We start from the raw sequence: 72,089 nt of genomic DNA on the forward strand, positions 1-72,089 counted from the left end.
TCCAAGAATATTATGAAGTTTATGGGTTGTTGGTGGTTTGTACTCTCATTTTCCATCTTTGGTCTATAAGTGCCAAGTTGCCATCTGGCAACTTCTCAAAAAACTTTCTTGCTTTGGGTGCTTGGTCAAGAATATGAGCAGGTGGAATACCCAGAACTTCCACTACTTTATTCATCTGATCTACCTCATTGGCACCACTGAACAGAGGTTCTCCAGCATGCATTTCAACCAAAATACACCCAAGGGACCACATGTCAACAGCAAGATCATAAGGCATTTCCAGTAGCACCTCTGAAGACCCATAAAAGTGACTCTGAATATACTGGTATTATCCTCTACCCCAACTGACAAGAACTGCCAAAGTCAACAATCTTGATTACACTGCATTTGGGGTTACAAAGAAGGATTTTCTCAGGTTTTAGATCACAGTGAATGATACTAAGTTCTGGAGTCTCAAGGAAAAGCAGTGTAGTGCACATCTGTCGTGCAAATTTTCGTGTGAGGTTCAAAGACACCACTAGGAAACTGGTGTTCCTTAAGTCATAAAGGTTGTAGGACAGCATTTCAGAAACTAAACAGAGATGGTTTCCAAACATAAAGTGGTGTTTCAAATGCACTATGTAGTATTTCATTTCTGTGTCATGCTTGTTCATGAGCTCCAGAAGTTACACTTCTATTTGGGCTTGATTTAGAAAAGCTTTCTTGTTCTTTATTATTTTAATGGCAACCCATTCTTGCTCCACCCAATCATATGCCTTTATAGCCTGTCCAAAGGAACCTTTGCCTATCAAGGAGTCAATTTTGCAACGATCCATCCACTTTTCTCTGTTTTTTACAATAATCATTGTTATCATCATCATAACCATTATTGTAAACCTTCCACTCCTTCTTATGACTAGATTTGTCTCCCTGACCTGTTGGTGTCTCTGCTTCTTTTTTGCATAGTAAACTTCATTAATATGCTTATATGTTTTGATCAAGTCAACAGAAAGTTTTCTCAGGAGAGCAGTTAGGGGATCATGGAAGGTTTGGGGCATCCGCCTCTGTTTAGTTAGAGGTTGCTAAATCCGGTCAGAATATGATAAGGCAGAAAAAACCCTGTTAGTCACTTATATTTGGCTGGTGGTGGTCACTGTACTGATGTGAATGGGGCATCTATACAGTGCAAGCCGAACTGATGAAAGTTTGCATGCTGAAGTCTCTCCTTCTGTATGCATGGTCTTCTTTCAAGTCTGTTATCATCCTACTGGGGTGGGGGAAGGGAGGGAAGAATCCAGTACTCAGGCTGGGGATGTGGCTCAAGCGGTAGCGCTATCGTCTGGCATGTGTGCGGCCGGGGTTCGATCCTCAGCACCACATACATACAAAGATGTTGTGTCTGCCGAAAACTAAAAAATAAATAAATTTTTTTATTAAAAAAAAAAAAAAAAAAAACCTATAACACTCTTTCCCGCGCTGCGCTAGCCTTTCTCCCAGGGGGCGCTCTGCTGCAGTTGTCCGCGCCTTTAAACCATTCTTGGAAGGGCTCCTGTACCCCAACTCCCAAGAAAATGCCCTAGAGGCTGCGGTGGGGGCGGGGAAGAGGCTGCTCTGCATTGCAGATATCTCAGCAATTCCAGATTCTGCACCCAGATCCAGGATGCTCCTGCGGCCACCACCATGCTCAGATCATGCCAGCACCCTGCCCCGGCCTTCTAAAATTACCCATGGAGCCATCATAAAAACTTTTTAAAGCTGTGCACGTTCTTCCGTGCTTTTCCATCTCCTTAAAGCCTCCTTAAAATATCTAGATACAGATCTTCTCACTTTGCAAGGAGCAGATGTGAGGGAAAAATCCTTTCCATAAGTTTTAAGTAAGATATAATCACCAAGTTGAAATGTTGGTGTCTGAGCTGAGTTTTCAAGAGCCAGAGGACCTTGTTAGTATATTAATCCTTTAGGCTGAGGAGTCCCATCAACTCTGGTTACAAGACAAGTTTGACTGGAAAGAGGTCCAGGAGTTTCAATCAATGGAGAAAATCAAGCCCCTATGTCCAAAGGGCAGTTAACATCCTTCCTTGCCACGTCAAACATGGCAAAATTACCCAAGGCTCTTCTGAAGTAATTCCAGTTGATCAAAGGGAGCTCTGAGAGACCTCAGGTACCCTCAGCCTTTCATGGCACATCAACTATCTTATCTCTTATGATTTCCCTCTTTGTATAGGGGGCATAACTCAAGTGTGGGTGGACTCTGGGGCAGTCCTTGCTCCAGTGTCCAGGGTCTCTGGGACTAGAGTTATTTTTCCCTTATTTTGTATGGCGCCTTGGGGCATCTTTGAAGGAGCGGGGAGCTTTTGCTTAAGGTAAGGCGAGCAATTAGGCCTGTTCTGAAGCCTGGATTCATTTCTTTGGAGCCTTCTTATTTTCTGCTCTCTAACTTATATTGGAACCAAGCTGTGTTACAAAAAAAAAAAAAAAAAAAAAAAAAAAAAAAAGATCAGTTTCTTTTTCCTCTAGTGCTCTGCCTTAAAATAATTCCAGTTATTTAATATGTACCTGAGTTTAGTTTTCAGAGATAGACTCCGAATTACCCATAATCTTTTTTTCTTTTTTCTTTTGTTTTTTTTTTTTTTTTGAGAGAGAGAATTTTTTAATATTTATTTTTAGTTTTCGCGGACACAACATCTTTATTTGTATGTGGTGCTGAGGATCGAACCCAGCGCCGCATGCATGCCAGGTGAGCACGCGACCGATTGAGCCACATCCCAGCCCAACCCATAATCTTATAAGCACATGTTCAAAGCTTTCCTTATATCTTTCTGGAAAAAAAAATTAAAGAAAAACAGGACATTTTTTAAAGTTTCTTCGATATAATCTAAACTGGGATGAGACATTGCTCTATCCCCAGTTTCCCTATTAGGATACTTATTTTGTAAGGTTTCCGGGAGGCTCATACATTCCCATAGTGAACCTGGATGAGCAGCACTGGCCTATCTCACTTTACTGTCTACCTTTGGTTTTGGGGTCCTTGCAACTGGTGAAGCAGCCTTGATTGGAAATAAATAGGCTAGATCATTCCTTCTGTTAATTACCAGTGACTTGAGCAACTTTGCCTTTAATACACAGACATATTTCTTCTCAGCCTCTGGACCATTTCCTCCAACCCCTGCATTTTGCATTAAAAAAAAAAAATTCTCAAGAATGTAAGCCCACTCACATCTTTTCATCTCATGGCCAAAAGGAAGAATAAAGACATACATAAAAGTTAGGTGTTTAACCCTTTATGAAAAGAATATCCCTGGGACAAACTAGATGTGCTTGACAGATTATGGGTTTTCTACAACCCCAGCCTTTTTTATGTGTTATTTTGAGGCAGGGTCTCACTCAATTGCTTAGGGCCTGACTGAATTGTCAAGGCTGGCTTTGAATTTGAGGTCCTTCTGTCTCAGCCTCCCAAGCTGCTGGGAATACAGGTGTGAGCCATCACTTTTTGGTAGTATTTTTTTTTAGCAGATGTTCCAGAAATCCAAGTGGTAAGTAGGCCTGTTAGATCAGAATCTTCAATTTAAGATTCTGGCAGAGTCTTCTGTGATAATTCTGAAAAAAAATGTTTCTTGATTCAAAACTGCTATACATACTAAATTTGTTTTGATCTTCTTGGCTTTGTTTCATTATTTTCCTTTTTTTTTTTTTCCAATTTACAAATAACTTGTTTTAGGAACTACCATGACAATTTAGCTACTTTTATGCATAAGAACTTTCTTTACAACTTCCTGGCTTTACTTAGTTCTTGGTAGAACTGAAACAAGTGACTTCACCTTCATTCAGATGCCCCCCACCCCCGCCTCTTTCTTTTTTCCCAATTGCTGCCTTGTCTTTGTGACAGTTTTCCTGAAGACAATTGCTGATCACTGATCCTGTTTGATTGTCCCTCATTGCTAGGATGCATCTGTCTGTCCCACATTGGAGGGATAGTGATTACTGAATGGGATTCAGTGTCAAAGTCTCTTTTGACATATTTGGGCAACAAGGAGGATTAGAAGGAGTGGTTTTTAGGCCAAGCTTACCTGAGTCCACTGTTAGGTTTTTTAAAATCTTGTATGTTCTGTAGGGAATGGCCTGCATCTCAAAACATCAGTCCAGATCCTTATGAGGTGTGGCACTTCTGCAGAATTCCAAAAGGATACATTAACAAAGCTTTAAAAGGAAAATACTTCTAATAAAAACAAAATTAATTTAAAAACTGTTGCTGACACAGATCTTCTTAAACAAGTTGTAAGGATCTCGGGAAATGTCGGAGAAAGAGACCACCAAGTGACCAATCATGCAATTGGCAGAAGGGGGATTTATTGAACCAGCATGCTGGGGCTCCGTGCCCACTCAAGAAGGGAAAGCAGCCCAGAGCCCCGAGCAGGGGCTGAGCACTGCTTAAGTACACTTTTTGGGGAGGGCGGAGGGCCTTGTATACATCAGAACAAATCATCACGGGAAAATTGAATAACAACTCCTAAACATGATTGGTTCATTCATTGGCGGGAACAGTTCAGGCTGGAGTGATAGGTCTTTCCTAAGGAGGGGGTTACATTTAAACTGATTGGTCCAGGCCCTGCAATGCCTACGTGCGACCACACAGAGCCCTTATTAAACAACCAAATAGTCAGGGGAAATATTTACTGGGCAGTTCCAAGCATTGTCTCAACAGCTACAGAAATTTCAGGTTTTGCAGGTAGCATAGATACCTAACAATACCTAATCCTTTACATTTTAACTCAGACCTTGCAGCTTAGAAACTTTACAACACCCGGTCTTTTACCCTTTAACTTTTACGCTTTAACTTCAATTTCTTTTACCCTTACATTCCCCACTCCTTTTTCTGACTACTTTTAATCTTAAAAGTAATGTATCACAATTATTGAAGGGTTTCACATTTCATGAGTTGTTTTGCGTTCCCTGGAATCATTTTCAGCATGGTCTCCATTTTAGATTTTACTTGGTATTAGACCCCGATTTATCTAACTACACTGACTACCTAACTTAAAATCTGGCTTTATTCCCCCCTCTAATTTGGGAACTCCTCACTGCTGTAAGGAAGGGGGGGTGAAGAGAATCTTTCTGGCTTCTTCAGGCTGAAAAGGGACGGTGTGGGGCAAGCAGTTTGGAGTCCCCCTTTAATAATGGGGTCTATCGAGTGGTCCATGATAAAAGTCCAATTGAGAAGTATTAGGCTGGAGGGATAGGTGGTCTATAAGAGAAACAAGAATTCATTAATTTACTGGAACCATATTGATGCAGCAATAAATGTCACAGCACAGGAATATGCCAATGAGTATAATGGCCAAGACAGAAACTAACAATGTTTTCCACCAGGAAGTACCAAGAACCAGAAGCTAAGATATTGTTTCCACGACAAAGTTGCTGAGGACATGGCTTCTATCTAAGCATGTAAATCTTTAAGGATATTTGTCACCTTGCCAGAAATGTCAGGGATGTAAACACAACAACTAACATTTAGGTTTACAGATGTCCTTTTTACTAGTATGACCTATGTCTAATAGAGAAACCTTTAATTTTGCTACTTAGGGCTGGATAACCATACTAGCAAACACCAAGCCTACCTGTGTAGGTTAGGAATATCTGTGGGCCTTAAACTAAAAACTACTCTGGCAGATTTTTTTTAATAGTTATCAGGCATTCCTGTCTGAGAATCTCTTTTATAGCCTCTAGTTATTTATTTTTGGAAGTTACATTTAACTATTATTATCATTTAAAATGTCTAGGACCAGCTGTGCTTTGGCTTTAACTATCTTTGCTAAGTGTTTAAGATGAAGCAAGTCAAACTGACTTTTGTTCTTATCTATTGTCAACAGTCAGCTGAGTTTCCCTGGGAGTCCTCGGGAACTTCATTGCAGCTTCTCAGTTCTGCTAGTGTCATTTACCTTAGGATGGGTCCAGGCCTTGCTTGACCATGTGGCTTCCCTTGGAAGCATCAGGGATGTCTCCCCTTTCTGATGACCCTCCTCTTTACAGCAAATGCACCGATCGGCTTTCTGCCCTCCACTGGTTTCATTAATCTCCCTGCTCAGGAGGTTATGTGGCCTAGAGTTGCAGAGCCCTTTGGAGAAGTCCCCTATTCCCTGATTCAGACTGACTCAGAGGGCAAGAGCCAAATTTTTAATTTTAAAACTTAATCTTAAACATCCAGCAAATAAGTTAACAGCCTTCTATTAAGAGCACTGGGCTTTAATGTCTATCTCTCTATCCTGTAGGTGATAACTCCTTATCTTAAGTTGACCCAGGTTGTGTGTTCTTAAAGCAGTACCTCTGCAAAACATTAGCAGGCAATCTTAAATCATTTATAAGAAAACTACAAAATAAAATTATCAAGAGTAAAAACATATTTAGTTCATGTAATAGCTACCTTGAATTTTGGCAGAGTTATACATTATAATCCCTTGTTTGAGATCCTGGTAATCGTGACAAAAACCAACTTTTGGACACAACTTTAAATGTACTGAAATCTGGCCTACTTCTTCCATAGTCACTTTCACATGTAGTGAGATGGGACAGAGCCTTATCTCAAGTAAGGCAGGGCTCTTCATAAATCTTAAGTACTGTAGTTCTGAAACTGATCTTTGCTTTTTAAACATCATTTTACAAAGCCTACATAAATTGTTGCTCAAGTTCACATGAATATTAGCCAACACAATATAATATCACACTTAAAACATGAATTAAAGAAAAGCTGAAAGCTTTTAACCTTTTGTAGAAAAGTAGTAATGTACTTTTGTGTTTTGCAATAAAACCTTCACACAGATTAGGCTCTCATTAACTTAAAAATACATTTAAATTGTATCTCAGTGTAAAAAGTAACATAGAACTTTACATATCTTATGGATAACAAGTCCAGTTATAGAACACAAATGATATAAATAAATCAACATGTTTTCTTTTTAAATCTAAAATTACCATACAATTTTAGAACACCAGCTTGATATAATGTTCTTTCTAAAGCTTCTACCTTACAGACTTGGAAGATATGGACACATTAACACCACAATTACATTGATGTTTTTATATTAACCAAGTTTAGCTTTTAAAGAAATAACATAGCACAATTCTCTAAAACAACAGCACTTGTTTGACCAGCTGTTTAATTTCTTTAAGATTACTTGCTCAAAAACTTACACTTATAAGCAACTTACACAGACCTTCTTTATATCATTTACTTAAACCCTCTTAATTACTTAATCATATAGACTCTTATCCAGAAACACATTTTCCCTCTATTAAATCCATACCTAGAACCTTTTAGTTTTTCTTTTTCATCTGTTAACCTCCTTCTGTTCACATTTTGAAACAATACTTGTAAATTTTATAGACATATTTTTTCATCTATTTACCAAATTTAAATTGAGCCATTTGAATCAAGTGAATCAAAGATATTTTGATCCATTTTTTAAAAATTTTTCATGAGCGCTCCTCATCTGTCAATTGTCATATCCCTGCATGATATATGGACATACCACAGACATACCGACATACAACATGTAACACAAGTGTAACACAACACAATAGTAAAGGCCTTGTAGCTTTTCAGGTGAAATCTCATTGCAATGTTTAAAAAAAACTCCAGTTGATCAAAAATAGAACTTATCAGAAAAACATTAACTTGTCTGTAGGATCAAAATCATGAGCTCAAAAAAAAATACAGAATCTAAGAAAAAAGCAAAAGTCCTAGAAAAAATTGACCGGCCAGTAATTAGTAAATGCCATGGCCAGTAATTAGTAAATGCCATACAATTTACTCTTTGGTTTAATCTAGTTTGAGTTCGCATAAAAAGACACTTTTACTCTTTTTTTTTTTTTTCTTGGGCCTCAGATCTGTCTCCTACTGAGTGCTCCAGACTTCTATTTGCATATCAACTTAAGTCCTGGCTGAGGTCTGGAAGGAACTGGGAAAACTGGAATTCTGAGCAGAAACCTCATGCCTAAGGCATTTTAACCATAAGTCACAATTTTCAGGTTTGGATGTTGAAAATTATGATAAGTTTAAGATACAATTTACAAAATTTCATACCTTTACATTTTCCTACACTAGAAAAACTTGCTCACACAAAACTGAAAATAGGATCTCTACCATCAGAAGAAATTTCTTTAGGATCATTAAGTCACTTCCTTTGTTTTGAAGTTTCTAAAGTAGTATTAAGTTACATTAAATCACCTGAAAAAAAATCTTAAAAGAGAACCACACACTACCATGTATATCAAAATTAAGCTTTAAAAATTTACGACTGTTGCTACTCAATGTTATTTCAATAAGCCAGACCAACGTTCCAATTCAACATTTTTTTCCTAAATCTTACACACTGAGGGGAACAGATACCATATCATAATTTACTATCCTTGCCCAAGTTAATGCACTGGTATACCTAGTGAAATCTTCTCAGGCTACCCAGTTCAAAATTGATGAGAAAAAAAAAATAAAGATAAATGATTGGGAGTTACTTGCCAACTTGGAAGTAGAGTTCTTTTAATTAACCCCAACTTTTAACTGCAAGATTATGCAATGCTTCAAACTCATTTAGATACCAGATTGTTACAAAAAATCATCTTTTAGATACACATTCAGCCAAGATCATCCCCAAGAAACAATCTATAATAACCTTTAAAATAGAGAGACCAGATAAGAGAAAAATCTCTCCAGGTTTTTAACTTCCATTTAATTATGACTCCTATCAGTGGCACCATAGATTTCCCCATGAGTGGACCAGATGTTTTCACAGAGGGGCAACTATAGGTGTAAAATCAAGGGTCTCAGTGTGACTGACTTTACTGCATTCAGTGTCCCTTCTTTTTAAGTGGACAGAGATGGAGCAATCCTTACAGTGCAGGGAAGAATGAGGAAATTCCCCAAAGCGAAAATGGCTCTGGCAGCTGCTGGGAATCCTCAGTTTCCCTTTTACTTACAGGATTAGCTCCTTTGGATAGATCCAATCCCAGGCAATCTGGCATATCTCCTAACTTTCCAGTAGTCAGCTTCCCAAAAAGCTCATCTTCTGCTTGCAGTTGTTTGGAGTTTGAGAAAAGTTTAAGCGAGATATCAAAGTTTTTAGACCCCAGGCATTTCCCTCCAACTACGGGAAGAAAAGAAAACACTGCTTCCCTAATCTCGCTTAACAAAGGGGGGTAAAGTTTATCAAAGTTCTTTAAAACACAGCTAAGAGAGGTGTAAATGGTGAGAACAGAAAAGCTGGCGGTTCTATTGACTTTTGGTCCCTCACAGGAGAAGCATTAGGTTAAAATTTAGCTAAAGTTACTTCCACACATCTAAGGCCGTTTGGAATTTGGGACTCTGCATCGGTCCAAAGTAAAACAATGCCATCACACTTAACAGAGACACAGACAAAATGACACACAAAGATCATCATGCAGCTCCCGTTCGTTCACAACCCCAAGATCTACAATCTTGTGACTCAAGGAGAATGGAGGGAAAAGGGGGAGGAGCAGAAGGATTGAGTGATAGGATCTTGGGGGAAGGGGTCGGAGTGGAGGCAGGGACCAAGAAAGGCTTCAGGGACAGAGGCGTGGAATGGCTTTGTCCCATACTGGGAGTTACTCAGGCAGAGACAGGGACAATACAAACGTGACACAGAGACAAGGACAAACAGTAAACGGTTAACACAAGTTCAGAGGCAAAGATTAAAGACAGACTGTGAATCCAATCTGAGAGAAAGAATTGCCGGCGAAACCAAACGGGTTGGCAGCAGAGTACAAACGAGGGCACTCTTGTCCCTCTACCAACTGGGGGCACTTTCGCCCCCCCCCCCCCGAATCCTCTAAGGCGTCCCTTAAGAGGGGTGGCCTGTGGATTAGGACACGTCTGTCACCACTGCCAGGGAGAATTTACACTCTCCACTGACGGCCACGCTGCCAACCCAACCAACCAATCCAAGCCAAAGACCAAACCTGAACCAAAAAGCTCTCAGAACTTACGCTCTCCACCGAGCCAAAAACCAAAAAGCTCTAAGCGATCGCAAAGGAAAAACAAGAAGGAGAACAAGGAGGAGAAGAGAAGGAGGAAGAAGAAGAGGAAGAGGCGCCTTACTTACCCCCTAAAGGAGTCCGTTGGAGGTCTCCTTGTCCGGCAATGCGCTTTTCCCGGCCAACACACCAAATGTAAGGATCTCGCGAAATGTCGGAGAAAGAGACCACCAAGTGACCACTCATGCAATTGGGAGAAGGGGGGATTTATTGAACCAGCATGCTGGGGCTCCGTGCCCACTCAAGAAGGGAAAGCAGCCCAGAGCCCCGAGCAGGGGCTGAGCACTGCTTAAGTACACTTTTTGGGGAGGGCGGAGGGCCTTGTATACATCAGAACAAATCATCATGAGGCACGGGAAAATTGAATAACAACTCCTAAACATGATTGGTTCATTCATTGGCGGGAACAGGTCAGGCTGGAGTGATAGGTCTTTCCTAAGGAGGGGGTTACATTTAAACTGATTGGTCCAGGCCCTGCAATGCCTATGTGCGACCACACAGAGCCCTTATTAAACAACCAAATAGTCAGGGAAAATATTTACTGGGCAGTTCCAAGCATTGTCTCAACAGCTACAGAAATTTCAGGTTTTGCAGGTAGCATAGATACCTAACAATACCTAATCCTTTACATTTTAACTCAGACCTTGCAGCTTAGAAACTTTACAACACCTGGTCTTTTACCCTTTAACTTTTATGCTTTAACTTCAATTTCTTTTACCCTTACAAAGTTATTTGTAAATTTAAAAAAATATGAAACAAAACCAAGAAGATCAAAACAAATTTAGTTTGTATAGCATTTTTGAATCAAGAAACGATTTTTTAGTCATACCAAATCCTAATAAGATAATTAAAGGATAACCCATTTGTCTATGAAAAAGTTTGATTTTTATCAGAAAGCTATATCTATGAGTACTTGTTAGAGTCTGTTCTAGGACTCTGGTTGTAAATGTTTCTGAGAAGAATCAGACCTATGGACCACAAAAGACTCAGGACAGCTATGGTTGGGATTTTGATGAGAATTTAGGAACTAATATAACAATTTAGCTACTTTCATAGTACACAGTATTTTAACATAGCCCTCATGATTGATAGTATTATGGCAGGACCATTGGATTTTTCTAAGGTTTAGAATGTCTTTTGAACATTTTTATCCATATCATATATCCCATATATTATTATAAAATATATATCCCATATATCATTATAAAATAATAATTGCTCATTCATTTAGAATTATAAACCAGATTTAACCAGAGGCATACAGTGATCATGTGATGGATTTTAAAACAAATAGATGTTTAAATGAAACTTAAATGTAACATTCAGTTTATCTAGGAAATCAAAACTTTATAAAAAACAGAGAAAAACCCAAGAAATTATCTTAATGAAATGGAAAACCTTTGCTTCCTACATAAGTTTTTTTGTAAACATTCAAAGGAACAAATTAATCTCTTAGGTAAACCATGCTTAGCTAAGAGAACTAGCTTGTGGCCTGATATTGGTACATTTGATTGTAAATTCAAAGAACACTTTAAATAGCTTTTTAAAAAATTGTAGCCAACTTAATTACACATAATTTTTAAGAACATTGTCACTTATAAACTTTTACAACTAAGACACTGTACAATTGTTCACATCCTTAATTCTTTTCTTACCTTCTTTTATTCCATACCAGAAATGTGTGTCTTGGGTTGTAGGACAAAAATGTTACTGTACCATATGAAATTATTATTCATTTAAAAATACTCCTTGGAAATATGTTTTCCTGCTGGGCATGGTGTTGCACACCTGTAATCTCAGTGGGGCTGGGGAGGCTGAGGCAGGAGGATCTTAAGTTCAAAGCCAGCCTCAACAATGCTGAGGTGCTAAGCAACTCAGTGACACCTTGTCTCTCAATAAAATACAAAGTGGGGCTGAGAATGTGGCTCAGTGGTTGAGTGCCCCTTACTTTAATCCTTAGTACCAAAAATAAAGAAAAAGTTCTCCTGTTTTTAACCTTTTTAGGTCTTTTACCAATTTGCTGATTTTTCCTTAAGTTTGTATTTTGGAACAATTCCTACAAAATTTCTGAATTTAGAAAGATTAGGTTTTTTTCTAAATGAAATACTGTGCTGTATGCTTTTCCTTTAGGTTTTTCATCAAAGCACATCTAAACTCTTTGCATTCTTTGAATATACACTTACATATATTAATTAGAACTTTAACTCTTGAAAACCTTGACTTTTAATGAAGACCCCCAAACAAATCAATCCTAAACTGTTTCCCATTTACCAACGATTCTTTTTTTTTTTTTTTTTTAACCAACGATTCTTAAGAACACATTTTATAGACCCATACTTGTTACTCTCAAGGAAACAGCCAGCCTTGTGGATTGGATAAAAGCCATTGTATGGTCTTTTTCCCTGAAAAGGGGACTCCCAACTCCCCTATAAATGCAGAGTAGAGCCCCAAAGAGAGGCAGCAGCATGCCTCCTATGCAAGTCTGTGGGACTAGATCCAGAAGGTCTGGACACCCTGCTGTTCAAAAATCTCATCACCAAGTTCACAGTCAATGTTCCAGTGAAGGGTGCCATATAACTTCACTCAAGGTAAATCAAGCTGTGGTCAGAGAAGCCATTTGAAAATTGCTGTATTAGCTTCTCTTCCCACATCTTCCACATGCAAATAAAAACAAGAGGCTCATTAGGAAATAAATAGTGGAAAGCAGAGGGACTGCCACAGGACTCATCCTAAGAAGGCAGAAATTTTTTAAAGATTTTTGAGAAATAATATGGATAAAGAAAATGTTAAAGTAAAACATTTGAGGCCAAGGGAAGTCTGAAACTAGACATATTTTTGACCCATTTTATACGAACACTGGCTTGGACAAGAAAGAACCACATCTGGGCAGGTTCCCACAACCAGCAGCAACAGGTCAAGGTAGCCACTGGAAGATGTCTGTCCCACCACAGGTGGGAGCATTCGTGTAAACTTTGGGGGAAGGAAGATGCTATATTGTCCATGGATACATTTGGAAATTAGATTATACTAGCAAATACATTTTGCTTCTTGACTAATGCAGGTTGAAATCAGAACATGATGAACATTTGACAGATAATTGTCCTCCTTTTCCTTTTGACTTCTCTCCACCCGCCCTCTCTCTACCTTAAAGGTGCTGCCTACCAAATCCAAGTCTTGGGTAGCTAGAAAAAACCCACTGGCCCTTTTGTGTTTTGAGTCTCTGGATTCAACATATACTTAAGAATGTGGATCAGTATTTTCTGAGTAGGTTTAGCCCCAAATTGTTAGCCAAATAGCTTCTTTTTTACGCTCTCTTCTAATCTTTTGCCTTGTGCTAATTTAAAGACATATCAAAATACACTTATTAAAAACATTGGTAGTGGTGAAAGTAAGAAGAAAAAAAATGTAAGCCAACACTCTCAGAAGTCTTCACAGTAGATGGGAAATTATAAATGGTTACTAAGAAATAAAATGAAACCCATGAATAGAGATGGGTTTGAACAAAGATTTTATTACCACATCTTTCAAATATCAATGACCCAAGGCCAGTTGCTTAACAGGGTTGTGCACAAACACAAAGCAAAAATTGAATCTGATATTGCCTGGGGCAATAGTCAGAAATCAAGATAATCAATAGTCAGGAATCAAGATACAGATTGACCACAGTCCAAGGTCCCTTGGCTGGAGCTCCTGCTGGGGACACAAATTCTTTTGCACAGGAGAGGGGATAAAGGTCTTGGGGAAGGAGAAATTTCTGGAACATAAAATTTAAAGGTTGACTGAATTCTGAGAAAGGAAATGTGTAAAATGGCTTATGTAAATAAACTGTTTCTCATTAGCTTAAAATTTGATGCAAAGGAAGACTACATCTCGCACAGGAATGCTTCCCTATGGAGAAGAGAGAGGCCAAAACCCATGGGTAAGGTCCTAATAGAGGCCACTGCTAGCAAAGTAAGGGTTGATGGAATACAATGAAAGCATACAGAGAGGTGTGATCTTTCAACAGGCTTTATGTGAAGTCCCTGCCCCTCTTTCACCTGACTATGTTAAAGGAACATACTTTGTATCTAATTGGGAGAGTGTTTCTCCTACAAGTACCATAGAATAGAAAATGTATTTTAGGTAGATTTTCATGGCTGTGACCAAAATGCCTGACAACAAAAATGTAGAGGAGTGAAAGGTTCTTTCGGCTCCTTGTTCCATATATTTTATTCCATGGTGGACCAAGTCCACTCCACTGGGACTAAGATAAGGCAGAACATCATGGTAGAAGGGCCTGATGGAGGAGCACTCATAATTCATGTCTGATAGAAAGCAGAATAAGAGAGAGGGGAAATTGCTGCAGGAAAGAACAACCCTTCCAAGGCACATCCTTAGTGACCCACCTCTTCCAGCCACACTCCACCTGCCTACAGTTAAAACCCAGCCAGTTCATTAAGCTAGAATCAATTGATTAGGTAATAGCTGTGTTCATCTAAAAAATTCACATCTGAATTTTTCTGCATTAACACAGGAGCTTTGGAGTGGGCTCCTATACAAACATAACAGCATGAGTACGCATCCTTCAAACCATATCAATTACAATTGGTGAATGGAAATTTGTAACTTTGCTTGAGCCTGGAGAATGCAGAGTAATCCCTAGTGTACAACAGCTTTATGTGTGACAAAAGTGGGGTTTATGCAAAGATTTACGAGCACCATCCAGAGAAAACCAACTAATAGGACTTTGCAGGAGAGGACATTCACCTCAATGGGTGTGTACTATTGTGATGCTATTCATTAAAGGTGGGGAAAAATCACAGGATGATTCTCCCATGAATGATGATACTTTTGTAAGAGGAGAGCAGGACAATGGGACTATGTGTGCCATAGAAAACTATGGGCAAATTAAAATATGTTGATGCAATGAGTTTTTTTTGTTAAAGAGAAAACTGAAAAGGATTGCAGCAAATATTTTGAAAGAATGATCTCTGGCCACAAAGATTAAAAATATGGTGAGTATAATTGGAGATGAAACATTCAGATAATTTTTGAACTCAGGTGGCCATGGCATTCCTGCAAGGTTGCTTCTGGGACAGACTTTTCATGGTTTGAGGTAAGTATGAATAAAAGTACTTCCTTCATGATTCCCAGCTTTTTTTGATAGCTTGTGAGGGTTGACCCCACTGAGCCCATTTAATTCTTACCATTTTCACATTTCTTTCCTACTATCAGAAATTAATTGAAGTTATTCTCATGAATAGAATTCATAAATTCATCTTGAAACCTGAAACACCACAGCGTCTTGGGTGACATTAGAGCAACACTCTACTTGCATGATACTGCCCAAGGAGACCTGAATCAATTGGAAATGTTTCACACAGGACTATGCTACTGAGGGAGGCAGGGAGGAGGTATTCACAAACACACAACACATTTCCTGAGGATTGGAACTGTTTAAAGAGCTGCTAGAGTCTATCAGCACGTGGATGGAGACCTAGAAACAGCTCTCAACTAACCAACAGAGACCCGTTTGGTTTGCAGTTAATAGGTCCAAGATGAATGGATGAAAATTATTACCATGGAAGCATGTGTAAAAAGCATGTATAAAAGGCTGAATTGCATGTATAAAAATGAAACCATGAGAAAATCCCCCTCTGTCCTGGGGTTTTATGAGTCGTGGGAAATAAGCAAAGTCATGCTCTAAGTCAGGCAGAAGTGCAGTGGAACCCTGGTACATACAAGAACAAACACTTGGGGAACAATCTGTGGACATTTCCAGAGTGCATAATGAAGTAGGACTTGATGTTCATCAAAAAAAATTCCTTCCAAGTTGGGAAGGTTGTTGGAATTGACAAGGTGATGTCCCCATCTTGTCACTGAATGTGGTCACCTAGGTCTACAAAATGAATTGGCATGAGGGTTCTATTGCAGTAGAGATGGGGCTTAATCAAGACAAGTTTCTCTCCCACCCTTTCAGGGACATGATGCCATAGGAAATTGTCTGTCTTCCTGCAAAGAGGATAGAAGCAGCAGGTGGCTAAAGAATCCATGGAGGGAAGGTCCTGAACGTTCTGGCAGGGGGGCCACACATGGGCCCCAACAGGAGTAGAAATGGCTCTGGACTATGCTATGCTTACAGAGTGCCAGAGAAAAATAAATGCTCAGAAGACTACAGGCCAGAGTAGAAGTTCTTTCTAAAGCTTAGACAAATATTAGTTCTGAAATCCAAGGAAATCTCTTTATAGTCCATGATGTTCAATAGTGGACAGAGAGAGATGCTCCTCAATAATAATTTTCTAGAGAGTGGAAGGGGCAATTGAAACACTGGATGTCTAAAGTGGAGGAGATAAAATCATGAATTCTGTGGAGTGGCACTCACACTAAAGATATACTTATAAACTGTGGTCTGAAGGAGAAATGGAAAAGAATCCCTTGGGAACCACCTACAACATGCTTAGTTCAGCAGCAGGCACCAGGGTAAAGGGTCACCAGCAGGGGAAAGGTGAGGGAGTGGTAAGGAGAATGCCCTCAGGACCCTCAGATGCGGAAAAAACAAAAGCCAGTTACTGCCCAGCTCTGTGAGGTGTGTACAGCCTTCAGCGTGTTTATGTCAGTAGCACAGGAAGCAAAGCAGAGAGGTGGGATCTGGACAAGGCCTTCACTCTCACTTTTAGCCCAGTGATTTCTGTCATTGAACACACTGAGGCATTTTCACAAATGGACGCATTGTCTCCAAAAGGCAGACAAGGGTGAGCAGAGGAAGAGAAGTGGATATTGGATTGGATGGTGGCCTCCACTCAATAAGCATAAGGCCTCCAAATGCTTGGGACAACAGGGTCCTCCATTCCTACCTCAGACTGGCACAGAACTACCTCTTACAGGCAGTCAGAGCTCCTGCACACACACCAGCATGCACTGCATGAAATGCAGCACACAGAGGAGGAAAAGCCAACAGGGCAATGGCAGGCAGTGCCAGCCTGCACTCTCCCTTCCCCTACCTGCTCCTGAGGACTGCAGCCTGTGGGAAGGAATAAGGAAAACAGGGGCAGATGCTCCGCCACTGGCTAAAGTGCTAGGGGAAAACATGAGCACAGAGAGAAAGCTGAGCCTAAGGTGTTGGGAGAACCACCAGAGAGCAGGTGGGATTTGGGGAAGAGACCAAGGAGCGCACCTTGAGGAAACAGCCTGAGAGCTAGTGCAGAGCGGAGGCTGAGTGTGCAGGTGGCACCTGAGGAGAGACAAGGGGAGTGCAGAAGCTTGATGTCAACTAAGCAGGATTAACTGGGATTCTTTAGGAAGCACAGGTGCAGACTGACCCCAGCACTAGGTAACGCTGACCTCAGTGGTGCCAGGTAGAGTGTCCAAGTGGATGATGTACTGCTCAAGTCCTGGTGGGAAAGTGTCAAATGTAAATTTTCCTAACAACTATATTGAGTTTAAACATTTGAACTATTTCTAAAGTTTACCAAAAATGTGTTCAATAGAGCAGAGACTGGCCTTTGGCATCCTTCCGTGCACCTTCCTGTCTTGTGTGGTGAACAGTTAAGACAGACACTTGGCCTGACCCTGGCCTTTCTTTTTCCAGTTGGGGAAGCTGTGTGGAAGTGGTCTCTAGGAGCCATTACAGAAAAGCCTAGGGCCTTACGATGCTTGCCTCTGTTCACCTGGACACTTGAAAGGACTTTAGGCTGATGGCTTTTAATTTATATCATCCCAAAGAAGGAGATACATAACTGATACTATAGCCATCCCAACCATTTTTTAAGTAATATTTTTTTAGTTGTAGATGGAAACTTTTATTTTATTCATTTATTTTTTGTGGTGCTGTAGATCGAACCCAGGGCCTCATATGTGCAAGGCAAGTGCTCTACCACTGAGCTCCTTCTTGACCATTTTTGCCACTAAAATCGCTAGTATAGCTTAAATAAAATTGCATATGATTGACCACCCAATCTATTTACTCAATATCCACATTTTATAAGTAAATGTTCAAACGCCACTCTGAAGTTGAGACTATCTCTAGCCTCAACTAATACAGCCAAGGAATTCCAGGGTGACCAGACGCAGTTTCTCTCATTGGTCCTTGGTTAGAGGCTCCACCTGCATATGCAGGCTGGCAAATGCTTCAGGTATAGCTCTGAGGATCAGAGCCCCCCTTTTCTTCCTTCAGATCACTATCTACATAAGTCCCAGTGATGTCACGAGGTGCCTGTGCAACCAAGAGCTGGTCTGCTTCACGCTTCAAGCCACCACAGTGAGGCTTGGACAAGACCTCCCTCCTTCCAGATGATAAGCCAGCCTTCCCATGATCCTGCTGGGTAGAAAAGGGGCTTGTGAACACACCAAGCAGGACCTAGCCGTGATTATTAACACAAAATAAGATGTTTTTTCCTGCTTTTCTTGTCTATGTCTTGATCACTTCTTCTGAGAAATTCCTGATGCAAGTTTCCAGGAGGTGGACAGAGAGACTAGCTAAGAAATGACTTGAACATAATCTAGTCCAATTGATAAGTTCCCTCCGGTATAATTGGTAATCATTAGTTTACATTTTTGTGCCTGAGGAAGTAAAGAAACACTTTCATGTGATTCATTGACAGGAAGATTCGGGAAGATATAATATTTTTTTTCTTTTTTTGATACAGCATCTCACCAGGCTTGGAAGCACATGCCTGTGATCCCAGTGGCTTGGGAGGATAAGCTAGGAAGATGGAGAGTTCATAACCAGATTCAGCAAAAAACAAGGGGCTAAGCAACATAGTGAGACCTGTCTCTAAGTAGAATAGAAAAAAAAAATAGGGAGGTGCAGTGGCTCAGTGGTTGAGTGCCCCTGAATTGTATTCTTGGTCCCCCGCTCCAAAAAGACAGCATTTCACCACATTGTCCAGATTGACCTCAAACTCTCCATGCCCCTGTCTAGCACTCCAGAGTAGCTGGGATTATAGGTGTGCACCACTGTGCTGACAGGAATACATTGTGTAGATTAGTTGCGAAACGGTTCCATCCTCCATCCTAACTTGCCACTGAACTTTCCCCCCAACAGTCGACACATTGATAAGGAATAACATCTTTTTAAACAAACACCAGTGTTTAAAAACACATTTTCAATTAGCCAGGACTAAATTGTCAAAGAGAGGATGGGCAATGAAGCTTGCAGCAAGAGTTCAAGGTCGTTAGACTCCAGCAGAGGGCATAGCATTTAAAGCCCCAGTCCTGCCTTGAAGAATGAGGAGACCAGCACCGAGGCTCGTTCAGCTGCACTCTGCGCTATAACAGGTTAGAACTCTCTGTGTTCTTTTGAACTACTCTTCATGTTGCAGGGGTGGGGAGCAGATGTGAACATGGGATATTCACCAAGATAGATTGGAGAAAGCAAAAGTTTAATTATATAATGATATATTTTGTTGTTGTGATTTTGGGCCAGATTTTGACTCATGTCACTCTCTAAGGCACAGCATAGTGAGTCATAAATATCTCTTCATTCTACCAGGGTCCTGTCCTATACCCTAAAGGAAGGAATGCTGAAATAGCTCCACAGACAGTTCTTGCTGAGTTTCTCTCCTCAGTCTGTCAGCATTGTCCCAAGCCCCTGGGTCCAATCATATTGCCTCACGATTTTCCAAGTGCCCATCATAGTTATGCAGTGAGGTACCCTTAAGAAAGCAAAGGAACAAGGTTCAAACAGCTTCCTGATGGATGAACACAAGGAGGTTCTGAAAAGTGGCTGTCTCCTTCCCAGATGTTTTGCCAAATTAGTCTGTACACCTCTATTCATTGTTGTAACATCCTATAGAGTAAACTGATGAAAGATTTCAGGGATTCTCACCCCAAAATCGAGAACCTCAAAATGCTGGTTAGCTACATAATTGGAACATAAAGAGCACCAAATGCCAGAACAAGCTTCGGGATTTCTCCTTGATGCTTAAATTCCTGAACCCAGGGAGGAAGCAATTACCTCGCTGAAATTTCATTAACTAAACTCATATCACAGGAAGACTCAAGCCTGTCAACACATCTGCCCAGACCTGTCCTTTTCCATAGTCCTCTATTCGCATCCCATAGAGAATGATTTACCAATCATTGTTCATTCCAGGGGCAAGTGTACTTTGTCCCAAGCACAGGGAGTTTCCCTACAAATTAATAGCTAACTACCCCCAAATTGTCTACATATGCTATTTTGCACCTCCCTTGTAGGAAAGGGGGTTTATAGGCTTCTGAATGACATTGGAGTAGTGGGAAATTGTACTCCTCTGATATACCCCCATGCAGTAAATTTCCTTTTCCCAGAATGAATATATTTTATACCTTTCTATTTCATCTTTATTATTTTGTTCCAGGGAAACTTCAGAAATTGAAGGGAAATTTCCCATCCTCTTGCACCAGAAAATATAGATGTATGCCTGGGATGTTTGAATCACTTAAGCAAATTAATCAAACCCCTTCTAAGCTAGTTGATCAGAAGCACAGGTCGGTCAATCTGAGACTTCCAACTGGCTTCTAAAGGGTGAATGGGCATTTTTGGTGAGTGAAGTGGAATTTGCTAGCATGGCCCTTGGCTCACAAAAACTTATTACGTGGAAAGGCCAATGATAAAAGTGTGAGGGATGTGGAGACGTCCCAGGGAAGTCCTCTCATGGTGTTCAAGAATAGCTATGCTTGCAACAATTTACTGAGGATGCCATTAACCACTGATATTTAGAGACAGCACTAACACCTGGGGAGTTTCTCCCTTGGATGCATTTAATTAGGAAACAGTAACATTTCCAGTCCCTTGGTCCTTGTTAGCCAGGATGCCTAAAGTGAAAATGGAAGACAGCCTGAGTCTGACTGAGGCTAGACCAAGCTCAGAATTCAGTCTGCCTGAACTTAGACCACCAGCTTCAGAGTGACTCCCTGGGAAAAATTGCTGGAATAACAGAGAGTACTTTTAGGACTCTGGGCACCATGCCATTACTGTTGGGAAGCACAGTTCCAACATTCTATGGAAATCAGAGGGTTTGGTTTGAAGAAATAGTTTCATTTACTTTCTTCAAATGGATGATGAGAGTAAAATCCTTTACTTTCACTTCAACTCTGCAGAGCAGTGTGTTTGTTTTAAGTGCTACAGAGTGGAAGAGAATGTTTGGGTTGATGCAAGATACACAGCTCCAGACAGAACCACTCAGATGGCTTTTCCTGATGCAGACCTACACAGGGTTGTCCCAAGGGAACATTTGGCCAGGGGAACTATATAAAGTCACTGTACAATGGCTTTCATGCTGAGAACAGGACTTGCCACATCCCCATAAATGCTGCCTGGAGCAGCCCACGTGAAGCAGCTTTAATGCTTCCTATGCACGTGTGTGGAGCTAGATTCAATATGACTGGAATATTCAACTGTTTATTAAGCTCATCCCCCATGTCGTGTTAGACGCTCTGATTTAATGGGGACCCTTCTTCTTGGGTACCCTGTGTAACTGTACCTATGAGAAAACTTTTCTATTTGGGTGTCTCAGTTTCGCTTTATAGCTCTTACCATTGCTAACATAAACAAGAGGCTAATTAAGAAAAAGGTAGTGAAAATAGAGTTACAATTACAGGAATCATCCCAGGAAAGTTGGACTATTTTAAAAGGTTTTTGAGAATTAAAATGGATGTAGAAACTGTTAAAGCAAAACTCTTGAGGCCAAAGGAAGTCTGAAATAAAAGGGCTTATTGACCCATTCCAAACAAATGATAGTCGGGTGAAGCAGAAACCAGGTCCTGGGCAGGTTCCATAGCTACCAGCATTAGAACAGGTTATAGGATGGGATATGTCTGCCACACCAGAGCTAAGAGCATTGGATAAACCTTGGGAAAGGAAAGTGCTTGTGATCTCCACTGGCCATAGATGAGCAGGACAGTGCTTGGCAGGGGAGGTTTGGGGATAGGGGGCTAATCTGTAAGAAGTACTTGGTGAGTGTTCTGGGTGGAAAGCAGCTCCCTATGACCCCTTGATAGTTGTCCTAGTGCCCTTTTGAGTCAAGAGCTTCAGCATCTGCTTAGGATTATGGGGAAGTTTCTTGTTTATTTTGCCCTCTGCTGTTATTGCAATAACTTGAAAAAATCTTTTCTTTTCTTCTATTCTCTGGCCTATCACTGAATTTAGAACATCCCAGAATTTGGGGTATTATCAAAAACATTGTTGCGAGTGAAAGTAGAAGATTGAAAAGGAGATTCAAAGTTCTCTTCCCAGTAGAGTATAAATCTTGACCCAGTTACTGAGACAGAGAGTGAATAAAATGGACATTGACAGGTTAAAAAAAAATTTAATATTGCCAAGTTGTAGCTGTGTGATTGAAAGGTACTAGACACCTTGGTTTCCTCACAAAATGTCAAAATGTATTGACGAATATTAAATTTAATAATTCATTGTTTTTCACTAAGTTCAAAAGCCACATACACCACTTCCACCAGTTGTAATTCACTGAAAATCCACCTGATTCACTTGGTCTCTGGACCAAAGCAATCACAAGTTCTTTTATCCATTTCAATCTTAATTTTAATCTATAATATTTCCAACACTCAAGGTGCATATCATACATCACACACACACACACACACACACACACACACACACACACGGGGTGGGGGGGGGAGAGAGAGAGAGAGAGAACCAAAAGGTTAAGTTGGCCACAGGTTTTAGGATGCTATGCAAAGGCAGAGAGCAGATATAAATGAAAAGATTCACGTTAGGTGGTCACATAAGAGTTTTAAGGAACAAGTTCAGCAGAGTTACAGTAAAAGACCCAGGATGGCTGACTGTTTCAAAGTGTCAGTTTCAGGTGCCAGCATGAAGTGAGTCATAGATGTCATAAGGGGCCGGAGAAACTAGGCTATATATATGACAAACCCAAAGTCAATATCCAAGTGAAAGTGAAAAATCCGAAAACTTCCTTTAAAATCTGGAACAAGACAGGGGTGTCTACTTTCACCACTCCTGTTTGATATAATACTAGAAAATCCAGCCAGGATGACTAGGCAAGGGAAGAAGGTCAAAGGGAATAAAATAGGAAAGGAAGAAGTCCAATTCACTGTTCGCAGATAATAAGATCCTGTACTTAGAAGAGTCTAAAAGTTCCATCAGAAGACTGTTAGAGCTAATAAATACATTCAGAAAAGTAACAGGATCAACTTAAAAAGTAAATAACTTACCTAGACACCAATACAGAATCTAGTGAGAAAGAAATCAGGAAAATGATTCCATTCACAATAGCCTCAAAAAATTCCTAGGAATAAATCTAACTAAGGAGGTAAAATGAAATGATAATTAAGAAACCCTGAAGAAAATTGAACGTAAGCGCAAGAAGGTGGAAAGACTTCCCATGATCATGGATAGGCAGAATTAATATTGCTAAACTGGCCTTACTACCAAAAGCAATATATACATTCAATGCAATCCTCATCAGAATATCAATTACATTCTTCACAGAACAAGGAAAAACAGATCTGAAATTCAATTGGAAAAATAAAAGACCCAGAATAACCAAAGCAACTCCTCATTGGGATCCCAGCTTTGACTTACCATGCCTGCCTGTATTTCCTCAATACATAAATGCTATATCTTAGGAAGGTAAACTTCAAGCCACTTTTATGCTTTGTGATAGGTGATACACAGGACTAAGAACTTAAGTAGAGGCACTGCAAATGTCACCAGATAACCTGGGTTCTGTAACTTTCAAGAATGATTATCTGGCAGTTATCTTTTATTTATTTATTGGTACCAGGGTTTGAACAGAGGGCCACCTTACTACTGAGCCACATCCCCAGCCCTTTTTATTTTTTATTTTGAGACAGGGTCTCATTAAGTTGCTGAACCTGGCCTCAAACTTGTGATCCTCCTGCCTCAGCCTCCTGAATAGCAGGGATTAAAGGGTGTATGTCACTGCCTGGTTGGCAGTAATCATTTAACCATTTATGTGGGGCTCTCTTTAAAATTTTGTGGTACTGGCCAAAAGATGGGTATGTTGTCTTTGAAAAAATCAGGGAAGGGGGAGTAAAACTAAGTAACCCAACAACAACTCCCAAGGGAGCTGCCCTGATACAACTTAAAGTGAATCTTTTCCTCTCTTTCCACTTGATTGTGTTATGGGGAAGGATCTGATTGTGGGATGGCTTTATTAACCAATACTATAAAACAGAAAGCACGGAACTACATCCTTATCGCACTATTAATGCTAAACAGGGAATTGTCAGATTACTTCAGCCCATAGCATGTAGAGTAATCTCTGCTGTGCTCACAGGGACACCTTCTCTCTACAAGATCGCCAAGTGGGACATAAATTAGGGCTGATGAAAAAGGCCTCCCAGCACCTCCCAGGGAATACTGAGGTTGGTACTCAGTAAATTTCACTGAAATGGAATGTATTTTCTTGATACTGTCAATGAATCACAAAAATAATTAAAGATAAATTCTCCAAAAGTTAATGAGACTCATCATTGTAATAGCAGTGCAGGGCAATGAGAATAGGTGTGCCCTAGAAAACCATGGACCCATTAAAAGATGCTGTTGCAATGGGAGATTTTTTTAAAGAGAAATCTGAGAAGGATTACATCAAATATTTTGAAAGAATATTATCTAGCCACAAAGATTAAAAATTATGGTGAGGATAGTTGAAAATGGAAATAAAGTTCCTAGAATATGTCCTTGCTGAAGTACTTTTTGAACCCTGGTGACCATGGCATTCCTGCAAGTTTGCTTCTGGCAGAGACTTTTATCATGGATTTGAGGTAAATATGCATAAAAGCACTTCCTTCATGACTCCCACCTTTCTTGATAGTTTGTAAGGGTTGACCACGGTGAGCTCATTTTGATTCTAACCATTTTCACTTTTCTTTTCCACTATCAGATAATTAATTCAAGCCACCCTCATGAACAGATTTTCTAAACTCATCCTGAAACCAGAAATACCACAATGTCTTAGGTGACATCAGGGAAATCTAGTGGGCATGGTACTTTCCAAAGAGACCTCAATCAAATAGGAATGGTTTACACAGGACCATGCTACCTGAGGGAGGCAAGGAGGAGGTAGTCACCAGCACACAACCCATTTCCCTAGGATTGGGACTATGTAAAGAGCTTCTGAAGTCGATCAACACTTGGACCCAGACCTAGGAACAGCTCTCAGCTGACCAACAGAAAGCTGCTTGTGGGTGGCAGGTCCAAGTTGAAATGACAACATCATGTTTCATGGAAGCAGCTCTGATTGGAGAAGATAAAAAAAAAAAAAGTCAGCTCATTGTGCTGAACTGCACAAATGACACTCAAACCGTGACAAAATTCCCTGGGTCTGGGCATATACTGAATCATGGGAAGTGGCCAAAAGTCATGCTCCCATGGTCAGGCAGAAGGTCAGAGGAAACAATGCACTAAAAGGACCACCATGTGGGGAGCAACCCTGTGGATATCAGGAGTGCTTTCAAGTAGGACATGACGCCCGTCGTAAAAACCTCCTTCCAGGTAGGGAAGGTTGTTAGAACTGGCAACCCATGTCCCCATGTGACCAATTAACATGACCATTTAGGTCCACAAAATAAGTGGATATGGTACTGCAGAAAGAGATGGGGCTCAATCAGGACATGTTCTTCTCCCATCCTTTCAGGGATCTTGCCAGTAGGAATTTCTCTGTCTTTCTGCAAAAGGGATAAAGGCAGTAGATGGGTACAGAATTCATGGAGGGAAGGTCTTGAACATTCTGGCCAGTGATACTGATGCTGGTAGACCTGAGGGCCACACATGGCACCTGACAGGAGTAGACACTAACTCTAGTTTGCTTACCCAGTGCCAGAGACAAATGTTCAGAGGGTTACTGACCACAGCAGAAGTCTTGCTCAAGCTTAGACAAATGTTAGTTCTGCAGACCAAGCAACTCTGGTCTGCAGTGGACAAAGAGAGACGGTTCTCAGTAATAATTTTCTAGGAGAGTGGATGGGACAATTGAATCACTGGTTGTTGAAAGTGGAAGAGATAAAGGCGTAAAGGGCTACCATACACCCCTTCTCAAGTCTGTACTCACACTCAGCAGCAGTGAGGCTCAAGGAACATCCCCGCTTGATAGTGCTCTGTAGTCCTGATGGACTGGGGGGACAGAGGGGAAGGATGGTGGTAAGACTGTGCAACTCCTGCCAAAAAAGGAGCATGCCGATAGACAACCATACACATATGCATCTCTTTGTGTGTAAGTGTGCATATATATTTTAATATGCATATATATATGTACATATACATATTCATTTATATTAGTAGTTTCTTCCCCACTTCATTTTTTTAATCTTTAAAAAGCAAGTGATTTCAATTTGCTGAATTGAGACTAATAAGGGAAATCTCCATGTTCTTTTTTTTTCAATGTCCAAATAGCCGATGATTCAATAAAATAAAGATGGAAATTTGAACAAAGATATGAAAAATATTAAATAAGTTATATTATCGAGTATTCAACTGTATATGAGATTTTTTTTTGTTATTCTGTTCTTCTGTTCCTGATAACATTTGTCACTAGAACTATGTAATCTTAAAGCACTGAAAAATTTATGTTTCGATTAAGATTGTATAGTTCTTGTGAATAATAACTGTTTCATAAGCATCTTGATATACCGATTCACCTATGATCTAGCATTAATAAAAGAGAGAAACTGCTAACAATAGAGCTAAGAAGAAAAATTGCAGCTTATATAAACTATAAATATTGTTTAAGTAAGCTAAAGTACCAGGAATAATAAATCAGCATTCTTTAATGAAAAACTTTAAATTCGTGATTTCGGCTTTACTTTTGCTATGTTTTGTAAAAACCATACCACTGGACTAATGTTCTTTAAGTCATAAGTGAAAAGGCAAATCTTTTTTTTTATGAACAATAGAAATTCATTTGTAAACAATAGTTGAGGACACAGAGGAGATGTGTAGAGAGAACAACAATACAAGGGGCATGCAGTAAAAAGATTTTAAGCAAGCCATCTGTGAAGAAAATTGAAAGATGAAAAGAAATGGTAGAATTTTGAGAAAATCCATGGGTCAAAGTAAAGAGGTACAATTAACATGATTTTGTGACTTTGTGTTAATACACTTTTTATGCATTAATATATGGTTTGTTGTTTTGGGGACAAGGAGTTTTGCTTTGGAATATATAAATAAAAATACTAGGAAAAAAAGAAATTCATTTGGCTCAGTATTCTGGAGGCTGGGAAGTCCAAGAACAAAGGGCTGCACCTGGTGAGGTCTCCCTGCTTCATAGAACATGCTGGAAGTCATCACAGGATAAGAGAGCAAGAGATTGAATTCAAAGCCTCAAGCTCTTCTATAATCAGCATTGATCCATTCATAAGGGCAGAGCTCTCCTGACCAAAACACTTCACACTAGGTCCTACCTCCTGGCTCTGATACAGCAGGGAGTAAGTTCTCAATGCATGCTTTTGAGGGGATCCATCCAAACCATAGCAGATTGGAAACACAAAGTCCTCTGATGGGTCACTGGTAGTCTTGTCAGCTAACTTCATTCCTTCATTCCTCACGGTGAGTTCTCTCATGCAGAGAAATTTCATTAACACTAGAGTGAAAAGGCAAATCTTGATGTTTTCATTAAAAATACTATTTTTTAAGAAATATCCATGGTGTAACTACTAAATGCCAGAAACTGTGCTGGGTCCAAATTACAATAATCCATATCGTCCCAGAATGAATTTACAGATCGATGTTCTTAATGAGTCCAGCACATGATTAAAGACGTGTTTAAGCTTTCTCAGGCCTGATTGAGGCTTTACCTATAAACCTTGATGGGGAGAAACTATCTGACCCTCACCAGACTTGGTACACAGCCAGGACATTGCAGTCATTAAAGGTAATTGTAGACAACACTAAAGCTCCTCTGGGCTGTCCTGCATTTCACACATCTGCGTTCTAATCCCTGGACATCCACTTCTATAGATATCCTTATCTAAGACCTTGGACAGAAATATTTTTCAGTGCCTACTGAGGTCTGCTTGTGGGTTAAAGCACACTGTCACCACTCTGATTCAAAACTCTACACTTTTCCACTCTTATACCTCACTTTGCCCTCCATTCAAACCCAAGGTCCATAATACTGCTGGAGTAGTCTGTTGGTCTTAGGGCTCCCTCAACAGAAAGTTGACCCTCACATTTGGGATGATCTCTCTGACCCTTCACTAACACATTGGGTTTTTAAAAAATTTTTTATTATAACTTGTTGTATATGACAGTAGAATGCATTAAAATTCATATTACATACATAGAGCACCATTTTTCATATCTCTGGTTATATAAAAAGTATATTCACTCCATTCGTGTCTTCATACACATACTTAGGGTAATGATGTCCATCTCATTCCACTGTTTTTCATACCCCCATTACCCCTCCTCTGCCCTACCACCCCTTTGCCCTATTTATAATTCATTTAACACTCCCATGCTCCTCCTTCCAACCCCACTATGAACCAGCCGCCTTATATGAGAGAAAACATTTGGCATTTTGTTTTTTGGGATTGACTAACTTTACTTAGCATTATATTCTCCAACTCTATATCCATTTACCTGCAAATGCCATGACTTTATTCTCTTTTAATACTGAGTAATATTCCACTGTGTATACAGGCCACATTTTCTTTATCCATTCATCTACTGAAGGGCATGTAGGTTGGTTCCACAGTTTAGCTATTGTGAATTGTGCTGCTATAAACATTGATGAGGCTGTGTCCCTGTAGTATGTTGTTTTTAAGTCCTTTGAGTATAAACTGAGGAGTGGGATAGCTGGGTCAAAGGGGGTTCCATTCCAGTTTTCCAAGGAATCTCCATGTTGCTTTCCATATTGGCTGCACCAGTTTATAGTCCCATCAGCAATGTATGAGTGTGCCTTTCCCCCCACATCCTCTCCAACACTTATTGTTGTTTGTATTCTTTTTTTTAATATTTATTTTTTAGTTGTAGTTGGGCACAATATCTTTATTTTTATGTGGTGCTGAGGATCAAACCCAGGACTTTGCATGTGCTAGGTGAGTACTCTACTTCTGAGCCACAACCCTAGCCCCTGATGTTTGTATTCTTAATAGCCGCCATACTGACAGGAGTGAGATGATATCTTACTGTAGTTTTGATTTGCATTTCTCTAATTGCTAGAGATGGTCAAATTTTTTCATATACTTATTGATTGATTATATATCACCTTCTGAGAAGTGTCTGTTCATGTCTTTGGCCCATTTATTGATTGGGTTATTTGTTTTTTTGGTGTTTAGCTTTTTGTGTTCTTTGTGTACCGTAGAGATTAATGCTCTATCTGCAAGTGGTAAAAATTTCCTCCCAAGCTGTAGGCTCTCTATTCACCTCACTGATTGTTTCTTTTGCTGAGGAGAAGCTTTTTAATATAAGTCCATCCCATTTATTGATTCTTGATTTTAATTCTTGCACTATAGGAGTCTTATCTAGAAAGTAGAAGATTTGGGCCTACTTTTTCTTCTATTAGATGCAGGGTCTCTGGTTTAATTCTAGGTCCTTGATCCACTTTGAGTTGAGTTTTGTGCATGGTTAGAGATAGAGGTTTAATTTCATTTTGTTGCATATGGATTTCCAGTTTTCCAAGTACCATTTGTTGAAGAGGCTATCTTTTCTCCAATGTATGTTTTTGGCACCTTTGTCTAATAAAAGATAACTGTAATTATGTGGGTTAGTCTCTGTGTCCGCTATTCTGTACCATTGGTCTACAGGTCTATTTTGGTGCCAATACCATGCTGTTTTTGTTAATATTGCTCTGCAGTATAGTTTAAGGTCTGGTATAGTGATGCCACCTTTTTCAATCTTCTTGCTAAGGATTTCTTTGGCTATTCTGGGTCTCTTATTTTTCCAGATGAATTTTATGACTGCTTTTTCTATTGCTATGAGGAATGTTATTGGAATTTCAATTGGAATTGCATTAAATCTGTATACTGCTTTCGGTAGTATGGTCATTTTGACAATATTAATTCTGCCTATCCAAGAATTAGGGAGATGTTTTTATCTTCTAAGGTCTTCTTTAATTTCTTTCTTTAGCATTCTGTAGTTTTCACTGTAGAGGTCTTTCACCTCTTTTGTTAAGTTGAATTCCCAAGTATTTTTTTTTGAGGCTATTGTAAATGGGGTAGTTTTTCTAGTTTCTCTTTCAGAGAATTTGCCACTTATATACATAAATGCCTTTGATTTATGGGTGTTGGTTTTGTATCCTGCTACTTTGCTGAATTCATTTACTAGTTCTAGAAGTTTTCTGGTAGAATGTTTTGGGTCTTCTAGGTATAGAATCATATTGTTGGCAAATATTGATAATTTGAGTTCTTCTTTTGCTGTCTGTATTCCTTTTTTTTGTCTGTCTAATTTCTCTGGCCGTTGTTTCAAGAACTATGTTAAATAGAAGTGGTGAAAGAGGGCATCCCCATCTTGTTCCAGTTTTTAGAGGAAATGCTTTCAATTTTTCTCCATTTAGAATGATGTTGGGCTGGGGCATAGCATAGATAGCTTTTACAATGTTGAGAATTATTTGAACATGAAGGGATGCTATATTTTGTCAAATGGTTTTTCTGTGTCTATTGAGATGATCATACGGTTCTTGTTTTTAAGTTTATTGATGTGATGAATTACATTTTTTGATTTTCATATGTTGAATCAAACTTGCATCCCTGGGATTAATCCCACCTGATCATAGTGCACTGTTTTTGATATGTTTTTGTATTGTATTTGTCAGAATTTTATTGAGAATTTTTGTATCTATGTTCATTGGAGATATTGGTCTGAAGTTTTCTTTTTTTGATGTGCCTTTGCCTGGTTTGGAATCAAGGTGATATTGGCCTCATGAAATGACTTTGGAAGCGCTCCCTCTGTTTCTACTTCACAAAATAATTTGAAGAGTATTGGTATTAGTTCTTCTTTATAGGTCTTATAGAACTCAGCTGGGTATCCATCCAATTCTGAGTTTTTCTTGGTTGGTAGTGAAAGAACAAACAAGGCTCGACGTCAGAGAAAATGCCCGTTTATTGAGGAACAGCTCTATATATTTATAGAGCCGGGGGTGGTTTGACAGTTATGACAGTTTAATGGTTGAAGGGTTTGACAGTTGGCATGTGGTGCTTTCTGATTGGTGGGTAAGGATCATGTGAGCCAGGAGGGCTAGTCTGATTGGTGGGTAAGGATCATATGAGCCAGGAGGGCTAGTCTGATTGGTGGGTAAGGATCATGTGAGCCAGCAGGGCTAGTCTGATTGGTAGGTAAGGACCATGTGAGCCAGCAGGGCTCACCATTGGAAGGCTCTTCTCTGGGGAAGGGGAAGTTAGTCTTTGGAGCCGGGGTGACTCCCAACAGGTAGGCTTCTCATGGCATCTTCTATTTCATTGCTTGAAACTTATCTGTTTAAATTGTATATATCATCCTGATTCAATGTGTAAATCATCTGACTTTAGAATTTGTTGATGCCTTTGATATTTTCTATTTTATTGGAGAACAGGTTTTCAAAATAATTTCTAATTATCTTCTGTGTTTCTGTAGTGTCTGTTGTGATATTTCCTTTTTAATGAAAAAGATGTTGTTATTTGAGTTTTCTCTCTCCCTCTCTTTGTTAGTATGGCTACAGGTTTGTCAATTTTATTTATTTTTTTCAAAGATCAACTTTTTGTTCTGTCAACTTTTTCAATTGTTTCTTTTGTTTCAATTTCATTGATTTCAGCTCTGATTTTAATTATTTCTTGTCTTCTGTTGTTTTAAATTCTTCTGCTGCTGCTTTTGGTGTTGATTTGTTTTTCTTTTCTAGGCTTTTGAGACATAATGTTGTCATTTATTTGTTTGGCTTTTTCTTCTTTTAAGGAATGAACTTCATGCAATTAACTTTCCTCTTAGAACTGCCTTCTTAGTGTCCCAGAGATTTCAATATGTTGTGTCTGTGTTCTCATTCACCTCTAAGATTTTTTCAATCTCCTTCTTGATGTCTTTTGCAATCCATTGTTTATTCAGTAGCATATTATTTAGTCTCCATGTGTTGGAGTAGCTTTTATAATTTTTTTCACTGATTTCTAATTTTATTTCATTATGATCTCATAGAATACAGGGTAGTATCTCTAGTTTTTTAATTTGCTAAGAGTTGCTTTGTGGCATAATACATGGTCTATTTTAGAGAAGAATCCATGTGCTGCTGAGAAGAAAGTGTATTCATTCATTGAAGGATGAAATATTCTATATATGTCAGTTTAATGTAAGTTATTGATTGTATTATTGAGTTCTATCGTTTCTTTGTTCAGCTTTTGTTTGGAAGATCTATCCAGTGGTGAGAGAGGTGTGTTAAAATCACCCAGAATTATTGGGTTGTGGTCTATTTGACTTTTGAACTTGAGAAGAGTTTGTTTGATGAGTGTAGATTCTCCATTGTTTGGAGCATATTAATTTATTATTGTTATGTCTTGTTGATGAATAACCCCGTAAAGCCATATGAAATATCCTTTTTTTATCCCTTTTGATTATCTTTTGCTCAAAGTCTACTTTATTTGATATGAGGATGAAAACGCTTGCTTGCTTCTGCAGACCGTGTGAGCGGCATAATTTTCCCCAACCTTTCATGTTCAGTCTGTGGATGTCTTTTCCTATGAGATGAGTCACTTGGAGGCAGCATATTGTTGAGTCTTTTTTAATCCAATCTGCCAGTCTATGTCTTTTTATTGGTGAGTTTTAGGCTATTAACATTCAGGGTTTTTTTGAGTCATGATTTGTATTCCCAGCCATTTTTATTTATTTTTGGTATTTACCTTGACTTGGTTTCTCCTTTGATTAGTTTTTCCTTTAGTGTAAAATACTTCCCTCTGTGGATTTTCATTGTTGTTTTTTAATTCTTCTTTATGGAATACTTTTCTGAGAATGTTCTGTAGTGCAGGCTTTCTAGTTGTGAATTCTTCTAACTTTTGTTTATCATGGAAAGTTTTTATTTAACCATTAAATCTAAAGCTTAATTTTGCTGAATATAAGATTCTTGGTTGGCATCCATTTTCTTTCAGAGCTTGATATACGTTGTTCTAGGATCTTCTAGCTTTCAGGGTCTGGGTTGAAAAATCTGCAGATATCCTTATTGGTTTCCCCCTATATGTAATCTGATTCCTTTCTCTGGTGGCTTTTAATATTATTCTGTATATTAGACATTTTCATTATAATGTGCCTTGGTGTGGATTTGTTGTGATACTGTACCTTTAGCATCCTGTAATCCTCTTGAATTTGGTTCTCTAATTCATTCTTTATGTTCATAAATTTTTTCTGATATTTCATTGAATAGATTTTTCATTCCTTTGGTTTGGAACTCTTTCAATAACTCATCCCAATAACTCTTAAATTTGCTCTTTTCATGCTTATCCCATATGTCTTGAATTTTCTGCTCATGGTTTCTTACCATTTTCACTGTGTGATCTACATTCTTTTCAAGATTATATATTTTGTCTTCATTGTCTGAGGTCCTGTCTTCCAAGTGGTCTAATCTATTGGTGATGCTTTCAATTGAACTTTTAATTTGGTTTATTGTTTCTTTCATTTCAAGTATTTCTGTTTGTTTGTTTGTTTTTACAACCTATATCTCCCTATTGAAGTAATATTTTTCTTCCTATATTTGTTTATATAGCTCTTTGTCAAAATGATCTTTTGTTGCCTGCATTTGCTTCCTTGTATTATCATTTAATTCACAGAATATTTTTATTATGTATATCCTGAACCCCTTCTGTGTAATTCCTTCTAATTTGCTGGCCATTCTAATAATGTGGTATCTTGATTTGTTTTGCGCACTTTCTTCCCTTATCTTTTCATGTTCTTCCCTTCTAGCACTGTGTTTTCAAGACCTTACCATTTTTACCCAATGGGCTTATAGTGCCACTGTAGGGTTCCAATACCTCTCCTTTGAGGTGAAGGACAATGCTAACAGATCCCAATATAAACAATATACAACTAAAAATTAATATTAGCTATTAAGACATTTACAGTTTGGTCACAATGTACAGAGATGATGAATTCAATTATTATTTACAATATACTCAGTAGGTTTGTAAAAGGGTTCACAGTTTCTGATGGTGGACAAATAACTGGGGGTGAGGAGAAGGATGATATGCTGAGGAGATAAGAAGAGAGGATACAGAGTTATTATATCTTAGGAAGTGTGAAAAGAAAACCAAATAGGAAGACTAGTAGCAGGAGAAGAGAGAGAGAAAGTAATTTTGGGTAGATAAGTAAGTAGAAAGACAGTAGAATACATAAAATAAACACTCATATATATATTAAGAAAAATAAAAAAATGTTAAAATAGTAAAAATTGGTGGAAAAAAGAAAACAAACAAACAAACAAGAATATGCAACACAACTGTATTATACTATTCAGACATCTTAGTCCTCAAAATCCTAATTCCTGCAAAGTACTTGGCTTCATGTATGTTGGGGATGTGAGGGCAGGAGAATAGAGAGGGAGAAGAAACAAAAAATCTTGAAGGAAGAAACAGGGATTATTTTGTTTGTAGATCACTATCTTTCCTGCTTACCTTCTCATCCAATAGGTGGAGTCCTCTATTGTTAGCTGGTATCTCCGCCCTCAGGATGGTGAAGGTAACCAGGGTGGGAGGGTTGGTCCTGGTTGGAGGGCACCTGGAAGTTGGGTATGGGACCTGCCAATCCCCAAAGAAAGACTACATCTCAAGGATCTTTTTTGGGCCCATTCATGTGATGTGAGCACATTGTCTTTATCTCTTTATTTCGCCTGAAGACCTCCCAGTTCCTGGTCTCTGTACTAGTCTCTAAACTGTATCACATTCAACCTCTCCCTTACTACTTTCTAATGAGGGACCTTTCTCTCCAAGGGTCTTGACCATGGTGCTTTGGATGCTGCACACCTGCCCCACTGAGAGCTGTTTTGTGTTAGGCACTCACTATGTCTGGTTAGCAGCTGCTGAGGAGAGGGGGTAGTTAGAAACTGGGTACTTGGAATTGGCTAATTTCACTTAGCTTTATCTTCTCCAACACCATCCATTTACCTGCAAATGCCATGATTTTATTCTCTTTTATTGCTGAGTAAAATTCCATTGTGTGTATATGCTACATTTTTTTTATCCATTTATCTACTGAAGGGCATTTAGGTTAGTTCCACAGTTTAGCTATTGTGAATTGTGCTGCTATAAACATTGATGTCACTGTGACCCTGTAGTATGCTGATTTTAAGTCCTTTGGGTATACAAAACAAATGCCAAATATTTTCTCTGATATAAGGAGGCTGATTCATAGTGGCATAGGGAGGGGAAGCATGGGAGGAATAGACAAACTCTACATAGGACAGAGGGGTGGGGGTAGGGGGTTAGCAACAATGGTGGAATGTAATGGACATCATTATCCAAAGTACTTGTATGAAGACACGAATTGGTGTCAAGATAGTTTATATATAGCCAGAGATATGAAAAATTGTGCTGTATATGTGTAATAAGAATTGTAATGCATTCCAGTTATTTATTTTTTAAAAAAATTAATTAAAAAAAAGAAAGAAAAAAGAAACTGGGTACCTGGCCAGCCAGAGTTCCAAATTGGAAGTTGCCCCCACTAAAGATAATGATGAAGGTGACCCAAGACCCAAGATGGAGGTGGTTGCTTTTGCCAATGGGGTGTCAGGTCCAGTGGGGGGAACTGGACAATGGCGTTGGATGACGAATTCAGAGATGAGCTCTGTGGCATGCTTACTTCAGAGCTTGTGTGAGCTTCTCTGGTGCAGGCAGGCTACTGCTGGTAGGGAACTATTTCTGCTGCTGCAGAGTCCCAAGATGGCGGCCACCAGGGAAGGCCCACCTTGGTAGATAAGGGTCCACACGGGGGCTGCCCAGGCCAGAGTTCCTGCAGTGGGAAGCTGCCAAGTGTCCTGTGTGGGAGCCGCATCCATGATTTCTGCTGTGCAGGTGCTGAGGCCAATGGTCCCACTCAGGCACCCAGTAGTCCTGTGTGGGCGAGTAGTTGGGAGACCTACTCTGATACTGAGACCTTGAGCCTGTTGGGAAAACATATAATGGCAGCAGCACCCCAGAGAAAAACCCCAACATGGCACCTAACGACCCTCTTTCTCCTCTTTTTTTCTTTCACTGGTGTGAAACGTTCCCGCAGGCGCCAATGTTCAAATCCTGCTGGTGGAAGCCTTAGCCCCAATAAGAATTAACTTCTTGGGCTCTGGAACTGACATATGGGAGAGCTTGCCAATAAACGGGCGACCTGTTATCTACCTCAGCCCTGCGACCTCTCCTTAGACCTATATAAACACACAGCCTTTGTAATAAAGCGGAACCTCTTCGGTGATCTGTGTCATGTGGTGTCTCCCATTCATAGTGCGGTGCGGTGTCTTCCAGTCTTACAGAGCCCTGAATGGCTGGTGGCCATGATTCATACACAGGGCAGGAATATTGCTTAAAGAGAAGCATTATTGTCATTATTTGAGTCCCAGGTCATGGAACAACCCAAAATGCTGCCTCTCTGGTCCGCCATCTTGGATCCACTCTTCAATGTTCTTTTAATGAAATAAACACATTAATTCTCAAAAAAAAAAAAAAAAAAAAAAGAATAAAATCAAGAGGAAACTACAGACATCTTTACTTCTGAACAGTGATGATAAATCATAAATAAATTATTACTATATAATGTAAACTTTTTTCAACATATAATACACACACATGGAGAAAGACACATTAATATGAATGTAAAACTCCATGAAGTATTATTTGTCACATGACTATGTGGATACTACCCAGGTCAAGAATTCAAACATAACAATACCTCTTACTAGTCATATATATATATTTTTTTTTAATTGGGTCTTTTTAGATATATATGATATTGGAGTTCATTTCAACACTGAGATATCATCTTACTCCAGTTAGAAATGCAATTATCAAGAATACAAGTAACAATAAGTGTTGGCTGGGATGTGGTTAAAAGGGTGTGCTCATACATTGTTGATGAGACTTCAAATTGTTGCACCACTGGAAAGAAAGTATGAAGATTCCTCAAGAAATTAAAATAGAACCACCATTGACCTAGTTATCCCCCTTCTCAATATATATAGCAAAGACATAATTTTCCTGTGTACATATATGACAACACCACAGTGAATCTCACCAGTGTACATCCACAAGACTGGGGTTCTAATTAGTATAAGATATATTTCACATTTGTATAATTATATCAAAATGGGTTTTATTCCTTTGCACACCATAAAAATTTTTGATAGTAGAACCCATGTGGTGATTGCTAAATTCCCTTGCTCTTATATCTGGCCAATGCAGGACACGGGAGGTCATGAAAACCTCTTCATTCCAGAGAAGTCCAAACCCATACCCTCTAGGAAGAAATGCTGAGTAATCTAAACAGACTGGGCTGCCAAGCCACCCATCTAGTCTGCTTGCTTTCGGTCATCCTCTTTCTGCCAATCATGTCTTGGTACATTGGTCCATGGTTAAACCATGTTTACACAATGAATTCTCCATGAAACACCAAAAGGACAGAGTTCAGAGAGCTGTACACGTGGAGATGCCTGGAGTGTGGTGTGTCTAGCACAGACCAGGAAGCTGCACGTACTTTCACCCACACCTCACCCTGTCCATCTCTTCTTCTGTATTCTCTGTAATCTCCTTTTTTATAACCATCTAATGCAAGCAAATATTTCTCTGAGTTCTATGAGCTGCTCAATCACTTCAATAAAAGCTTAATAGAAGAAATTTGCTAGAACCAGGAATTTTAGACAATTGCATAAAAAAAAACAGGTCAAATAACTCTGGGCGTACAATTGGTGTCTAGGTTGTAAGAGGACAGTCTTGGAAATGGGAACATTACCCTATGAGGTCTGTAACCATGGCCAGGTAGAGAGTGTCAAAACTGGCTTGGAGTAGAGACTGCTCAGCTGGTGACCTCTACATAATTGACTCCCTGCATGGTGGGGAGAAATTCCCACATATTATGGGATCATGAAAGTGATGTGTGTGGTGAGAGAAGAGCGAGAGAAATTAGTTGGAGTGGGTTTTTCCCTTACATCATCCACAAGGGCTTTCTGTGTACTGTATTCATTGGACTTCTCTTTAGCCCTCTGCAGGGTCACCCTGTCTTCACACTTCCTACTGGCTGAGTTCTGCTTCCTGCATTGGCCATGACTGCTTGGAGCTGCCTGGTGACAGGAGCAGGAGGCTTTCTAGGCCAGAGGATCATCCACTTGTTGGTGAAGGAGGAGGAACTGCAGGAGATTAGGGCTCTGGACAAGATCTTCAAGCTGGAAACCAGGGAGGAATTCTCTAGTAAGTGACCTTGAGGCTTGAAAGTGTGATTCCATTCTCTCACCCTCAAGCAAACTTAGAGCCATAAGGCTCCTTGAATGTCTACACTCATCAGGAGGAATGTGGGATGGCATTGCTTTCAGGAGACTGGATCCTTGTGACTCACAACTGGACAGGGTGGTAGTAGGCAGCCAGTGGGTCTCTAGGTCTCCTTCCTTCCCATCTAGAGAATATCACATCAGATCTCACCTTTGCTCACAACTCTTTACTGTGGTGAAGGGTTGGTGTGGCAATAGGTGTGTAACATCAACAGAAGATTATCACATAGACATTCATAAGTAGAACCCTGCCTCTCCTAATTGCCCATAATTGGGTTCTTTCTTTGTTTCTGTTGTTCTGTTCTGCTCTGTTTTGTTGGGAGGTGGGGGTATATTTAGCATTTTCAGTGGAAGTGAATAAAAATGAATTGAAGGTAAAACTGTGTATTTAGGTCTCAGAAAGCTACAGAAAGAGACAGGGAAAGTTACCAGTTTGCATTTTGACACCTGTGGGAATACACAAATCATGAATTCTGTGGAGTGGCACTCACACTAAAGCTATACTTGTAAACTGTGGTCTGAAGGAGAAATGGAAAAGAATCCCTTGGGAACTGCCTGAAACACCTTTAGGTCTGCAGCAGGCATCAGGGTAGAGGGTCTCTGGCAGGAGAAAGGTCAGGAATTGGTAAGGAGAATGCCCTCAGGACCCTCAGATGTGGAAAAAACAAAAGCCAGTTACTGCCCAGCTCTGTGAGGTGTGTACAGCCTTCAGCATGTTTATGTCAGTAGCACAGGAAGCAAAGCAGAGAGGTGGGATCTGGGAAAGGCCTTCACTCTCACTTTTAGCCCAGTGATTTCTGTCATTGAACACACTGAGGCATTTTCACAAAGTGGAGGCATTGTCTCCAAAAGGCAGACAAGGGTGAGCAGAGGAAGAGAAGTGGATATTGGATTGGACAGTAGCCTCCACTCAATAAGCAAAAGGTCTCAAAATGCTTGGGACAACAGGGTCCTCCATTCCTACCTCAGACTGGCACAGAACTGCCTCTTACAGGCAGTCAGAGCTCCTGCGCTCATACCAGCATGCACTGCATGAAATGCAGCACACAGAGGAGGAAAAACCAACAGGGCAATGGCAGGCAGCTCCAGCCTTCACTCTCCCTTCCCCTACCTGCTCCTGGGGACTGCAGCCTGTGGGAAGGAATAAGGAAAACAGGGGCAGATGCTTAGTCACTGGCTAAAGCTAAACAAAAAAATGAGCACAGAGAGAAGAGCTTGGACACTCTACCTGGCACCTCTGAGGATATGGTTACCTACTGCTAGGGTCAGTCTGCACCTGTGCTCCCTAAAGTGTCCCAATTAATCCTGCTCAGTTGGCATCAAGTTTCTGCACTCCCCTTATTTCTCTTCAGGTGCTACCTGCACACTCAGCCTCCCCTCTGCACCAGCTCTCAGGCTGTTTCCTCAAGGTGTACCCTTTGGTCTCTTCCCCAGATCTCACTGGCTCTCTGATATTTTCACCAGCACCTTAGGTTCCATCCTCCATACCCACCTGTCTCTGAAGTTTTCCCCCAACAACTTACACATTGATAAGGATTGAAAACAAAGATCTTAGTAAGTAAATGCCAGTGTTTAATATTAACACATTTGCAATTCACCCAGGCTAAATTGTCAAAGAGAGGGTGGGCAATGAGCATGCAGCAAGAGTTCAAGGTTGTTAGACTCAGGCAGAGGGCACAGGATATAAAGACCCAGTCCTGCCTTGGAGAATGAGGAGATGAGCACAGTGGCTCTTTCAGCTGCCCTTTATACTATAAGAGGTTAGAACTTTCCATATTTGTTCAACTACTCTTCCTGTTATGGGGGTGTGGTGAGAGTGGAGGGGAACCTGGGATTTTCAATGTAATAGACCAGAGAAAACACAAATGCTGTTATATAATGATATATATAGTTGTTTCGGTTTGGGGCCAGTTTTTGACTCATCACTCTCTAAGACAAAGCATACTGGATCACAAAATCCTCTTGATTCTACCAAAATCCTATTCTATACACTCAAGGGGGAAATGCTGAAAAAGCTACACAGATAGTTCTTGCTGAGTTTCTCCTCAGTCTGTCAGTGTTGTGCCAATCCCCTTCTTTCCCATCATATTGCCACAATGTTTTCCAAGTGCCAATCATAGCTATGCAGTGAAGTACCCTTAATAAAGCAAAAGAACAAGGTTCAAACAGCTTCCTGATGGATGAACACAAGGAGGTTCTGAGAGAGTGGCTGTATTTTTCCTTCCCAAATGCTTTGCCCTATGCATCTCTACATGTGTGTCATTGTTATAATATCATATAAACTGGTAAAGGATTTCCAGGCTCTTACTTCAGAATCAAGCATCTCAAAATGCTGGTTATATACACAAATTGTAACATAAAGAGTAAAAAGTGCCAGAACATGCTTTCCCCTTTTGGCCCCAAACCAAAACAACTATCTATATCATTACATAGCAACACTTGTGTGTTCTCCCGCCTATTACATTGAAAATCCCAGGTTCCCCTCCACTCTCACCCCACCCCCGCAACAGGAAGAGTAGTTGAACAAAAGCTTTTCTCCATGCTACTTAAAGTCTAGAACCCAGGGAGGAAGAAATTACCTCCTTCACTGAGATTTTAAAACTAAACTCATATCACAGGAAGACTCAAGTCTTTCAACACATCTATTCAGACTTGTTCTATTCCATTGTGCTCTATTCATGTCCCATAGAATCATTGTTCATTCTAGAGGAAAGTATACTTTGTCTCAAGCACAGTGTGTTTCCCTGAAAATTAATGGATAGCTACCCCCAAATTGTCCAATACCCCATTTTAAACCTCCCTGTAGATAAAGGGGTTTATCAGCTTCTGAATGATATTGGAGTACTGGGAAATTGTACTCCTCTGATATACCCCCATGCAGTGAATTTCCCTTTCCTAGCAAGATAATACTTTATACGTTTCTGTTTCATCTTTGTTACTTTATTCCAGGAAAGCTTCAGAAATCACATGGGAAATTTCCCATCCTCTTTCACCAGAAAACACAGATGTTTTCCTGGGATATTTGATTAACATAAGCAAATAAATCAAACTCTTTCCTAGCTACTTGGTCAGAAACAAAGTTCTGTCAACCTGAGACTTTCAACTGGCTTCTAAAGGGTGAGGGAACATTCTTGATGAGTGAAGTGGAATTTGCTAGAATGGCCCTGGTTCACAAAAACTTATTACGTGGAAAGGCCAATGATAAAACAGTGAGAGATGTGAATACTTCTGTCCCTGGCTGGCATCTCGGTCACCCATGGTCTAGAAAAGCAGCTGTGCTTGCAAACATTTATTGAGGACACAAGTTACCATTGGAATTTGGATATGGGAATAACACCTGGGGAGTTTCTCCCTTGGATGCACTTGGAAATGCATTTAACCAGGAAACAGTAAAATTTCCAGTCCCTTGGCCATTGTTAGCCAGGATGCCTAAAGTGAAAATGGAAGAGAGCCTGAGTCTGACTGAGGTTAGACCAAGCTCAGAATTCAGTCTGCCTGAACTCAGACCACCAGCCTCAGTGACCTCCTGGGAAAAGCTGCTAGAATAACAGAGAGCACCTCTAGGACTTGGGCACCAGCTGGCCACCCATATGAGGAAGGACAGTACCAACATTCTATGGAAATCAGAGGGTTTGGTTTGAAGAAATAGTTTCATCTACTTTCATCAAATGGACGGTGAGAGTAACACCCTTAGGAGCAGTGTGTTTGTTTTAAGTGCTACAGAGTGGAAGAGACTGTTTGGGTGGATGCAGGATACACAGCTCCAGATGGAACCATCTCAGATGGCTTTTCCTGATGGAGAGCCACACTAGGTTATCCCAGGGGAACAGCTGTTCAAGGGAACTATACAAAGCCACTGTACAATGGCTTTCATGCTGAGAACCGGACTTGCCACATCCCCACAAATGCTGCCTGGAGCAGCCCATGTGAAGTAGCTTGAATGCCTCCTATGCACGTGTGTGGAGCTAGATTCAATATGACTGGGATATTCACCTGTTTGTCAAGCACAGGTTGATGCTCTGGTTAATAGGTCCCTTCTTCTCGGGCACCCTGTGTAACGGTACCTCTGAGAAAACTTTTCTATGTGGGTATCTCGGTTTCCCCTTATAGCTCTTACCATTGGTAACATAAACAAGAGGCTAATTAAGAAAAAAAGTAGTGAAAATGGAAGTAGAATTATAGGATTCATCCCAGGGAAGGTAAACTATTTTAAAAGGTTTCTGAGAGTTAAGTTGGATGTAGAAATTGTTAAAGAAAAACTCTTGTGGCTAAGGGAAGTCTGAAATAAAAGGGCTTATTGAGCCCTTCCATACAAATGCTAGTGAGGAGAAGTAGGAGGCAGGTCCTGGGTGGGTCCTACAGCTACCAGCATTAGAAAAAGTTACAGGTTGGGACATATCTGCCACACCAAATCTAAGAGCATTGGATGAATTTTGGGAAGAAAAGTGCTGCGATCTCCACTGGCCATAGATGAGGACAATGCTTAGTAGGAGAGGTTGGGGGATCGGGGGATAATCTGTAAGAAGTACTTGGTGAGTGTTCTGGGTGGAAAGTGACTCCCAATGACCCCTTGATAGTCATCCTCCTGTCCTTCCAAGTCAAGGGTTTCAAAATATGCTTAGGATTATGGAGAAGTTCCTTGATTTTTTTGTCCTAAGCTGTTATTGCAATAACTTTAAAAAATCTTTTGCTCTCTTCCATTCTTTGGCCTATCTCTGAATATAGAACATCTCAGAATTTTGGAGTCTTATCAAAAACATTGTTGGGAGTGAAAGTAGAAAATTGAAAAGACGAGTCAAGAGTCTCATCCCAGTAGAGTGTAAATATTGACCCAGTTACTGAGAAGTGTAGTGAATAAAATGGACATTGACAGGTCAAAAAAAATTAATACTGTCAAGTCATAGCTGTGCCATTAAAAGAGATTGGACACATTTGTTTCTTCTCAAAATTTCAAAATGTACTGGATAATATTAAATACAATAATTCATTGTTTTTCACTAAGTTCACAAGCTACACCACTTTAACCAGTTGTAATTCACTGAATATTCACCTGATTCACTTGGTGTCAGGACCAAGGCAATCACAAGTTCTTTTATCATTTCAATCTTAATTTTAATCTCTAATATTTCCAACACTCAAGGTGCATATCATACATCACACACACACACACACACACACACACTCACACACACATACACACAAACATACACACGGAGAGAGACAGAAAGTACCAGAGGGTTAAGTTGGCCACAGGTTTCAGTATGCTATGCAAAGGTAGAGAGCAGATATGAATGAAAAGGTTCATATTAGGTGGTACCTAAGAGTTTTAAGAAATGAGTTCTGTGCCAGCATGAAATGAGTCATAGAGGTCATAAGGGGCCGGAGAAACTAGGAGATATATATATATATATATATATATATATATATATATATGACAAATATATATATATATGACAAATATATATATATGACATATATATATATATATATATATATATATATATATATATATATATGACAAATCCAAATTCAATATCCAAGTGAATGTGGAAAAATCTGAAACCTTTTCCTTTAAAATCTGGAACAAGACAGGGGTATCTACGTCTACTTTCACCACTTCTTTTTGATATAATACTAGGAAATCCAGCCAGGATGACTAGACAAGGGAAGAAGGTCAAAGGGATTAAAATAGGAAAGGAAGAAGTCTAATTCACTGTTTGTAGATAATAAGATCCTGTACTTAGAAGAGTCTAAAAGTTCCATCAGAAGACTGTTAGAGCTAATAAATAAATTCAGAAAAGTAACAGGATCAACTTAAAAAATAAATAACTTACCTAAATACTAATACTGAATCTACTGAGAAAGAAATCAGGAAAATTATTCCATTCACAATAGCCTCAAAAAATTCCTAGGAATAAATCTAACTAAGGAGGTAAAATGAAATGATAATTAAGAAACCCTGAAGAAAGAAATTGAATGTAAGCATCAGAATGTGGAAAGACCTCCCATGATCATGGATAGGCAGAATTAATACTGCTAAACTGGCCTTACTACCAGAAGCAATATACATATTCAGTGCAATCCTCATCAGAATATCAATTACATTCTTCACAGAACAAGGAAAAACAGATCTGAAATTCAATTGGAAAAATAAAAGACCCAAAATAACCAAAGCAACCCTAAGCAATAAGCAATTCTGGACATATCACAATACCTGACTTCAAACTGTACCACAGAGTATAATAACCCCATGGTACTGGCAAAAAAAGACACATGGATCAATGGTACAGAGCAAATGATGTAATTTGCAGCCCACAATGATACAGTCGTTTGATCCTTGATGAAAATACAGTTTGGTGAAAAGACAGAGTTTTAAACAAATGGTGCTGGGAAAACTGGCTATCCATATGCAGAAGAATGAGACCAGATTCTAAAACATCACTTGGCACAAAACTCACATCCAAATGGATAAAATCTCAGAATTAGACCAGAAGCTATACAAACCCTAAAGGAAAAGATAGGGTCAACACTCTAACACAGAGTTGCAGATAATGACTTTCCATTAGTACCCCTAAAGCTCAGGAAATAATGCCAAGAATTAATAAATGGAATGGCATCAACTTAAAAAGCTTCTGCAGAGCAACGGAAACAATTTAGAATGTGAAGAGGAACCTACAGAATGGGAGAAAATATTTGCTAATTACTCTTCTGACCAAGGATTAATATCCAAAATACATACAGTACTTAAAAAAATAACACCAAGAAATCAATTATGCAACTAATAAATGGGCAAATTAACTAAACAGACACTTCTCAAAAGAAGAAATATAAATGGCCAGCAAACATATGAAAAATATTCAACATATTTAGCAATTAGGGAAACACAAATCAAACCTACACTGAGCCACATGCAGTGGCACACGCCTCTAATCCCAGTGACTCAGGAACCTGAGGCAGGAGGATTGACAGCCTCAGGAAAAGCGAGGCAGTAAGCAACTCAGTGAGACCCTGTGTCTAAATAAAACATGAAATAGGGCTGAGGATATGGCTCAGTCGTCCAGTGCCCCTGAGTTCAATCCCTAGTACCTCCGTCACCAAAAAAAAAAAAAAAACTACACTGAGATTTCATCTCACTCCCATTAGAATGTCAGCCATCAAGAATATAAACAACAATAAATGCTGGAGAGAATCTGGAGAAAAAGAAAACATGTTACAGTGTTGGTGGAATTTTAAATTAATACACTGTGGAATTAAGAATGGAGGTTCCACAAAAGAGTAGAAATGGAAACACCATTGACCAGCTCTGTCACTCCTCAGTCTATATCCCAGAGAATTAAAGTCAGCATGATATAGCAATATATAGATACCCATGTATATTCTAATAAGTGAGCTCAAGGCTTGAGTGTGTAACTCCACTGTCACACACTCAAGGAAACTTGGAGCCATAAGGCTACATGTCTACACTCATAAGGAGGAATCTGGGATAGCATTGCTGTCAGGAGATTGGATCCTTGTGTATTCAGAACTGGACAGGGTGGCAGTAGACGGCCACCGAGCCTCTAGGATTCTGTCCCTCCCATCTAGAGAATGTCACATCAGTTCTTTCCTCTGCTCACTACTCTTCACTGTACTGAAGGTGTTGGTGTGGCAATTGGTGTGTAACATCCACGAGGATTACTCACCCGCATTCTTCAGCAGTTGGAGCCTGCCTCACAACATTGTCCTGGATCTCTTTATTTGTTTGTTCATTTTGTTCTGTTTTGCTCTGTTTGGGTGGCGTGGTGCGGAGAGGTAAATGTGGCAAATCACTTAGCATTTTTTGTAGAGATGATAGAAAATGAGTTGAAAGTAATGCTGCATTTGAATATCTGAGTAAGATAGAGAAAGACATAGATATAGACAGAGAAAATTAAGTAATGATCACTTGCAGAAGGTCAACTGAAGGACAGACACAAAGTGGGAGCCAACATGAGCAAATGTGCATCACCTGGACTTAACTACATCTTTCTCACCGTCCCCTTATGTTCTTCAACCCACAACGTAAAGGACTGCAGATTTGATTGAGCAGCCCATGTTTCTATTCTAAATTGGCTGCTTCTGGGAAAAATATAACCACAACATGAATGGTGCATTTTCCCACCTGCTCCATCCCCAGATCCTCAAACAACCCTGTGGAAAGGCAGGGAAGAGAAATTATCCACCTGGGCAGAATGGACCTCGAGGTGCAGCAAGGAGAAGCAACTGGCCTGAGGTTATCTGATCCCTGGGGAGCAGAAGCCAGACTAAAGCCCCACCACTAAGGCCCAGCTTGACACTGGGTATGAATCTTGACACAGTGAGTCCTCAGAGTCTCTCTTGCTCTCCTTGCTCCAAATGAGTCACCTGCCTCCTTCCCCATCCCAGGGATTTTCTAGAGGTCTACCTGCAGAAACAAACTGCCCAGAGGATACTGTCCTGCAAAAAGTGGGTCTTCAATAGTCCTTTGGGACCCTAGCCATCCCTTTGCTCTTCTCTGCTCCTCTTTGTCCATTTCCAATGTCCCATGTCCTCCCCTAACTGATTCATTGTGGTCTGTAATGAACAAATATTAATGTTTCACCAACAGTAACTCTATGTATTATGTACAGCAATATTTTCAAATTAACACCTAATGACAGGAGAGGGCAATACTTACCCTAAGGAATAGCCTCTTAATGGTCATAGTTCAGAAGGCGTGAAGGATAGGCAGGAGCCAGCAGCATGGTACCAGTACAGAAACCTGACAGTGTCCATCCATGGCCAGGCACTTTGTGACACCTTGACAGCATCAAGTCATTATTTCCCCATGACAGCCCTAGGCTATAGGAAACATTGCTACATTCCATTTCTGCACACAAGAAGACAGGCACAGGTAGGTTAATTAATTTGCCTGAGGCTCCACAGCTAGAATAATCAATCAGTGCTTTAGACCAGGGGCTCTAGCTATAGCAACTGAGCTCTTAAAACATAGTGAGTCAAATTACTTATCTCTGGGACTCCCTTCAATGCAGATCCCACCAGAAAAGCAACTGCTTATTCTGTGTACACAAAAAGAGGCCAAGTTTTTAATGTCTTGGGCAAGGCAGGAACTATGGCACCAAATGTGTCCTCTCCTCATTCTCAGGGTCTCTGAGCATGGATAAGTGAAAGTCCCTTTGTCTTTGGGCTCTGAGTTTCATCACCAGTCCTTTTGAAGGCAGCCACAAAGGAGACTCAGAGTAAGGAGCAGGTGCCAGGAACTTAGCCAGCACAATGCCACTCTCATGACAAACCTTCCTCCTTCCCATTCCCCACCCCTTCACCCTCTACTACAGGGGCCTTCCTGGAGTTGCCTGCAAGGGTAAGGGTTCTGGAGGACACACAAATGGACCAGGAAACGAGCAGTTCTACTTGTATCCAAGGAAAGGCCACCATTAAACCTGAGTTTTCTCTTCAGATTGTCCCTCCTGCTATTTTAGGATGTCGTGCCCAATTTCAGTTCAGTTCACTTCTCCATACTCTCCTTCAGAAAAGTTGATTCTAAACAACTGGTTCTGTCCTTGAGCTGCATAGAAAAGTGACCAAGGCTTGGAGGTAGAATCAGAGTGGAATCTTTGCTAGAAGTCTGTGCTTAGTTAGAGCTGTCCCTTACTTCTCTGAGCCTCACTCTCCTCACCTATAGAGGAGACAAGGACACTCTGCAAGATAGTGAAGAAAGGAAGGTAGCAAACTAGAATTTATGTGCAAATTATAAAGCACAGCCGAGTGTGTAAGATATTGACAGACAGCAGGCAGCACAGTGTGGGCTTCATGGGCTAACTTGAGGTGACAGTGTCATTCCTGAAGATTTAAGGCAAGTCTGAAGACACTGATGTTGTATCCAGTGCCCAACACTAAATGGCTACAAGGGAAGTCCCTTGGAGACTAATTCATTTTCAGGGTTGATGTCTACTTTTGATTATATGTGATAAGATACGTTCCATTAAATCCATCATAGGAACCCATCCTAAACTCACTGATAATGGCTCCATGGTCCTCTATCACACAAGCAGAAAACACATGGGATGATGTGATCTCCTCTTTTCTGCTCGGCCCAGACCCAGTGACAAACAGGACCTGTCAGGGGGAGGCCTGATACTTACACCAGTGGGTCTCCCTCCTCTCCTCCCACTGTTGGGACTTGGATCCTCCTCATGGGGTCTGGAGCAGAGACATACCTGTTAACCTGTTGCTTACCCTGCTCTCTCTCTCTCTTAAACCCCAGAGCTGTGCCTTTGACATGCTGAGGCCAAGGTTGGCTTCCTATGCCACACTCTGTTGTCTGCTTCTCCATCAATTTCAAATCCATATGTGATTCTTCATTCCTATAAATTTAAATTTCAACTTTCCCCTCAAATCCAGATCTCTACAACCTCCCCACTCTTCCCAATGAACGTGATAAACTTCCCATGAATCTATTTGAACAATTGTGTTCCAGGCATCCTTCTAAGCTCTCTCCACAGTTTCACTTTCCAAACTGGAAAGTGATTAAAAACAGTCATTCTTTTTCTTTCTGAGAAAATGCTACATGTTCTGATTTCTGTGCATTTCTTTACTTGCTTTTTCCATGGACCCTCTATGATGGTCCTTCAAGATATAGGTAGCAGTCTGCTTTATTAGGAAACGTCCAAGCCCATCCAAAAAGCTTCCTAATCACCTGCCTTGTGTCCCCACAGGGTTGCAGACAAAGACCAAGATTACATTGTTGGAAGGAGATATTCTGGATGCCCAGTGCCTGAGGACAGCCTGCCAGGGCATCTCAGTCGTCATTCATACAGCCGCCATTATTGACACCACGGGTATCATTCAGAGACAGACCGTCATAAATGTCAATCTGAAAGGTAGAGTGGCCTGGGATGACATGGGACAGGTGAAGCTGAGGGTAGCAAAGCAGGATCAGGAGGGGTAGAGAAGCCCCCGTCATGGAAACCTGGGGTTCTCTGGGCCAGTTGTCTTTGCTCACCCATCCCAGCTGACAAAAGCTCAGGGATGTTATTCTGAGGGTTTTACGTGAGGAATCCAGGGCTGAGATAGAGCAAGGCCCCCCAGGTAATCTCACACCTTTGTGGTCCATCTGCCATGAACCTCTTTCTACTGTTCCTTGATTCCAAACTTACTTGATTCTCACTCCAAATTCTTTTTTTTTAATTTGTTCTTTTTAGATATGTGTGAACGTCTAGAGCGTTCGGGTCCCTGGGTAAGGGTCACGAAATAACCGGGGCACAGGGGATGCAGAGCCAAGGCAGCAATCGCAACTGCATGCTGAAGTTTATTTGCAAATTCCTTTTATACACTTCTTCTAACAAAGCAAGCAATTCTTCAATAACACTTTACCCACATTGTCCAAATATCATGCCTCAGCGGATACACAGAGCTAGATTCAAATTGTTCCTGTTTGTTTGATAAGTACCCTCCTAAAGTTCTTTGTAGACATTATCTACTCCTCTGAGGATGCATTTGTTTCTTCAGAATGTACTGTTCCCAGGATAAGTATGCAGGAAGCTTCTTCCTCTTGGCCAAACCATGCAGAACTTGTGACTTGCGGTAAGGGGAAGAGAACTTTTCCTCCTCCTAGCTGAGGTTTGCCTCAGCTGACCTAAATCACAGCCACAGCTCTTGCAAAATGTCAGGCCTGAGGGAGCTAAACTCTGCACACTCAAACCCCAACAGATATGCATAACAGTAGAGTATATTTTGACATATTACACATAAATGGAATAAAATTTCCTATTCTTATGATATGGACATGATGTGGAGATTTACTGGTCTTATGTTTAAATACGAAGCTAGGAAAGTTATACCCAATCCATTCTACTGTTTTTTCTATTTCAGTCCCCCCGCTTCCATCCCTTCATTCCCCTTTGTCTAGTCCATTGAAACTTATATTCTTCCCTCCCCCCTTATTGTGTGTTGGCATCCACAAATCAGAGAGAACATTCGGCTTTTGGTTTTGGGGGATTGGCTTATTTCACTTAGCATAATATTCTCCAGTTACATCCATTTATCTGCAAATGCCATAATTTCATTCTTCTTTATAGGTAAGTAATATTCCATTGCATATATAAATCACATTTTCTTTTATCATTCATCTATTGAAGAGCACCTATGTTGGTTCCATAGCTTAGCTATTGTGAATTGAGCTGCTAGAAACATTGATGTGGCTGTGTCACTATGGTATGCTAATTTTAAGTCCTTTGGGTATATGCCAAGGTGTGGGATAACTGGGTCAAATGGTGGTTCCATTCCAAGGGTTCTGAGGAATCTCCATAATACTTTCCAGAATGGTTGCACCAATGTGCAATCCCATCAGCAATGGATGAGTGTATCTTTTCCCCCACATTCTCACCAGCATTTATTGTTATTTGTATTCTTTTCTTTTTTCACTTTTTAATAAGCCACATGGCAATACAACACTTTATTTTAATAAATGTACATGAAATTTTATTTTGAATATTTCAAACATAGTACATATGCATATGTTTTTATCTTAATTAAATGATCAAACCCCAGCTTCAAAATCTTTCTAAAATCAATCATATGTAAAATTCCGGGTTTCTGAAGGGGCATATGGAGAAGCATATATGGCTTATTAAATAGCACATCTATTTAGAGAAGCATAACCTTTGCCAAATGTACAGTAGAAAGCTGACATACTGGCACATTTCAGTTTTGTGTTGTATTTATTTCAGAACATTCTTAATTGCACTATTTAAATGGACACTATCATAGATTTAACTAGGAAGGTCTCCATTATAAATGTTTTGCAATCTTAACAAAAATCATAAAACTTTTGCTGGTCCTCACAACATGATTGGAAGAGCAGCTAAAACCCTTTGTAGTTAGGTGAGAACTCAATGACTGGCTGGCCTAAGGGCACTCACATAATTCAAAACCAAAAAACTCCCACACAATTTCTTCCAATTTGCATGCTACCACTAACACATAAATAATATACCTGATGGGCAAACTGTAAATCAAATCTGAAGCTCCAGCTTGACATGATTCACATAATAGATCTGGAATTAGGATCTGAAAACAGTATTTTGGCTCTAGTGATATTAAACTTCATCAGTTATCTGGAGATTAGACTTGCCTCCCCTTCATATAGCTTATAGTGAGGTGCTACTGTTCATTTATGTTTGGTTCAAAGACAAACTGAACCAAGCTTATGTCCTTGATAATTGCCATTCTAACTGGAGTGAGATGAAATATCAATGTAGTTTTAATTTGTATTTCTTGAATTGTTACAGATGTTGATTGTTTTTTCATATATTTGTTGACAGATCATATTTCTTCTTCTGTGAAGCGCCTTTTCAGTTCTTTTGCCTGTTTATTGACTGGGTTATTTGTTGTTGGTTTCCTTTTGGGGGGTGTGTGTGTGTGTGTTACATTTTTTGAGTTCTTTATATATCTTGGAGATTAGTGCTTTGCCTGAGGTGCAGGTGGCAAAGACTGTCTTCTATTCTGTAAGCTCTTTCTTCAGTTTCTTGATCATTTTCTTTGTTGTAAAGAATTTTTTAGTTTGATACTATCCCATTTATTGACTCTTGATTTTACTTCTTGTACTTTAGGAGTCTTGTTGAGGAATTTGGTTCCAAAGCTGACATGACAGATATTTGGCCTACTTTTTCTTCTAGTAGGTGCAGTGTCTCTGGTCTAATGCCCAGGTGCTTGATCCACATTAACATGAGTTCTGTGCTGGGTGGGAGATAGGGTCTTAATTTCAATTTACTACATATGAATCTCCAATTTTCCTAGCACCTTTTGATGAAGAGATGATCTTTTCTCTAATGTATGTTTATGGTGCCTGTATAGTATGAGATAGCTGTATTTATATAGGTTTGTCTCTGTGTCTTCAACTCTGTACCATTGGTCTTCATGTCTCTTTTGGTGCGAATACCATGCCATTTTGGTTACTATAGGTCTGTAGTATAATTTAAGAACTGGTATCGGGATGCATCCTGCCTCACTTTTCTCGCTAAGGATTGCTCTGGCTATTCTGGGCCTCTTATTTTTCCAAATGAACTTCATTATTGCCTTTTCTATTTCTATGTAGAACATCATTGGAAATGTAATAGGAATTGCATTAAAGTCTGTATAATGTTTTTGGTAATATAACCATTTTGACAGTATTAATTCACCTCTCCAAGAACATGGGAGATCTTTCCATCTTCTAAGGTCTTCTTCATTTTCCTTCCTTAGTGTTCTGTAGATTTCATTGTAGAGGTCTTTCACCTCTTTTGTTAGATTGATTTCTGAATATTTTAATTTTTCAGGCTATTGTGAATGTGATACTTTTCCTAATTTCTCTTTCAATTGATTCATCACTGATATAAAGGAATGCAATTGATTTATGGGTGTTAATTTTATATCCTGCTACTTTGCTGAATTCAATTATGAGTTCTAGAAGTTTTTTGGTGGAGTTTTTGGATCTTCTAAATATTGAATCATGTCATAATCAAATAGAGATAGTCTGAGTTCTTCTTTTCCTATTTCTCTCCCTTTAATTTCTTTCATCTAATTGTTCTGGCTCGGTTTCAAGGACTAACAAGTAGTGAAAGAGGGTATCCTTCTTTTGTTCCAGTTTTTAGAGGGAATGCTTTCCATTTTTCTCCATTTAGAATGATGTTGGCCTTGGGTTTAACATGTATAACTTTTACAATGTTGAGATATGTTCCTATTATCCCTAGTGGGAATCTGTTTTGAACATGAATGGATGCTATATTTTGTCAAACACTTTTCCTGTATCTATTGATATAATCATGTGATTCTTATCTTTAAAATTATTGATATGATAAATTATGTTTACTGATTTCCATATCCTGAACCAACTTTGCATCCCTGAACTGAACCCCATTTTATCATGGAGCACTATCTTTTTAATATGTTTTTGTACGTGATTTTTCCAGTATTTTATTAAGAATTTTTGCATCTATGTTCATCAGGTTTATTAGTTTGAAGTTTTTTTCCTTGATGTGTCTTTGTCTGATTTTGGTATCAGGGTGATACTAGCTTCATGAAATGATTTAGACAGGTTCCCTCCCTTTCAATTTCATGTCTTCTATTGCTTTTGATGTTGGTTTTCTCTTCTTTTTCTAGGACTTTGGGGCATAATGTTAGGTAATTTATTTCTTGACTTTCTATTCCTTTAATGAATAAGCTCAATGCAATGCCTTCATAGTGTCAAGAGAGATTTTTGTATATCACTATTCTCATTTACCTTTAAGCATTTTTTAAATTTCTTCTGCTATACAGTGGTCATTCAATAGCATATTATTTAGTCTCCATGTGTTAGAGTAGCTTCTATTCTTAATTCTATCATTGATTTCTAATTTCATTCTGTTATGATCTGGTAAAATTCAAGACATTATTTCCATTTTGGGGGTATTTTCTAAGCCATATGATCTATTTTAGAGAAGGATCCACATACTGCTAAGAAGAAAGTATATTCAATCATTGATGGATTCTATATATGTCCATTAGGTCTAAATTAATTGGGTTTTTTAATTCTATAGTTTATTTATTTAATTTTTGTTTGGAGGATATATCCAGTGGTGAGAGAAGTGTGTTATAGTCACCTAGTATTATTGTGTTGTGGTCTGTTGGATTCTTGAAATTGAAAAGGGTTTGTTTGATGTACATGGATGCTCCATTGTGTGGGGAATAAATATTTATGATTATTAAGCAGTATAAAATGTCCTTCTTTGTCCTTTCTGATTGACTTTGGCTTGAAGACCACTTCATTTGATATGAGGACAGAAGCCCCTGCTTGTTTACGAGATCCATGTGAATGATATGTTTTTTTTCCATCCTTTTATCTTCAGTCTCTGGCTGTCTTTGCCTATAAGGGTGAGTCTCTTTGAGACAGCATATTGTTGGATCTTGTTTTTAATCCAATCAGTCAGTCTCTGTGTTTTTATTGATGAATTCAGGCTATTTACATTCAATGTTATTATTGAGAAATTATTTTTATACCCTTTGATTTTGATTTATTTCTGATTTTTCTTTGAATTACTTTCCCCTTTGATTGACTGTTCTTCTAGTATAGTTCCTCCCTTTGCTGGCTTTCACATTTATTTTTCATTCTTCTTCATGTAATATCTTATTGAGTATGTTTTTTTATTGCCCACTTTCTTGTTGTGAATTCTTTTAACTTTTATTTATCATGGAAGGTTTTTATTTAATCATCAACTCTGAAGCTTAATTTTTTGCTGGGTATAATATTCTTGGCTGGCATCCATTTTCTTTCAGAGCTTGATACATACTATTCCAAGACCTCCTAGCTTTGAGTGCCTTGAGTTGAGAAATCAGTTGAGATTTGGATTGATTTTCCTGTAAAAAGCAACCTGTCATTTGTCTCTGGCAGCCTTTAAAATTCTTCCCATATTCTGTATGTTAGGCATAACATAAGCCTCCTAATTTGATTTTTCCATTTCATTGTTTAGGTTTAGGAAATTTTATGATATTACTTCATTGAAAAGACCATGCATTCCTTTGGTTTGTATCTCCAAGCCTTTATATATATATTGATAAATCTTAAATTTCATCTTTTCAGGTTATTGCATATTTCATGAAGGTTCTGTACCTGGTCTCTTAATGTCTTTTCTCCATGGCAAACTTTATTTTTAAGATTATGTATTTTGTCTTCATTGCCTGAAACTCTGTCTTCCAAGTGGTCTAGTCTGTTAGTAATGTTTTCCAATGAATCTATTATTTGGTTTAGTGATTCCTTCATTTCAAGGGTTTCTGCTTGATTTTTTTTTCAGAATCTCTATCTCTTTATTGAAGAGATCTTTCATTTCCTGTGTTTTTCTTTGATTTAGCTCCTTACAACATTCTTTCCCTCATAGATCGATTGAATTATACATTTTGCACTCCTTTCTGACATTTCTTCCACTGTGGTGTTTATGGATTCTGTTATTGAAATATCTTGGTTTGTTTGAGTGATTCGTTCCTAGCTTTTCCATGTTTGTGTGTCTACCCGTCTAGCACTGTGGATCTGAGGCAGTAGTGATTCTACCCTGTGGACTTAGTGTGTCCCTGAATTTCAAGTATCTCACCATTTAGGGGGAGACAAATAATGACAACCACTAATGCAAACTATATACAGCATTAAATCAAATAGTTCCTCCTATGATGTCTAAAATGTCAATTGTCACAATCAACAGAAATGATATGATTAGTTATTGCCTACAGTAAAAACTGTAATTTGTAAAAGGGTTTACAATTTTGAAAGTTAGATAGGGAGAGGACTGAGGTGATATAGAATGTGATGATTGCGAGGGTGGAGGAGAGAAGATAGAAGTAAAAAATTTAAAGGAAAAGTGAAAGAGAGAACAACAGATATAGGCTATTAGCAGAAGAAAAAAGAGAGAGAGATAATCAAGAGAAACACATAAGTGATATATATATATATATATATATATACATATATATATATATATATATATATATATACATATATATATATACATATATATATATATACATATATATATATATATATATATATATATATACATATATTTTTCGAGGTAAAATTCTTTAAATTAAAAATAAAATAAAGAATTCAAAAGAAAACTGAAATATACTAACCAAACATTTTAGTCCTCAAAATACTGATCCATGAAAAATTACTGATTTCAAAAATTCTAGAAATGAGATAAAGAACAAATATGAGTATGTGTTCATTAACTATTAAGATCACAATTGAACAGAGAAAAGAAGAAAAAAATCTCAATGAAAAGTTAAAGAATTTTTTTGTTGGAGTTCAAATGACTCTCAGCTTTCCTTCTCTGCAGTGTTATGTAAGATCATCTGGATGTTATACCTGCTTTACCTTCAGGATGGAGGTTGCTGGAGTAAGAGAGTTAATTCCCTAGGCAGAACTCCTGAATGCAGGGTTTAGGCTTAGGTATGCTCCACGTTCTTAGCCGAATGTCAATTGGTCTGAAGATTTTAAATCAGAACACCTCCAGGGCCCAGCAATTGGGGATCCATGCTGGAAGACTGCACCCCAGGGATCTCCTCTGGTTTCCACTACCTCGCCTGCAGGCCATGTATTTCCTGATCTCAGATTCAGTCTATAATCTCAATCTCTCTCATCCCTGCCCTTTTGAGTTCCTGGCCAGGTGCATCTCTCCCAGATGGTCCTACAAGCAACCAGATTGGAGATAGAGGGGAATAGCCTGGTGGGTTTCCACAACCAGTTGTCCCCTGATTGTGGAAAACTCTCTCCATGTTTGATTTTCTCCTGGTCACTTAGGCATACTCTGTCTCATACAGTGTGCATTTTCTAGCCCGTGTTTTGGGACAAACTCCAGTTTGCCAGGAATTGGTTCCCTCTGTGCACGTCTCTGAGCTGTGGCTGCAAAATGTATCCTTCTTCTGTCCTCCACACACAGCCAGGAGAGATGTGGCTTTTTTCCCATACAAGGTTATTGTTCATCATGCCTTTCAGTTTAGTTGGGCAGTGTCTTTGATCTGTAAACTCTCTTCCCAGACATGCTTCAGGACATCTAAAAATGCAGCTTCCCTTAATTCCCTGATCCTTCCACTTTGTTCTCAAAGGGACCATTCTGGATGGTGCCGGGGGATTTCTTCCTTATTTTATTATATCCAACCTCCTGAGTTCCTGATCTGCTTTGAATGGCCAGTATTAAGTTCCAGTAAAGCACTCACTCCTTTATTTTGTTCACCCACCTTGCTGAGAAGCTGCCTATCTGCTTTCTTTTGTTTCTCACCATGGAGCAAACAGGAAAGCATCATTCTCTATTTCATGGTCTCGAAGTCACTTACTCCAAATTCCTGAGATTCATCCACCCCCTGCCTGCCTGGGCCAGAAGAGACCTTGAAAGTGCCTCCTCCTTCATGCTTCAGCTCTTCAATCAGGACTGTTGAGAACATCCCGATCCCTCCTAGCCACCTCAGGGAAGGATTCTTCTCCAGAATACTGGCAAAGCTGGCCCACAAAGGTCTGCTTAGACAGAGTGGCCCAGCACTCCCCAACCCATGATATATTTAAGCAATTATCATTTTCCATTGTCCATAATACTACTTCTTGAGCTTATTGAGCCCACCATTGTGAGGCAGGTCCTACTCAGATACAAGGTAACTCTTCCACAGATCCTCATTACCAAATTCTAGGTGACACGTTCTAAATTTCTGCCTTTTAATTCTTCAAATTAGGCACATTAGCTTAGGGAAACCTGCTATGCTGAGCCTCAGAGGACAGTAATTACCACACCAGTGAAATCCAAGCCCTGGCTTCTTTGTCTTCCATGCCTTGAAGTCCACATTTAGTGACTCAGAGACTCCTTTCCCAAAGCTACCAAAAGGTACTTTTGAGTCCCCAAATCATTAGAAGAATGCCACTGGCTATTTCTTACATAGCCATATGCTGACCACCCACAAGGTAGGAATTTCCATGACTTAACCTGAGTTTCATTAGTACTCCTATCTACTCTCTGCTTCTATTTCAACAATTTGTGCTGGAGGCACAAATAAAGAAATATAATGTCGATGTTTCCTGCTGGTTAACATTTTCTCTAATATATGTATTGATTTTTGTAACAAATTTGGCTCTTTCTCCAGAAAATCAAATTACACCTTAAAGGGGAGAATAAATAAAACACTACACAAATACAGTATTTCTTCTTAAGGCAAGAAACTCTGCATCACCTCCAGGACTTGTAGGTCTATTCTGCTACAGGGATTTCACACAATGCCAACATTATAGGTCTTCCCAGCAGAAGGCTCATTCTTTCTTTTGGTTTCAAAGAAGCTCAGTAGTAAAGTCCAGTCTGACACTAAAGAAAGCTAAGTGAAGGGAATGATTATCACTGCTACTGCTCATAACTAGGCAGAGTGATAGAAAACTTTGGAGTGGGTTTTGAGGGAACACACTGTCAGGAATAGAAGCTGGGTCACTAGTACTTCCCCACAACTCGATAACGGTTGTTCAGTGACCCAAACAATGTCCTGGTTACCAAGTTTGTTTTTTTTTTTTTAATCCTCAGCAAATGTGAAAAATGGCAGCACAGTAATATCTATTTAACAGTGCATGCCCTCTATAAACAACCATGCATGAGCTTATATAATGTAAAATTCCAACCATCCTTGACGGTATGAGCTCTGGAGTTTTTAGATTTCAAGGTCTTTTCTTTAATGAAATGATATGCATGAAAAACATTGGCTGACTGATTGACCAATTTTCTTGGAAGTTCTTGGAATCAAACCCAGGGCCCAGAGCATGCTAAACAAGCACTCTACCACAGAATAATAATCCCAGTACAAATGGCAATATGTTAATAGCCACATGGCAAAATATTAACCGGAAATCCTATGCTCATTTCTGAAATCAAAACACAGACACACACACACACACACACATGCAAAACATGCATAGATACACACATATAGGAAAAGACAGATCTATAAACCTGAAAGGCAAGAAATTATTCATTATACATCACAAATGTCAGAATCTTTTCTGCAATTTTCCCCAAGGCCTTAGTATTGCAGCTGTGAATTTAGGACAGGGAAAAATACAGTTGGATCAGGAGTAAACCGCTCTATTGTGATAGCAGATAGAGGTTCATGTGAATCAATGGCCATAGTGACTTATTTTCTGACACTGACAATTTATTCCCCATGGACAGGTACCCAGCTCCTGTTGGATGCCTGCATCCAAGCTAGTGTGCCATTCTTCATCTACACCAGCTCAATGGCGGTAGCTGGACCCAACTCCTACAAGGAGATTGTCCAGAATGGCCATGAGGAAGAGCATCATGAAACTACATGGACGGCTTCATACCCCTATAGCAAAAAGCTGGCTGAGAAGGCTGTGCTGGCAGCTAATGGGAGCACTCTGAAAAATGGGGGCAACCTGTGGACTTGTTCCTTAAGGCCCATGTACATCTATGGGGAAGGAAGCCCTGTACTTTCTGGAATTGTGAATAGGGCCCTCAGGAACAATGGAGTCCTGGAAAATACAGGAAAGTTCTCTGTAGCTAACCCGGTCTATGTGGGCAATGCGGCCTGGGCACACATTCTGGCCTGCAGGGCTCTGAGGGACCCCAAGAAGGCCGTGAGCATCCGAGGACAGTTCTATTACATCACAGATGACACACCTCACCAAAGCTATGATGATTTCTCTTACAACCTGTCCAAAGAATGGGGCCTCCGCCCTGACTCCAGGCTGAGACTTCCTCTCTCTCTGAGGTACTGGCTTGCCTTCCTGTTGGAGACAGTGAGCTTCCTTCTGAGTCCCATTTACAAATATCAACCTCCCTTTAGCCGCTATTTACTGACAACATTAAATAGTGTGTTTACCTTCTCCTACAAGAAAGCTCAGCGAGATCTGGGTTATAAGCCCTTAAACACCTGGGAAGAAGCCAAAGAGAAAACTGTGGAGTGGATTGGCTCACTGGTGGAAAAACACAAGGGAGCACTGAAGAAAAAGACTCCCTGATGGGCAGATGGCAGGGAAGGGGCCCAGGTTTTGTCAGGAGCTATATGTCGAGCTCCTCTACCTGGCTCCCTCCAGAAAGTGACCAATGAACCATCCCAGGTTCTGCTGCCTCCCTTTCACACAATGGTCAACTTAGTGATTTCCTCTGGCCTCCTTTTGGTTCTATTTCCTCTTTCCAGTGCTAAAGCTTTTCTTTTCCTTGAATGTCTCTCATTCCTTCATAAAGCTTAATGAAAAGACCAATAAATGTTTTAATGCATACCAGGAGAAAGGGTGTTTTCATGAATTGCAATTTCCTATTTTCCTTCGTCTTTGAAGTATGGCTACCTCTGGTTCAAAAATAGAGAAGAACAGGGGTGTGAAAAACAAGATTAAGGCCTGATTGGATCCTGAGACTGACTGCAGGCTGCAAGGTTTCAGGCATGTACTGAACTTCATCGCTAGGGCCCACAGACCAAAGCCAAGTGGAGTTTCTCATGCTGAAACTCCACACCACAAGCTGAAAATAAATTATTCATCCAACCATCAAGAAATCAGGAAGGAGATAATGACCATATTCTCACACAGGCCAGGTAGAGTCAACAAAACAAAACAAAAAAAGGGGCACTCTGCTTTCACATTCACAGGGAAATAACCTTTGAAATGATCAATTTGATTTGTGTTATCTGATTTGGTTTCCTTCAGGCCTTTTACACCTAAAAGACACCTCCTGTCCTATACTCACTGAACACTCTAAGTTCAATATGCATTACCCCATCCTAGAACCACAAGTAAAACACAAGGAAAATCTATAAACTTAGTCTGTTACATTTTGACACCTGGGAATACACAAATCACAAATTCAATTGATTTGGATTACCATTAAGACATATCTTATTCCTGTGGTCTGAAGGATAAAGGAGGGAAAATACCTTTAGGAACAACTTGCAACACCCATAGCAGCAGAAAGAACAGCACACCTAGCGGGGAGTCCAAGATAAGGGTAATGTCAGTAATGAAATGTCCCTTCAGGCACCTCAGATGCCCATAAAACAAGAGTAAGTCTCTACCCAACTCTGATGAGGTCTATACACCTTCAATATTTCTTATTCCAGTAGCACAAGAAGTAAAGGTGATAGGTGGAATCTGGTAACGGCCTTTACTCTCACTTTTAGCCCAGTGATTTCTGTCATTGAACACACTGAGGCATTTTCACAAATGGAGGCATTGTCACCAAAAGGCAGACAAGGGTGAGCAGAGGAAGAGAAGTGAATATTGGATTGGACAGTGGCCTCCATGGAGTCCTGGAGCCCATGGAGTCCTTCATAAGCATAAGGCCTCCAAATGCTTGGGACAACAGGGTCCTCCATTCCTACCTCAGACTGCAACAGAACTGCCTCTTACAGGCAATCAGAGCTCCTGCACACACACCAGCATGCCCTGAATGAAATGCAGCACACAGAGGAGGAAAAGCCAACAGGGCAATCAATGGCAGGCAGCTCCAGCTTGCAATCTCCCTTCCCCTACCTACTCCTGGGGACTGCAGCCTATGGCAGAGGAATAAGGAAAATCAAGGTAGATGCTCAGCCACTGGCTTAAGTGCTAGAAGGGGAAATGAGCACAGAGAGAAGAGCTGAGCCTAAGGTGTTGGGGGAACCTTAAGAGAGTAGGTGGGACTCTGGGAGAAGACCAAGTGGTTTCACCTTAAGTAACAGCCTGAGAGCTGGTGAGGAGGGCAGGGTGAGGTGAGGGATAAGGAGAGGAGACCCGAGGGGAGCACAGAGGCTTGACTCCAGCTGAGCAGGGATTGGTGGAGGAGATTAGGTATCATAGGTGCCAGGATGACCTTTGCACTGGGCAAGCCCAGCCTAGAGGGCCCACCCAGAGTGGAATGTCCAAGTGGGTGACATCCTGCTCAAGTCCTAGTGGTAGAAAGGAAATTTTTTTTTCTCTTATCAGAACAAGGAATGAGCCCAGGTGAGCTTTATCCCCAGCAGTATTCTTTCCTTTTTAATTTTTAGAGGGGTTCTCACTAAATTGCCAGGGCTGGCCATAAATGTGTGATCCTCTTGCCTCAGCATCCACAGTCCCAGGAACTAGAGGTGTGTGTTGCACTGAATAGAATTTTTATTTCAAACGTTTTCATCTTTAAATATTTGGATCTATTTCTAAACTTGACTACCACAGGATGTATAGGTAGCAAAAGATTACTTCAAGAGAGAGAGAGAGACCCTGAAAAAAAAAGTCAAAAATCCTTGAAGTGAAGGATACAATAAATCAAATAAAAAAAAAAACTCAATAGAAAATATAACCAACAGACTAGATCACGTGGAAGAAAGACTGTCACATAATGAAGACAAAGTATATAATTTGGAAAATAAAGTTGATCACACAGTGAAGACAGTAAGAAACCATGAACAGAACATCCAAAAATTATGGGACAGCATCAAAAGACCAAATCTAAGAGTTATTGAAATAGAGGAAGGCACAGATTTTTATACCAAAGGAAAGCACAATTTCTTCAATGAGATAATATCAGAAAATTTCCCAAGCATGAAGCACGAATTGGAAAACAAAATACAAGAGACTTACAGGACACCAAAAGTACAAACTTCCAACAGATCTACACCATTCTATTATAATGAAAATGCCTACCATACAGAATAAGGACAGAATCTTAAAAGCTGCAAGAGAGAGGAATCAGATCACATATGGGGGAGACCAATTCATATCTCAGCAGATTTTTCAACCCAGCCCCTCAAAGCCAGGAGATCCTGGAACAACATACACCAAGCTCTGAAAGAAAATGGATCCCAACCAAGAATCTTATATCCAGCAAAACTAAGTTTTAGATTTAATGATGAAATAAAAACCTTTCATGATTAACAAAAGTTAAAAGAATTTACAACTAGAAAGCCTGCACTAGAGAACATCTTCAGCAAAGTATTCCAAGAAGAGGAAATAAAAAACAATGATGAAAATCAGCATTGGGTGGGACTACACTAAAGGAAAATCTAACCAGAAGAGAAACCAAGTCATGTTAAATACCAAAAATAAACAAAAATGGCTGGAAATACAAATTATGTCTCAATAATAACCCTGAATGTTAATGGCCTAAACTCACCAATCAAAATACATATACTAGCAGATTGGAATTAAAAAAAAAAAAGACCCAACAATATGCTGCCTCCAAGAGACTCATCTCATCGAAAAAGACATTCACAGACTGAAGGTGAAGGGTTGGGAAAAATCATACCACTCACATGGTCTGTGGAAGCAAGCAGGGGTTTCCATCCTCATATCAAACAAAGTAGACTTCAAACTAAAGTCAATCAAAAAGGATAAAGAAGGACAATACATACTGCCCAAGGGAACCATACACCAACAAGACTTAATAATTATAAATATATATGCCCCAAACAATGGAGCAGCTATGTTCATCAAACAAACCCTTCTCAAGTTCAAGAGTCAAATAGACCACAACACAGTAATTTTGGGTGACTTTAACACAATTCTTTAATAACTAGATAGATCTTCCAAACAAAAGCTGAACAAAGAAACTATAGAACTCAATAATATAATCAATAACTTAGACTTAACTGACATATATAGAATATTCCAAACTTCAACCAGAGAATATACTTTCTTCTCAGCAGCACATGGATCCTTCTCTAAAATAGACCACATACTATGCCACAAAGCAACTCTTAGCAAATATAAAAAGTAGAGATTCTAACCTGCATTCTATCAGACCATAATGGAATGAAATTAGAAATTAATGATAAAAGAAGAAATAAAATCCACTCCAATACCTGGAGACTAAATAATATGTTACTGAATGAACAACGGGTTACAGAAGACATCAAGGAGGAGATTAAAAAGTTTTTAGAGGTGAATGAGAACACAGATACAACATACCGAAATCTCTGGGACACTATGAAAGCAATTCTAAAAGGAAAGTTCACTGCATGGAGTTCATTCCTTAAAAGAAGAAAAAGTCAACAAATAAATGTCTTACACTACATCTCAAAGTCCTAGAAAAAGAAGAACAAATCAACACCAAAAGCAGCAGAAGACAGGAAATAATTAAAATCAGAGCTGAAATCAATGAAGTTGAAACAAAAGAAACAACTGAAACAATTGACAGAACAAAAAGTTGGTTTTTTGAAAAAATAAATAAAATTGACAAACTCTTAGCCATGCTAACAAAGAGAAGGAGAGAGAAAACTCAAATCACTAACATACATGATGAAAAAGGAAATATCATAACACTACATAAATACATAAGATAATTAGAAATTATTTTGAAAACCTGTACTCCAATAAAATAGAAAATATTGAAGGCATCAAAAAACTTCTAGAGTCATATAATTTGCCCAAATTGAATCAGGATGGTATACACAATTTAAACAGATCAATTTTAAGTGATGAAATAGCAGATGTCATCAAAAGTCTACCAACCAAGAAAAGCCCAGTACCAGACAGATACACGGCCGAGTTCTACAAGACCTTTAAAGAAGAATTAATACCAATACTCTCCAATTTATTTCAGGAAATATAAAAAGAGGCAGCATTTCCAAATTCATTATATGAGGCCAATATCACTCTGATTCCAAAACAAGACAAAGACACATCAAACAACAACAACAACAAATCAAATACAAAAAAATAAAAAAGATTGTGCACCACGATCAAGTAGATTTCATCCCAGGGATGCAAGGTTGGTTCAACATACAAAAATCAATAAATGAAATTCATCACATCAATAGACTTAAACATAAGAATCCTATGATCATCTCAATAGATGCAGAAAAATCATTTGACAAAATACAGCATCCCTTTATGTTCAAAACATTAGAAAAACCAAGGGTAACAGGAATATATATCAACATCATAAAGGCTATCTATGCTAAGCCCCAGGCCAACATCATTCTAAATGGAGAAAAACTGAAGGCATTCCCTCTAAAAACTGGAACAAGACAGGGATGCCCTCTTTCACCACTTCTATTTAACATAGTTCTTGAAACACTGGCCAGGGCAATTAGACAGAGGAAAGAAATTAAAGGGATACATATAGGAAAAGAAGAACTCAAATTGGCACTATTTGCTGATGATATGATTCTACACCTGGAAGACCCTAAAAGTTCCACTGGAAAATTCTAGAACTAGTAAATGAATTCAGCAAAGTAGCAGGATATAAAATCAACACCCATAAATCAAAGGCATTTCTGTATATTAGTGACAAATCCTCAGAAAGGGAAATGAGGAAAACTACTCCATTCTCAATAGCTTAAAAAAAATACTTGGGAATCAACTTAATGAAAGAGGTGAAAGATCTATATAATGAAAATTACAGAACCCTAAAGAAAGAAATCAAAGAAGACCTTAGAAGATGGAAAGATCTACCTTGCTCTTGGATAGGCAGAATTAATATTATCAAAATGACCATACTTCCAAAAGCACTATACAGACTTAATGCAATTCCGATCAAAATTCCAATGACATTCCTCATAGAAATAGAAAAAGCAGTCATGAAATTCATCTGGAAAAATAAGAGACCCAGAATAGCTTAAGCAATCCTTAGCAGGAAGAGTGAAGCAGGTGGCATCACTATAACAAAACTTAAACTATACTATAGAGTAATAGTAACAAAAACAGCATGGTATAGGCACCAACACAGACTGGTAGAATAATGGTACAAATTAGAGGACACAGAGACTAACCCACAAAACTACAATTATTTTATATTAGACAAAGTTACCAAAAACCTGCATTGGAGAAAAGACACCCTCTTCAACAAATGGTGCTTAGAAAACTGAAAATCCATATGCAACAAAATGAAATTAAACCCCATCTCTCACCATGTGCAAAACTCAACTTAAAATGGATCAAGGACTTATAAATACAACCAGAGACCCTGTGTCTAATTGAAGGAAAGTAGGCCCTAATCTCCATCATGTGGGATTAGGCCCCGACTTCCTTAATAAGACTCCTGTGGCATAAGAATTAAAATCATCAATCAATAAATGGGATGGGCTCAAAATTAAAAGTTTCTTCTCAGCAAAATAAACAATCTATAAGGTGAATAGAGAGCCTACATCTTGGGAGCAAATCTTTACCCCTCACACATCAGATAGAGCACTAATCACTACGGTATATAAAGAACTCAAAAAGCTAGACACCACAAAAACAAATAACCCAATCAATAAATGGGCAAAGGACCTGAAGAGACACTTCTCAGAAGGTGATGAACAATCAATCAACAAACACATGAAAAAATGTTCGTCATCACTAGCAATTAGATAAATGCAAATCAAAACCTCTCTAAGATTTCATCTCACTCCATCAGAATGGCAGCTATTATGCATACAAATAATAACAAGTGTTGGAGAGGATGTGGGGAAAAAGGTACACTCATACATTGCTGATGGGACTACAAATTGGTGCAGCCAATATGGAAAGCAGTATGGAAATTCCTTGGAAAACTGGGAGTGGAACCACCATTTGCCCCAGCTATCCCTCTTCTCTGTTTATACCCAAAAGACTTAAAAACAGCATACTACAGGAACACAGCCACATCAATGTTTATAGCAGCACAATTCACAATAGCTAAATTGTAGAACCAACTTAGATGCCCTTCAATAGATGAATGGATAAAAAAAATGTGGTATAAATACACAATGGACTATTACTCACCAATAAAAGAGAATAAAATCATGGCATTTGCAGATAAATGGATGGCATTGGAGAAGATAATGCTAAATGAAGTTAGCCAATCCCACAAAACCAAATGCCAAATGATTTCTTTGATAAAAGGAAGCTGATTAATAGTGGGATAGGGAGAAGGAGCATGGGAGGAATAGGCAAACTCTAGATAGGGCAGAGGGATGAGAGGGGAAGGGAGGGGGCATGGGGTAATTAATGATGGTTGACTATGATGATCATTATTATCCAAAGTACGTGTATGAAGACATGAATTGGTGTGAGTATACTATGTATGCAACCAGAGATATGAAAAATTGAGCTCTATATATATAATAAGAATTATAATGCATTTCGCTGTCATATATAAATGAAAAAATAGTGCCAAGTGGAGCAGAGAAGGGAAAGTAGCAGCATCCCATTCCCCTTCCTGCCTCCTCTGGTGAAGAGCAAAGATAGGCACTTGGCCTGGCCCTGGCCATTGTCTTCCCACATGGGGAAGGTGAGTGAACATTGGTCTCCAAGAGCCATGGACAGCAAAGCCTGTCCTTTGCCTCTGTTTCCCTGCACACAGGAGAGGACTAGAGGCTGTGAGGTGAATAGAGAGCCTACATCTTGGGAGCAAAGATGCAAAAGTAAAAGCCAATAAACATCTTTAAACTCAATGTATTGAAAGTTTGTATTTTGACACCTGGGTATATACAAATTACTAATTTGATTGACTTTGGCTATCACCAAGGATATAGCTTAAGACAGTCCTCTGAGAGAGAAAGATTAAAAAAAAAAAAAAAAAACACTGAGGAGCCACGTGCAACTCTTCAAGGGACAGAGAATCAGCAGTGAGCACAGGGATGGAGTGTCCCCAAGCAATAGGTAAAGAGAAAAATGTAGCCTCCCCTTTGGCAGCTCAGATGTCTGAAGAACAAAAGCCAGTGCAGCCCAGCTCTGCTGAGGTATGCACACCTTCCCCAGGTCTAAACCAGCGCCACAGGGAGCATCATAGAATGTCCATGAGTTCTTGGCAAGGAACCTCTCTCACCTTTTCAGACAAGTGAAATCCATCACTCTACCTATCAGGGCAGTCTCACAGGGATAGGATGAGGCCTCATCTCCAAAAGGAAGACAAGTAGCATGAAGGGATTGGACAGTGGACCTGACTGAAAGAGCATAAGGCCTTGAACAACAAAGTCCACTATCTCTACATGCACTGGCACAGAATGCCAGGCAGTGGGAGCTTCTGCACACAAGCCTGTGTGCACCATATAAAATGCACCACAGAGGGGCAGCAGAGACAGGACAGAGAGTGGCAGCCTGCACAAGCCCTTCCCTTCCCTTCAGTATATGCGCACTCTGCAGCCTCTGGCAAAGAAATAAGAGAACAGACAGGTAGGTACTCAGCCACTGGCTAAAGTTCTATGAATAACTAAGCATGGAGAGAGCAGCTGAGCTTACAGTGTTGGAGAAATTTCAGAGTGCGGATGGGATTTCAGAAGCCAAATGGGGTCCATGCTGGAAACCAGAGGGTGAGTTCTGAGCCAGAACTTCCAGAAAGTGAGAACAACAAATTTTATGTCATTATTATTACCTCTAAATATTGCAAACTCACTCTAAACATTATAAATAAAAGTTCAAAGACCAGTTCCAGGAAGGGGATATGTGGGTGGAGTTCCAAGTTTAAGTATAAAATCATGTTTCTTAACCACTGGGTGCTGAAGGTAACAGTCTATTCTAATCATTGCTGGAGATAGATCCCACTTTCTTTTTTCTCTTATTTTGACATTTCTGCATGCTTGAAATAGGCTATCATTTTTAAAATAAATTCACCATATGGGAAAAGAAGTATGCAAACTGAGAAAATGTTCCGTGGCCTGAGCCAGTGCTATGGGTTACACCCTTCCATGTGTGTTCCCAGACTCTGGTCTAGCTGGGAGATACAATGTGAGACCAGGTGGTTGCTGCACACTCAGGAAACTGTGCAGAGCACACAGAGGATCCCTCCTGGGCAGAGGCTCAATAGGCCCAACCAATTGGACTGGGTGTGGAGAGCGGGAGGATTCCACAGGCAGAAAGGTGAGGGCAGTGCTCCAGACAGAGACAGTGGAATCTGCAGAGGCCCTTGCAGGAAAGGAGATCCTGCTCCTGCACAAGGAGACGTGTCTGGGCCACACAGAGAGCTCAGGTGCAGACCAGAAGTGGAGGATACACGTGCACAGGCATGAGGGACACAGGCCTGAAACACCTTGGTCTCCTCAGGAGATACCCACTCCTTCTTTCTTCGCCTCAGAGTACACCTTGTGTGCTCCTTCTAGAGAGCACTGGACATTCTATTACTTTCCACTTTTATGCCTCATCTCCTCTAACATTCCGACTCTATGGCAAAAGAGGTCATCTCCAACAGCGACAAGTAATGAGAGTCACAGAGCAGATCTGGGCACTCACCACTCAGCTTGCCATGGGAGGCAGTGAAGGTCTCTCTTTATTTTCCCAGAAAAGATCACTGCAGCATCACCCCTGCAGGATGGATTGCAAGGGATGAGGAAGATGCTTGAAGAATCCGGGCACAATGGCACATGACTATAATCCCAGTGATGAGGGAGGCTGAGGCCAGAGGATCCCAAGGTCAAGGCCAGTCTAGGAAACTTAGTGAGAAATGTCTCAGAGTAAAAAACAAAATGGGCTGGAAATGCAGCTCAGTGGTAATGTGCCCCGGGTTTCAATGCACAGTGCAGGAAAGAAAGAAAGGGAGGGAGGGAGGGAAGGAAAAAAAGAAAAGAAAAGAAATGGGAGAGAGGGAAAGGAAAGGAATGGAATTAAGTCCAGAGATGGTGGCCTGGGGTATGTCACATTAACAAAATGTAATGTGGGGTGCAGGCTGAGGCAAGCCAGGGCAGAGTGGACAGACTGAGGTGGTCACATCAGTCCCATGCAACACTTTCTCAAACCATAAACCTGATGGCATCCCCTACTCCTCCTCCATCCTCTCATTCAGTTCTCCCCATTCTACCTCCAAAATAACATGTTATCTTCCTCCCTGGTCACCCAGCCTTGGTCCAGACCCCTGTCATTCTGTATCTAACCCCCCACAGGGCCTCCCTGCCTGGGCAGTCACCCATTAAAGCCATTCTGAGCATAGTTGCCAGAGATGTCTCTCCAAAATCACATCAAACTTGGTCACTTTCTCCCTTAAAAACATTGAGTTGAGCCCCAGGACAAGGACAGGTCTGACAACCTGAGTATAATACCAAAGGCCTGAAGACTTACCCCTCTACCACCTCAGACTAAATTCTTATGAATCCCCTGCTCTGCCATCCCATTATCCAACTTGATGCTCCAACCATAAACCATGATTTGGAACTTCCTGCTTAATTCTGTACTTTCATGTGAGCACAGAGTTCTTCTGCTTAGAGGGTGCCCAACTCTCTTGCTGGCAAATAGTTCTCAGTTCCTTATTCACCAAAAGAAGTTTCTCATTTAAGCACCTCCCTGTGTTTTGTATGCTAATTCCATAACCCTAATTTATTTATCTATTCAGCCCAATTCTCTATATTATCCTGTCCTGTGAGCAAACTCACCATTTCGTCTCTATGTTGCTAGTGGACACACAGCATAAGTGGATGGATGGATGGATAGATTCACTGACAGATAGACATTAAAACCTATAGAACAAAAACAAGCTAAACTGAATTGCTGTCATATTCAGGGAAGCTGAATGAAGGAGTCAGAAAGGCAGAACGTTTTAAATGAGAAAAACACAATACCAGTGTGTCTTTAAGGTGTCAACGAACCTAAGAATTGTGTCACCCCCATGAGACTCAAGAAACAGAGAGACTGCCTTGGGAGGATGTGGTAGGAAATCATTTTCATTTTCACTGTGTGCAGAGGAGTTAGTGAGGAAGGGAGTTGATAGAAACAACATGAGAGGAAAAACAGAAAAAACTTCCATGAAGCCAAAAACCAGTTGCAAAGATTATAATGGGAATGGAACTTAGATATAATCCTGAGGCTAAGTAAAGCCCCCAATAATTTTATACTGAAAATGAGGACATTCTGCATTTTAAAACTGCAATCCTCCTCAAAGTCATCTTTGATGATTCTAGGTGAGGACAACTTGATCCCACTGGAGGTAGTGATATGCACATCAGAAGACTCTGGAGACATTTCTTTCCCTTTTTACTGGTCCTATATGGCACACAAGAGTAATGATCAGAGAATGAGTCATGTTCTGAGGAAGGAAGGGGTTCATCAAGAGGTACAGAAGAAAAGAGAGAATGAACACAATATGCATTGCCATTCTGTTCCTAAGTTTAGGACAGCGGGTCGCTTGCAATTTCTGGAACAGTTGTGAATATTTTCTACAAACTGGAAGCTCCCTATGAAGAGTGCAGTGTATCCTCAGAACACAAGACCCAGTACCAGCAACATCAGCCCTTTTTCCAGAATGGGTTCAGGGGTCAGAAGGATGGGCCTAATGCTTCCCCGGACACTGTCTATGAGTGCAGGAGCAACCTTCTCCAGAGCCCAGAACCTACTTCCTCCTGCACTGGCTGGAGTATATGAAGCCACTGTGAATATTAGAAGGATAGCTTCATGGGCTACAGTACACACACTTAAGGCCCATGCTGGCCTTTACGATCTGGTATGAGTTCTTTATTTAATTTTAATTAGTGGGAAAATATGCACCAAGGCTTGACTCTGAGAATTTCTTTCCCCACTAAGCAAAACAACTGATTGACAAAATCCTAGACAAATGGGGAAGACACCCTGTCTCCTGCTGGGCAGACAAAACATTTTGTGGAATTCAAATGTAAGAGTGAAACAAGCATCCAGAAAACACTTGTCCAGCCTGTGGCTGTGGGATGAAAAAGGAAAGAAACCGATGTGCATAAGGAAAGGGATGCAGGACCAGGATAAGCAGGATTTAGGGAATGTATCAGAGGTTGCTGAACTCTGGGTGTCTCTTAATCAAGACATACTAGGACTTTGACTCTACCTGCACTAGAAGTGGATGATCTTCTGTGCATCTCTCCCATTACTGCACACCCGTACCTTCCCCTGCACAGACAAGGTCATCTCCATATAGTGCTAGGCCAAGGCTCCAGCATCATTAAACGGTGGCTATTCAAGGCCAGCAACAGTCTGGGTCTGCAGTCATGAACATGATGCCCACAGCACCTGTAGACTTGAACCTAGAGAGCAGTAGAACTACCTCAGCAAACCACCCATGAGGCTTCCATTGCTTTCAATTAGACATTGGCCCAGGATGCATCTAGGAAGACATTTATGTAGCCAGATCTTTCCCAGCTCTGTCTCTGTTAGTGTCTCCAAGGACATATACTGCCCAACAAGCCAGATAAAGTGGCTATTGCCCAATTTGCAGCACTGTTGACAGAATGTTCTATAGTAACACAAGACCTCAGGAGTGATCGGCTTGACCTTGAGTCTGCTTGGTTATGAGATCATAAATGCACAGCATTTAAGATGTGTATATTAAAAAGACATCCTCCTGGCCTCAC

The 72,089-nt window shown here is 39.8% G+C and overlaps 1 protein-coding gene and 1 pseudogene across 1 annotated transcript; one reads left to right on the forward strand and one right to left on the reverse strand.

Annotated features, from left to right (window-relative positions):
• The window catches only part of LOC114084581 (dual specificity tyrosine-phosphorylation-regulated kinase 1A pseudogene), a 2,185-nt pseudogene extending 968 nt beyond the window's left edge, over positions 1 to 1,217 (reverse strand).
• A 36,948-nt stretch (positions 1,218 to 38,165) lies between these two features.
• On the forward strand, positions 38,166 to 59,895 carry LOC114084580 (3 beta-hydroxysteroid dehydrogenase/Delta 5-->4-isomerase-like). Its single transcript, XM_027925632.2, has 3 exons — positions 38,166 to 38,310; positions 49,100 to 49,264; positions 59,084 to 59,895. The coding sequence occupies exons 1-3, from the start codon at positions 38,166 to 38,168 to the stop codon at positions 59,893 to 59,895; spliced, it is 1,122 nt and encodes a 373-aa protein (XP_027781433.2).
• The last annotated feature ends 12,194 nt before the right edge of the window (positions 59,896 to 72,089 follow it).

The sequence above is a fragment of the Marmota flaviventris genome, chromosome 10 (genome assembly GCF_047511675.1).
Source record: "Marmota flaviventris isolate mMarFla1 chromosome 10, mMarFla1.hap1, whole genome shotgun sequence".
Classification (NCBI taxonomy): Eukaryota; Metazoa; Chordata; class Mammalia; order Rodentia; family Sciuridae; genus Marmota; species Marmota flaviventris.

Coding starts and splice junctions, on each gene's coding strand:
- LOC114084580 (XM_027925632.2), top strand. CDS start 38,166: ATGACTGCTTGGAGCTGCCTGGTGACAGGAGCAGGAGGCTTTCTAGGC. Junction 38,311..49,099: donor AACCAGGGAGGAATTCTCTA/GTAAGTGACCTT, acceptor GTGTCCCCACAG/GGTTGCAGACAAAGACCAAG. Junction 49,265..59,083: donor CATAAATGTCAATCTGAAAG/GTAGAGTGGCCT, acceptor CCCCATGGACAG/GTACCCAGCTCCTGTTGGAT.